General features: G+C 42.5%; 1 protein-coding gene across 1 annotated transcript; it reads right to left on the bottom strand.

Moving 5' to 3' along the window:
* Nucleotides 1-34,738: 34,738 nt before the first annotated feature.
* DRAM1 (DNA damage regulated autophagy modulator 1) lies at nucleotides 34,739-71,831 on the bottom strand. The gene is made up of 7 exons (XM_084880088.1): nucleotides 71,341-71,831; nucleotides 52,326-52,393; nucleotides 50,318-50,460; nucleotides 44,286-44,463; nucleotides 40,150-40,208; nucleotides 36,359-36,451; nucleotides 34,739-35,442 (listed from the first exon to the last, which is right to left on the bottom strand). The coding sequence occupies exons 1-7, from the start codon at nucleotides 71,469-71,471 to the stop codon at nucleotides 35,398-35,400; spliced, it is 717 nt and encodes a 238-aa protein (XP_084736214.1). The 5' UTR covers nucleotides 71,472-71,831; the 3' UTR covers nucleotides 34,739-35,397.
* Nucleotides 71,832-72,089: the final 258 nt, after the last annotated feature.

Below are 72,089 nucleotides of genomic sequence, written 5' to 3'. Positions count from 1 at the left end.
CTTCTAGGACACTAATGCCAGCATACAGCCCTACCCTCATGACTTCTAAACCTAATGATTTCCCAAGACCCCTTCTCCAAATAACATCACATTAAGGGTTAGGCCTTACAACTATGAATTGGGTGAGGGTAAGGGGGATTAAGTGTGGGGACATAAACATTCAGCCCATAACAGGTATGTGAATTTATTTTATATATATATATATATATATATATATATATATATATATATATATATTTGATTTTTTACAGAGAGGAAGAGAGAAGGACAGAGAGTTAGAAACATCGATGAGAGAGAATCATCAATCAGCTGCCTCCTGCACGCCCTCTACTGGGGATGTGCCCGCAACCAAGGTACATGCCCTTGACCAGAATTGAACCTGGGACCTTTCAGTCTATAGGCCAATGCTCTATCCACTGAGCCAAACTGGTTTCAGCGGGTCTTGTGAATTTAAATTCCTGTACCTTTGGAAAAGCCAAATAAATCAAGTTTGATGTACAGATTGGTAGTGTACCTTCAATCATGTTTTTTTTTGTTTTTGTTTTTTTTTACTAGAGAGTTTGTGTAATACCTAGTTGCAAGAAAGCAAAAGTGGATTTGCTTTCTCTAAGTTCATTTTACAAATAACATCATGGGAAATGTAAAGTATTCCTTTGGTTAGAAGCCCTGGACAATCCTAATTCTAGAAGATACTGCCCAGTGCTATAGATGTGTTTGAAGCATTCCGTGATTGTTGACAGATTGCTGAATAATTGGGTATGAACACAAATAATAAGCTTACTTTCTACAGCTTTTTAACTGGTAAAGACTGGAGAGTGTTCAGACTACTGTGAAAATGAGGTTTTAATAACTATGCTTTTACCTTTCTCACCCGACTATAAAGTCTGGGAAGTTGGGGTAAATGTTTTCCCCAGAGTCTAGAGTCTAGACCATCACCTACCATGGAAATGGGACTTCGTGCTACATGGACAACTGAACAAATAATTGGGTGCATAACAAAATAATTTATTGACATTTGACTAAAGTGAAATCAGATATGTCTCAAAATTAACTTAGCTGAATCGGCCTAGATTCCTGTAACTGGTGGATCATGCCTTTTTAACAAATTAAAAGCAAACCAAAAAATCAGGGATTTTAAAGTAATTCTTTCACAGGCGTGTTCATTGTGAATCCAATACAGGGATCCTGCTGAATTGGCTGCCTGATGTACTTGAGAGCCAAACTCAACCTTCACATGACAATGAAAATCTGAAGCTTAAATTTATTAATATGTTGCTTTGGCAGAACACCAGACCTTTTAATGGTAAAATATGGAAGGGAAGGTTATTAGTCTCCAAAGACTTGAGTTTGAGGTTGAAACTAAACTGATGTTATTCTTAAAAAGATCTTTCATAAGGAGACATAACTGTTGAGTTGTGAACCTACAGCAATTGAAATGAAAAAAAATAACCCAAAGGGCAGAGACTCAGAGTTTTTAATATGGTGTTTAGTTGGAAGGCTCAAGGGTCAAATATTTAAGTGTTTTAGGGCCCACCTGAGCTATTCATGTCCTGAGTAGCTGCTAGTCAGAGAACTCCTTATCTAGGCATACTTAACAAATAACTTGTCAAAGACACCAGGATCTGATGTGGAAGCATGGCATATTCAAGCAGATGGACTCTGGAAAAGGAGTTTCTAGTAACCATAGCTATCATGATTGAGCATGTACCAGGTATCTATCCAGCCCTGTGTCAAGTGCCCTACAGACTAGCTAATCCTTACAAAACCCCCATTGAGCAGATGAGGAAACTAAGGCTTAAAGATGGGCTAAGTGGCCCAGTCAGCATGGCTCAGTGGTTGAGCATCGACCTATGGACTAGGAGGTCACGGTTCAATTCCCCATCAGGGCACATGCCAGGGTTGCAGGCTCAGTCCCCAAGCTGGGGCATGCAGGAGGCAGCTGATCAATAATTCTCATCATTGATGTTTCTATCTCTCTCTCCCTTCCCCTTCCTCTCTGAAATCAATTAAAAAAAATAAGCTAAGTAAATTACTCCAAATCCCCAAGCCTATAAATAGCAAGGTTTTAGCCTTTGCTAGTGACCACTCCATTTTATTCCACTGCTGCTCAAAAGATGGTCCTTGAGCTGACAACCCAGCTTACCTGTAAACTTGTTGGATATCAAAGTCCTGGTCCCTGCACAGACCTGCTGGATCAGAACCTCTGGTTGTGGGACTGCAGACTCTGTTTTAACCAGCTCTCCGAGAGACTCGAATGCACACAAAGTTTGAGAAAAACATCTCTATTCTACTCTATATCTCCAAATTTTAGTCAATATGTGTATTTTGATTGGCCAGTACAGATTCTTACAAACCCAGAAAATTTATATCAATTCATTTCTTTAGTTGAACAATGTGAACAAAAGTTAGTATGCCAAAAAGCATAATTTCAACAAACAAAATATGTAAAATTAGCCTTAGGGAAAACAATCCAATAGCATTATTATCCATCTAAAATATGGACAAGGGCTACAGTGACTGGAATTCTTTCAAGACTTGACCTACACATATTGATTTGGGATTAACATAGTAATCACTTAGCTCATTCTATGCTTTAACAGATAAAGTAGATTTTTAGTATAAGCCCAGAAATGAGTACCTTGCCAAGAGGGCAAGAGTAGCCATCAGTGTGCTTTGACAAAAGCAAAATATACTCTCATATATGAGAGTGGCAATCAGAATTCCAATATATTGCTATAACTAGTTTTCTAGCCAAATAACTAAATGTATTGACATACTGCTGAGCTGTCATTGGCAAGTTTTACAGACATCGAGATTTTCTAAGCAAGGTTACTGGAAGTCATTCAAATATTTATAACAGTGGTAGGATGGGTAAACTGGAGATGTTCTCTTGCAAAAAAAGTTTTTGTTCCAAACTCTCTGATGAGAAAATATTTGGAATAAAGCACAATAGATTTATGTGCGGACTTATATGGCTGAAATTGATTTTTGTTTCCCTGGGAATTTAGGAATCTTTTTAATAGCTGAGAGCTGGTGTACAGCTGTAAGAGGTTGGCTGAATACAGAGGCAGTATTTATGCCTTCTTGATAGAACGAATGAGAGTTCTCGCTCTGTTTTCCATCTTGCTTTTATGTTGAAAGCTGTGCAGCACTAGGATATAATACTTATTTCTTCAAAATGTTTCTAAGTTGTTGTTCACTGTTTTGTATTTCATCTCGATACTTATTTATTTATAATATTATTAAACCTCAAAAAAAAAAACAAACCCAACCCCATATGTGGGAAGAGAAAAATTTTGCGATTGCAGTTTTGTTCTTCTTTAATAGAATTTATGTGAAACTGAAAATTGTTCAAATCTGTTTCTTATTCTCAAGGAGTGTGTCCATGTCTTGTGATATGATGGCTTAAACAGACGGGTAAATTATATTACACCTCCAAGAAGCTCAATCCAGGGCCAATAAATTGTGTGGCTGAAATATAATTCTGCACAAATTGCTCTTTCTAGCAGATATGTAAAGGTTACTAGTATGTAGATTCTTGCTATTTCTATATTTAAATAAAGCAAATCCAGGTTCACAAGATAATAACATGCTTTTGTCCAAATAAAAATGCAGTAATATTGCTACTAGCAGTCCCTACTTCTCAATAATTTCTATGTTTTTCCTTGACTTATAAATGTATTCATACTGCTTACTTTTGCCTACTATAATTGAGGACATGCTAAAGGCCAGCATTATGCTGGGTGTTTTCTTGTATGTCAGGTTCCAGGAGCAGTACTCATAGGATAATCACTCGAGTAATTAATATTATCTACATACATCTGCTGAAAACCCAGAATGTGTCTGTAAGCAACACAATTTTTGCTTCCTGGGGTCTTATCTTTCTCTAGCAATGTTTTGACATAATATGCATCATCATCTAGTGGAGAGATTAAGAGCAGGAATCCAACTGGTCAGTATAATGTAGTGGTTAAAATCATGAACACTGGTGCCAGACAGCCCTGGTTCCAATCCTCGCTATACTACTTATTATCTATGTGACTGTGGACCAGTCACTTCAGCTCCCTGTGCCTGCATTTCCTATCTCATACGCTATTATGCAAATTAACTTAGAGAGTGCTTGGGGAAGAGCCTGGTGTGGGGAAGTGGTCAATATATAGCAGGCAGCTATCATTGTTATCCTTTGAGCACTCTCTATCACCTGTAAAATGGATGTAATAAACAAACAAATTTTGTGAAATACCTATTACAGGGAAGGCTAGAGGTCTCATGACGTCAAGAACCATGTACTGTATGTCTTTTCACTATTTTATCCTAGCACATACATGCCTGGCATGCAGTAGGTATGAATAAAAACTTAAGTGAATGAGTAAATGAATTAGATACGTAAAGCATTTGGCATTAAATATTTTTAACTATTTTGGGGAGTCCCTTAATAGAGACTGACCTCTGTCCCTAATCTTGGGAAGTCTTCATTCCTGGAACTAAGACTTCCAAGAAGCTCTATCCAGTGGCAATTTGGGTATTCCTGGTCAGCCAATGAGGGAATAACTGCTTAGGCTTTGACTAGAGAAAAGTGGTAAGAGCAATTGGGCCAGAAATCCAGGAGATTAAGGTTCAAGATTAAGGTTCAATTTCCTAGTTGTGTAGTCTTAGACAAGTCATTTCACCTTTTTGGGTCTTTGGAGGTTATTTTACCTTTATGGAGTTAGCAATTGTAAGATGAATGGGTTGGATTGAAAGATCCTCTTCTAAGTTTTAGGAATTATATTGCAACTCTTTATTCCTGGCTAAATAAACAATTTTATGGCTTATTCCTCATGCATGTAACATGCCTATTATACACACATACACATGCACAGATACACACACAAAGTGAGTCAACAGTGCCTGCTGTGAATTTTTAGTAAAACCATATCAGTGTGGTGATCAGCAACCTTCATTACTGAACAACAAAGTAATTTCACCTTTCATGCACTACCTCCCTGTCTCAGCATCACTCTCAGCTAGCTGGTCTGCTAGCTGCTTTTTCCAGGACTCTGGGCTTCTCCATGGGCTCTTTTCTCTGGAATGCCTCTACTCTCCTTAGAAATCTCTGGAGAACTTTTAAAACCAAATTCAGTAGCCTCTGCTTAGTTCTCCTCATTCTTACTGTCTCCACAGCATCTGGTGCTTCTGACCACACCCTCCTTAAAATTCTCTCTTCCTTTATGAGGAAATAGTCTACCTCTAGATGAGAGGAAATACTAAGTTATATGTCAAAGGACATAGATACAGGAGGAATGAAGAAATGTGGCTATCTTGCCCTGGCAGGTTTGGCTCAGTGGATGGAGCATTAGCCTGAGGATTGAAGGGTCCCAGGTTGAATTCCGGTCAAGGGCACATGCCTGGGTTGCAGCCCCATGCACAGTAAGAGGCATGCCAGAGGCAGCCAATCAGTGATTCTCTCTCATCATTGATGTTTCTGTCTCTCTTTTCCTCTCCCTTCCTCTCTCAAATCAATAAAATATATATTTTTTTAAATAAAAAGAAATGTGGTGGGTTCTTGACTTCATTTAGGAAATATTTTACAACATAAGCCCAGGTGGCTTTTGAGAGAATGTTTATTAAAGCTGGGGACAGTGCAACCAAGAGAGGGCTTGAGATAGAAGAAGCAACAGGAGAGGAAAAGTCAGAGAAAAGTGAACCTTAGAGACAAGTTCAGGAGGTTAGCCTGGATTGAGCTGCTGCTGCCCACTGCTCCCCTGGTTTCAAATCTCCTGGGGTCCCTTCGAGTTTAGGAAAAAAGCAGCAAAGATACAAGGCTTGTGCATGGTCTTTCAAGAGCATACCATAGCCAAAACCAGTTTGGCTCAGTGGATAGAGTGTCGGCCTGCGGACTGAAGGGTCACAGGTTCGATTCCGGTCAAGGGCATGTACCTTGGTTGTGGGGACATCCCCAGTAGGGGGTGTGCAAGAGGCAGCTGATCGATGATTCTCTCTCATCGATGTTTCCAATTCTCTATCCCTCTCTCTTTCTCTGTAAAAAATCAATAAAATATATTTTTTTAAAAAAAGAGCATACCATAGCTCCTTTTAATCTCACTTTGGTCTGCCAGAATCCTAGGGGAGGTCAGAAAAGGGATTTAACAGAATATTCATTAACTTTTTAGGTATGTCCTTCATTATATTGATTCATCAAAATGTGCATATAGAGGGGTCAGGGGTTATTTTCTGGTTTTTATTTTTATTTATTTTAGAGAGAAACAATGAAAGAGAGAGAGAGAGAGAGAGAGAGAGAGAGAGAGAGAGAGAGAGAGAGAAACACAGATGTGAGAATGAAACATCTATTCATTGCCTCTTGCATGCCCCCTACTGGGGATCAAGTCCACAATCAGGCATGTGCCCTTGACGGAGATTTGAACCTGTGAACTCTGGGTGCGTGGGAAGACACCCAATCAACTGAGCCACTGCAGCCAGGACTGGTTAGTTTCATTTTTAAATGACGTCATCAAGAATGTCATTGAAGAAGGACCAGGAATTGAGGCCATTCTGTCCCAGGATTTCCTGGAATCTGTTAACCATTTGCTCCTAAGTGTCCTTGGTTAGGGAAGATAAAACCTTGTGATCCATTAGCTGGCTGGGAGTTGTTCAGATTATTTGGCCTTGTTTAATTATTTTGTCTCAGTTTCCCTTACTCCACTTGTCAAGGAACCTCCCTAGCTTCTTACTATCCTGCCTCAAATCTACCCGAGTCTCTAGAAAGCACACAGGCTGGATGGGACCTGAGAGAACCAAGCTCAGACTCTGACTTGGCTGCAGATGCCTTCTGTGACCTTAGACAAGTCATTCAATCTCTCTGGACCTCAGACACTTAGCTCTGAATTCTATATTACTACTAAAAAAAATGTCCTATTCTGTTCTTGTTTGTATCCAACAAAAGTTTATTTCCTTGAAATATTTTTAACGAAACTTTAAAATACTCTGTTTTCTAATGTGGTATTACTTGGGGTCAGCAAAAGGGAAAACATCTGCTTCTATTTCATTCCCTTGACAGGGACTCTAAATATTTGTAATTTACATGAAAAAAAAATTACAACAGTTATGCTGGGTTTCTTTCCAATGAAGAAAGAGAAAAGGTTTTGCAAATGAAAATGATGGAAGCCACCTTACTTGGAAATAATCTGGAGATGGTGTTTGCTCAGAATGGCTCCCAAGAGTCCCCATGTCCTTGCCTTCACCAGGAAGTCCCGATAAATGGATAAATAGACAAGATAAGAGAGGTGTAGGTTGTACGAATCTCTGGAATGTGCTATAAGAAGGGTTATAATGACTGGCTTTGCTGTATGCCTGTCAGTTCCTTTACAAATGAATTGAGTAAGACAGTGGAGTTAACCTGGATGTCCTTGGACTGGCCACCAGGAGCTCTGGAAACAGTATCTTTCCACCCAGCCCCCAGCAGGGCTCTCCAGGCATCTGACTTCAGCAAGGCCAGAGTTTACACAGCTGGGCCTGGGTTTCATGAGGATCCTCATTCTGTGTAATCTGGTTCTCAGTGCTACTCTGGAAACCTCTGATGATGGGAAGCCAATTTAACAGTAAACATCAAGTAAATTCCTATCCAGCCCTCCCATTCCAAATCCAGACCCTTTTATTTCATCCTGGTCCCTTCCTCCTAGCTACTGCCCTCTGCTCCTTCCCAACTCCATGTCTTGTTCACACTTCCTCTTCCTCCTCTTTTTCCTTCTCTTTCTCTTATTCAGAACCAAAGGCTAAATTCTGCCTCTCCCTCGAGCTGGATCCAGGCCTCTGTGACCTCCCCAACACAGGCATGAATTAGCCAACAGGTAGGCTGAGTGTGTGCTTAGAGAACCTGTAAATTGAGGGGTCTTACCCCACCCTACCCCATCCTCACCCTGCCTCACCACTCACCACACACACACACACACACACACACAAAAAAAAAAAAAACCCTCAACTTTAATGGACATACTCAGAATTTTTTCAAATACATTTTTATTAATTTCAGAGAAGAAAGGAAAAGGAGAGAGAGATAGAAACATCAATGATGAGAGAGCACCATTGATCAGCTGCCTTCTGGACACCCAACACATTTCATACAGAGGGGCTTCCTGAGATCTTTAAAAGTGTAAATATTGCTTTCCATGAGAAATTACACATTAAGACAGATTTTATTTAACCCAACCGATATTCTGCCTCTGATAGGAATACTGAAGAAAATCTAACGTCCCTTCCACCAAATCCTCCACTTCTGGTAATAATTTTTTTCAAATATAGCACCAGGAATCTAAATAACATTTTCATGAAACTGATAATTGTTCACTTATATCACTTCTCTGAGAAATCATTTCCAAGTGTGTACAACTATACTTCCTTGTTTTTTTTGTCTGAAATATCACCTTTAGCCTTCCAGGGAGGACTGCCTCTTATGCCTGTATACATGGCTGCTTCATTGGTTTCCATTCTAAGAATCCAGATGCAACTTCTATTCTCTCACTGGCTTTGGTAAGGTTAGCACAGAGCTGATAATAAAACCTGGGCCCCTCAGGCCAGGCCTCTGAGATCCTGGCCGGAAGCTCACCGCAGATGTGTGTCCAATTATAAAATCCTCCTCGAATCTGGGAGCACTCAGCTCATTCATGCCTTCTCAATCTCCTAGTGCTTCCTTCCCATGCTCCTGCTTTTTCTTTCTCCCATCTCTTGCAAACTCCTGTTCCAAAATGTCAGTCAACCATCAGTTAATGGAATCAGAAGTTGCCTCACATTCACAAAACCTCCTGGTCCCGGTCCAAGGGCTCCAATCTCTCCCCTACCCCACCCCCAATTACACCCAGTGTCCCAAGATGACCTCCCAGCTTCCATGACGTAAGAAGACATTCAGAGCAGATTTATAACTGAAGAAACTCATTTGTTATTTTTTCAAGGGACCAAGGAAAGAAAATGTTATGAACAAGGAAATTGTTGGTAGGTTGTTGGCCAGGACCCTGAAATTTGAACATTGAACAATTAATTTAGGGATAATATAAACAAGTTTCACGATACAGATTTTAGGAATATGATAGGAATAGTCTGTTGTTTTGAGTGCTAGAATGTCCCCTCCCCCCCCCCACACACACACCCTAATCCTTCATCCCCACGCTCAGCCCTATTACTATGAGCTAGCCTTGTCCCTCTGACTGCTCTCTGCTTGTTGTTTTCTCCATCTTTGTCCGCTGTTGGAGTTTGGGTGAACTCACTCTGTGATTGGCCTCATGAGGTGCCTTGCTTACATTTATTTTTGTTTCCCATTGTGTCGCCAAAACACAGAATTAAGTTTGTTGTGTGTGTTTTTTTCTACTCTCTCCTGAAAAATTGACTTTTGAAAGGAATATTTATTTTATTTTATTTTTTTTGTTTAAAGAAATAAGGTTCTTCCCATTTCTTTGTCCTCTTTCATAATTACAGACATGGAATCCATAAGGAATCCATTAACGTGTGAGAGGCTTTGAAGCTGCTAGATGGTGTGTGTGTGTGTGTGTGTGTGTGTGTGTGTGCACTGTTTTTTCTTTTTTCTCTCAGAATCTTGCCAACCACTGATTTAGGAATGTGTAAGGGTATATGCCAACTCAATAATCAAAATCATTTTGGTACTGGGAACCTAACTGCAGTCTCTGTAGACCGGTGGAATTTATGGCTTGCTCCAGGTTATTAAGTAATAGTACCAACAGCATTTCAAATACAGAGGAGTCTGATAAGATGTGATCGAATGTCAGGATAATCCATTTTGATCATAAAACAATGCTTGTTTTGAATTCGAAATACTAAAAGCACAAACCGCCTCACAGTCCATGGCCTCCTTCCCTTGACCTGGTATCCGAAGATGACTCAGCTCACGTCAGGAAGAGGCTCAGAACAAACGGCTGGTTCTCTGCTACATCCACATCCCTGTTGTTGTTGTTGTTGTTGTTTTTCTGCACAAATGGGTATCTAGGACCGGCTGTGGGTCAAGCACTGGCCTAGGCCTTTGGATCACACTGGTGAACAGGAGACACACCGCTCCTGCCATGTGGCACTTCCTGAAGGAAGACTTCTCAGCATCAGTAGATGACTTGCTGTGGAGACATTTGAGGCAGATCTGAATAATGTTGAGGTTTGTGGCGCGTAGAGTCCAACCGAACTGTGTTCTGATCTAGGCTATACCATTCCAAGCCATTTCATATTGAACAATTTGCATAGCCTCCTTAAGCTTCAGATTCCTAAGTTGCTGTAGGACTTAGCTCAAGGGGCTATTTTGAGGGTTAAGTGAAAAAGATCCTTCTACATCTTTCAGCAGAGTGCCTGGTGAATAGCCAGTAGTAGTAGTAGTAGTAGTAGTAGTAGTAGTAGTAGTAGCAGCAGCAGTGGTAGTGGTGGATGAGCTACACTGACCCTACGCAGAGAAGGCTACGTTTCCTCATCCTTGGCATGGCAAGTTCATGTGTCCAATCATCACCCAGAGGTCACAGATCAGATCACCATGGGAGTCTCTTCAATTTGGGGGGAATGGTGGAGAGGGGGTGGAAGCTTGTCCAATGCTCATCCTCTGCCTTCTAATGCTGCAGTGCCTCCTACTACCCATGGAAGGAAATGCAGCAGCTCCAGCTCCACTATGCTGAGAATCCCTCACACTGCCTGAGCCCTGACATCACCGACTCCAAAAGATGATGCTCTCTCAGCCCCCCTGAGACTTGCCACCAGTGGCTGTGACTGTGGAAGCTGGCCATCCCGTGGTACAGACTCTTACCCCAAACTCTGCCCTTCGTTTGCAGTGGGAGCCTCATCTTCTCCATGTGAAGCCCAGAATAGTATGTCTAGAACTTCAAGGTTGCTGGAGCCCAAAAGAGTACTCAACAGTCAACACATGGCTGCCATGGGCCCTGATGTTTTGGTAGTGATGTCATGGTTGCCAGACCTCTTCCAGAATGCTTCTGGGCACAAGGGAGGCTGCTCTGCCCAAGCTGTGGTGTGGGGCAGAAAGCTGTGCCCTCCTGGTTCCTCTACACCTGATCCTCTCCAGAGGTTACCACTTCAACCTAGTTGGAGAGAAAAGTGCCCTTGCTTTCCATTCTAGGAATCTAGATGCAAAAACAACCTGTCCACTCCCTTCCCTATAAAGTGAAATTTTCCTCCCAACTCATCTACCCCTACAGCTAGTAGTGTGTGGGAGGAGACCACATTTAAACGGAATAAACTTGAGTTTCCTCCTAATAATAATAGTTCCATGCATACAATACTCATTGAATGTCCAATTACCTACTTGGTGCCAAAGAAGAGACCAATCCAGTCATTCTCTTGGTAGTTTAGCAAGAGGCTGGCTGAGCAAGTCTGTGTTAGCTCAAAGAAGGTACAGACTGATTCCGGAAGCTGATCTCAGAATGTTGGTTCCATCTTTGAACAAGACCTCTCACTAAATCAGGAAATTCCAATATTATAGTATGCCAGATGTTCTCTGCCATCCTTTCCCTATAAATCCGTAGAGTAGTACAGGACAAGATCCTTCTTCTGCAGCTGTTTTTGACATGCATCCAGCTCTGGTTAGTCCAATACACATCTCTGTCGGGTGGTGGCACCCAGGGCACCCATGCACTCTGCTGCCTCTGTGTGCAGAAGCTTGTCCTATAAACCATACTTCACATTCTGCTGCATGTCACTGCTGCCCTGGTGCATGTCTGTGCTGCCCTGGTGTGACAGCATCAGACCCCAGAAATTAGCCAGCAGGCAAGTGTGATCTCAAGATCTCTGTCCACAGGAGCTCACAGGAAAGAAATCCAAGGCAGTAATAGATATAAATACAGTAAAAGGCACCTAAGGCAAGAAAAGACTGACAGGATGTTTCTGTGCCCCAGTCCAAGCAGCAGCTTAGCACCTTCACTATCATGGGTTCATCTGTCCAATCAGCAAAGTTCTAGGGCCACTCACAAAGAGGCCAAACTTGTTTCTGGATTCTTTCTTTCCTTCCCCAAGGAACAAGAAGTCTCCACCCCCCCTTCCCAGCCCCCCACCTCCCCCCCCGCCCCCCCCCCCCCCAGATAACTATATCTCACAAGAATTCCCACTAGGAGCAAAGCCAAAAGGAGGAGAAATTCACTAAAGGAAAGCTAATTTTTGAGAAGAATAAGCCATACCTACATTGATTTCTTTAAGAAAATTAACAGAGAAGGCTAAGTTTTTGCTACACCCATGAGTGACGTTTCCACATGAGCAGACACTCTGAGTGGGTGGAAACATGGCCATTGGCTCTTTGAAGTGAGAGGGCAACCCTGGGGAATTACTCAGGCCTGGGCTGCTGTGTCCAGGTTAGGCTTTCACATGGGTGCAGGGCTGAAGGGAGAGAGGATGCTGAACTCTGGCCTGCACTACTCTCTTAGCTGAGGAAGGGATGTCATGCTTTCATTCCACACACAGATACTTGCTACCTACAAAGCCTACAGGAGGCCACTTTCCCAATTCATCTGCTTAAAGGGGTGCTTTTTTTTTTTTACAATTGATATAATTTGTTTGAGCTAGCAAGCACTTCAATGTCTCTCAGAGCTTTTCAGAACTTGGTATTTCTTTATTTTTTAAATATATTTTATTGATTTTTTACAGAGAGGAAGAGAGAGAGATAGAGAGTTAGAAACATCGATGAGAGAGAGTCATCAATCAGCTGCCTCTTGCACACCCCTTACTGAGGATGTGCCCGCAACCAAGGTACATGCCCTTGACCAGAATCAAACCCGGAACCTTTCAGTCAGCAGGATGACGCTCTATCCACTGAGTCAAACTGGTATTGGCCAGAATAATTGGCCTTATTCATTAAGGAGGGTTTTTTTTTTTAATGAAATATTTTTTATTTTTAGTTCATTGGAAATTCGCAAGCAGTTGTAAGAAATAAAACAAACAGATATCATGTCCCCTTTACCCAAGGTGTAATTTTTCAAACCAACATTCTTTGAATGCTTTTTCTGGGCCAGGCATCAGGAAAGCAAAGATGCCTCAGATGGGATCCCTGGCTCCGGTTCCTTCTATACTCATGGTGAAGACAGACACAACAACCTTTTTGATGAAGTGCATCATGCAACGTGCCAAGAGGGAGTGAGCATCTTGTAGGAAGAGTCCAGGGTTGCGCCTTAGGGGATGCATAAAAGCTTTTTCAGAAGAAATGGATGTTGGAATGGCAACGCAGGCAAAGGTTCAGAAGTATGAAATAGCACGGTGTGTGCTGGGAGTCATTCAAGTAAGTCAGCACGGATGAGAACAAAAAAAAATTCAAGGATGGGAGTTCAGCGGCATCTTGGGAATAAGAAGGAAATGTTGTGTGATCCTGACCTCCCACATTCTATGCTGGGGAAATGAAAACCAGATGGTAAATATGCTCCCAAACATGGCCCAAGATCTGAGAGAAGCAGGAGATAATCTCATTCCAGTTTGAGGAGCCCACAGGACCCTTTGATCATGGCCCACTTCCTTCTATGACCTTCACCCAAAGCCAAGGGCACGATGTCTAGATCACATACTTCCTCTTATGCACAAGAACAGCAATGGCAAGGAAACAGAGTGTCCCCTCTACCTATTTGGTCTGCCTCATTGGGTATGGGTAAACCCAGCTCTCCTTGGCTCCCATGGGCCACAAGTCAGCCAAGAGCCCAGTGAAGGACATAGAAGGCAGTTGATGGTGCTGCTGGCAAGTTCAACAGAGTGTTGCCAAAGTGTGAGCTACAGGGAAGACTACCTGAGCTGGAAACCAAATGGGAAACCTCCATACTTCAAATAAATATACAGCCCCAGAGAGCTGAGATGAGGTAGGTTTACTAAGAAGCTCCCAGGCCATGACTGAACTGAGAAACAGAAGACCTAGAGCAGTGGTCGGCAAACTCATTAGCCAACAGAGCCAAATATCAACAGTACAAGGATTGAAATTTCTTTTGGGAACCAAATTTTTAAAACTTAAACTTCTTCTAACACCACTTCTTCAAAATAGACTCACCCAGGCCATGGTATTTTGTGGAAGAGCCACACTCAAGAGGCCAAAGAGTCGTATGTGGGCTTGAGAGGTGCATTTTGCCCACCATGGACCTAGAGTATTCTGGTCACAGATGTCGCAAAGGGCCAGTGGAGCAAGAAGTGACCAGGTACCCAGGGAAATCATCTCTTCAAAGATAGTGAATTTCAAAGGAGCAGCATGGAACTAGAACACCTGCCTACCTCCACAACAACACAATAAGCAAACCCAGGTACTAACAGGCCATCTGCAGGCCAAGACAGGAAGGGAATACTGGGATACTTAAATGTAAGTGTGCTTGTTATCAGCAGGATGGGGCTCATAAGGGAGATTAGGTAATATACTATATAATAAAAGGGTAATATGCAAATTGACCCTAATACCAATACTGTGAAAGACTGGTCCCTATGATGCAGACTGACCACCAGGGGGCAGATGCTCAATGCAGGAGCTACCTCCTGGTGGTCAGTGTGTTCTCACAAGTGCCAGACAGTGGTGGTGGCAGGAGCCTCTCTTGCCTCCTCGGCAGCACTAAGGATGTCCGACTGCAGTTTAGGCCAGCTCCCTGCTGGCAGGTGGACATTGCCTGAGGGGTCCCAGACTGAGAGGATGCAGGCTGGGCTGAGGTCCTCCCCACAAATGTTTGTGCACTGGGTCTCTAGCATAAAAAATAAGAAAGAAAGCTACATTTTCTTTGAAGAAATTGGTATCCTATCTAATAAAAGTAATATGCAGATTGACCATCACTCCAACATGCAATATGCCTGCCCCCATGTGGTCAAAGATCCTGCCCCTATGTGGACACAAGATGGCTACCACAAGATGGCCTGCAAGGGATGGCAGTTGAAGGCAATCAGCCCTGCAGGGGAGGGCAGTTAGGGGTGACCAGGCTGGCAGAGGAGGGAAGTTGGGGGCAAACGGGCTGGCAGGGGAGCAGTTAGACATCAATCAGGCTGGCATGGTTAGGGGGTGATCAGGATGGCAGGCAGAAGCGGGTAGGGGCAATCAGGAAGGCAGGCAGGTGAGCAGTTAGGAGCCAGCAGTCCTGGATTGTGAGAGGGATGTCTGACTGCTAGTTTACACCGGGGTCCCAGTTTGGAAAGAGTGCAGGCTGGGCTGAGGGACAACCCCCACCCCCACCCCTATGAACTAATTTCACGCACCGGATCTCTAGTATTGTATATAAATTATCAACCCCCTCTACACATGGTCTATGAACACATCTGGCCAGGTTTTAGGTGAAACTATTTTAGTTAAAATATGGAAGTTTTAATAGTATGTATTCCCTATCATGTTGGTACTAAGTGTATAATAATGTGAGCCCATTCTAGGATTATTCCATGGCACCAAAGAAAATGGGATCTGAGGAGGCTAAATACCTAAGTCTTCATTCATTTTTTCACCGAATATTTATTGAGTATCTACAATGTGCCAGGTAGTAATACAATGATAATGATGAAAGATGTAACTAAGTCACTGTGGCATTTGCAATCTCCTAATTTATCTGCCACTCTAGATGTGACATCCCCCCTCCCCACCCCCCCCCCGCCCTGCTTATCACTCAGCACACTGAGCTGAGTGTTTCTCAAGGTTATTTGAACATAAGAATCACCTAGTACTCTTGTGAAGACAAAACAAAAACAAAAACAAAAAACAAACAACCTCATTCTCCTGAATATCATGGAGGAATAATGACTTCATTTTCCTCATTGTCAAAATAGGAAGCAGAGCAACCCCTGCTGCAATCTTATTGTGTGTTTCAAGCAAAATAGCATATGGGAAAGTGCTCTGGAAACCATGGAGATACTTTCCAGTGAGTGGCATCTGGCTGGGCTCTTTCTGGAGGGCCAGAGAAGCCAGTCAGGGCCACTCAGAGCCTGTGGTCTGTCCTGGTGTCCTCCCACCCCACACCCTCTCTCTGGACTCTCCAGAGACAAGACTCAGAAGCCACTCCCAAGCCTCTGTTTTAACTTCATGAGCTAATAGGTCTCAGACTGGAACCAGCCTCAAGTCCACTACCAAGGTGGACACCTGTGTTGTACTCTGGGAGTGCCTAGTACAAGGTTTCAGAGGGCCAATCAATGGCCATACTGTTTTTTTGTGGGGAACAGCTGTGCTTCCCCTGGTCTCTGCTGAAGTTGGAGGTGAACCCAAAATTAGAATGGTGAGCTGTAATGTCTTGGTAAGTTCTCATCACTCAATCCTGCCCACCTCTCCAACTTCCCCTCCTCCTCCTCCTCCTCCTCCTCCTCCTCCTCCTCCTCCTCCTCCTCCTCCTCCTCTTCCTCCTTCTCCTCCTCCTCCTCCTCCTCCTCCTCCTTATGTCCCATAGCCCTGACTATCTCTCCCCTTCCTTTTAGTAACAAAACCCTCCCAATTTTTAACGGGTCAAAAAGTCATCCATAATAACAACTACATTTCCCATTCCCCTTGCTATTATGAGCAATAGCATGTAGGTACAAATGTCATATGGTCACAACCAGGAGCAGTCCACAATAAAAAGCTGACGTGTTGTAGCCCCTTTCTGTCCTGTCCCTTCTTCCACTCTGCTGCGTGGTATTACGGATGCAATGCCTAAAGCTCTAGAACCTACTATTTTGGATATTGGGGGTGAAGCTACATATTGGTAGCACTAAAATAGTGGAGGAGCCTGGAGCCCTGAGCACTAGGTGGAGCCAAGCCTCATGTCTAGTCTTGAACTATCAAACTTCTGGGCTTTTACATAAGAGAGAAATAAACTTCTATCTAGTTTAAGCCACTGTTATTTTGAATTTCTGTTACTCTCTTCCAAAATGAGTCCTAACTGATCTAGTGCCTAGAAGCATGCATTGTGGAATTAGATTGCATAGGTTCAACCACTGATTAGCTCATAGTTATTGGCAATTTATTCGCTAAGTTATTCGCTTCACTACTCTGACTCAACTGAAGAAATGAAAGTAATAAAGCATCATTAACCTTCTAGGATTAGGAAGGAGCTAATACACACAAAGCTTAAAACAGGTAAAGTCTGGCTCTTAGTAAACATCCAGAATAAAAGTGTGCCCAAAAGGAGTAACATTAGGGGTTATTCTCTCAACTCAGAGGTAGACATTTTTTAGTGCAGCAGCAAAAGCAATAGTGCTAATAGTAATATCTTCAAAAATTTTATGGAACACTTTGCATGAATCTTTTCAACAACTCTATGAGTTATGGATTATTATTTGCATTCCATAGAGAAGAAAATGGAATTTAAGGAAAAGAGGTTAAGTAATGTGCTGAAGATCACACAGTTAGTCAGAAGCTGTGATAAGAGTCACACCCAGATCTTTTAGCTCCAAATTCCTTACATTTTTCTGAAAACCTTTACTTGCTCTTCAGTGCAAGTTGTTGTATTGCCATGTTCTATTTTTCTATTATTTCCTACAGCCATACACTTTTGCAAAGGGATTCCCAGGCTGCATTGTTTCTTGTTTTCTGTGTTTTTTTGTTTTGTTTTGTTTTGTTTTGTTTTGTTTTGTTTTGTTTTGTTTGTAAAGGATCAAAAAGGGTGCCCAAATTCCCCATATAATACATTGTGTTATCTGGTTCCTGATGGCTCACGTGTAGATAGGCCCTGTATTTGATCACATAAAATATTAGCCCTATCCCTGGCTGATTTTGCTCAATGATTAGAGTGTTGGCCCTCGGACCAAAGGGTCATGGATTTGATTCTAATCAAGGGCACATATCTCTGTTGCAGGTTTGATCCCCATGTAGCAGGCAACTAATAGATGTCTCTCACATTGATGTTTCTCTCTCTCTTTCTCTCTCTCTCCCTCCCCCGCTCTTTAGTCCTTTCTATTCTCTCTAAAAATCAATGGAAGGAATATCCTCAGGTGAGGAGTGTGTGTGTGTGTGTGTGTGTGTGTGTGTGTGTCCTAGAATATACGTTGGAAAAGGGATTGGATCAGAGCTCAGCTCAGGAATGGAGTGAAAGGAAAGCCTTGATCCATCATGATCTTAATCTGGATAATGAGGCTTGATTTTGAGTGATGTTCCAGGCTCCCCAAAGAAGACCCAGAGTTGAGCATCCGGATGGGTGTGAGGCCTCATGACAGCACACATGTTCTGAATAGACCCTTCTTTTAACAGAAGCAGTTGGAACTGGGGCTGGGAAACTGCTGTGGTATGACCATTTCCCACTCTCCCCGAGGGCAGGTCTGTGCCTCTTATTCTTCTGGGTGGGATGTATGTTAAATACCAGCAAGAATTTGCTTACTCTAATGACTGCTAAAGGAAAACACAATTGTGACTGTAGAATATTGTTATCTGTGCAGATTTGAAGAAAGTATAAAAAATACCTTTCACACATAAAAGATATGAATTGAGCATCGCTATGGCAGAAAACAGCAAGTAAGAAAAAAACATCATGCTATATGGTTATGAGCAGTGAAAACAGCCCTGAGTGCAAATCTAGATTTACTGGTTCAGTGATTTGGGTCCATTTCTGTAACTTTCTGGTCCTCCTCCCCCACTTCTATAAAAAAGAGATCACAGCCCAGCTGGTATGGCTCAGTGTTGGAGCATCAACCCATAAACCAACAACAGGTCACTGATTTGATTCTGGGTTATGGGCTCAATTCCCAGTAAGAGGTATGCAAGGGGCAGCCAATTGATGTTTTTCCCATGGATGTTCTTATCTCTCTATCCCTCATCCTTCCTCTCTCTCTCTCTAAAAAAATTAAAATTAAAATTAAAAAAAGGCCTACCTGTGTTTGTGACTTGAGGCTGAAAGAAAGGTCCAATAATATGGGAGGTGTTCAATATACCAGGGTAGGAAAGAGTAGGTTTACATAATACAAATAAATAATACAATAACTAATAAATAATAATACAAGAATAAAGTGTTTCATGTACTCACAAATGTAAATATACTTTTGCCCACCCCTGTATATTCATTTTATTCTTTTCTCAGGAGTATTTCCCTCTTCTCTTCTGTGACTTCGTGGTTCAGCACTTCCTGCAATTCAAAGGCACTAGAAACTTTCCAAAGGGCTTACATGATTTAATTTCTAGCTTCCAAGCTCTTCCCAGCAGTACTTTCTTAGAGAAGTGAGTGGTCAAGATGGATCAGAAATCAAGCAAATGCTCTGGCTGGTTTGGCTCAGTGGATAGATTATCCTCCTGCGGACTGAAGGATCCTGCGTTTGATTTTGGTCAAGGGCACATGCCCTGGTTTCAGACTTGATCCTCAGTAGGGGGTGTGCAGGAGGCAGTCGATAGATGATTCTCTCATCATTGACGTTTCTATCTCTCTCACCCTCTCCCTTCCTCTCTGAAATCAATAAAAATATATTTTTTTTAAAAATCAGGCAGATGAATTGGGCTTTGCTTGCTGGCCCAGCACCCCCTCTCACATTCCATCTTCTCCACTGTTCTCAATGGGACATGAATAGGATTGTCAAAAGACAGATGCTGCACACAGAGTGCACTCAGTGTGAGATGCGACTATTGCTTGTGAGTCTTACTGTCTGTGGAGATGAGCATCTGACATCTCTATTGAGTGGGCTCCAATGCTAGTCGATGGAATGTTCAGGCAGCTAGAAGCTCAGGCATGGGCTAGGCTAGTACCACCCTGCATGGCCTGGGACCCTCTGTGCCCTCATTTACACCGTGGAAAGATAAGATTAGGTGAAAACTGAAGACCCTCTAAGCTCAAAATTCCTCTGTGCCTGCAATGTAGAGAATTTCTATAAGAGGAACCTTGTTTCTCTGTCCTCTGTTAGTTTCTATGGATTATACACCTCAGTCTTTTTTCTTGTACACCTGAGTGACCAGACATCCCGTAACTTCATTTGTGACCATCCCAATAAATCTAGCACCCATCCAGAACCACACCTAGTTATTAGGATATTATTGACAGTATTCCCTATGCTGTACTTTACATCCTCGTGACTGCTCTGTAAGACCCAATTTGTACTTCTTAATCCCTTCACTTTTTCTCCTGACCCCCAACCCCCTACCCATCTGGCAAACAACAAAAAGTTCTCTGTCTCTGAGTTTGTTTCTGTTCTGCTTGTTCATTTTGTTTGTAGATTCCATTGTTGACAGATATGTATTTATTATGCACCTGAATCTTATTTATACTTTCTCTTGAAGAACAATATTTTAAAGTTTATATAACATTTCTTTTTTTTAATTTTTTATTTTATTTTTTTAATATATTTTATTGATTTTTTTTTGCCCCCCTCCCTTCCTCCCACACATCCCCTCCCTCCCCAGAGTTATGTGTCCATTGGTTGTACTTATATGCATGTATAAAAGTCCTTCAGTTGATCTATTATCTCCCCCAGATCTTCCTCTCCTCCCCGCTGTAATTTGACAGTCTACTTGTTGATATACTGTCTCTATATCTATCTTTTGGTTCATCAGTTTATAATGTTCTTTATTATCCACAAATGAGTGAGGTCATGTGGTGTTTCTCTTTCATTGATTGGCTTATTTCACTCAGCATGATGTTCTCCAATTCCATCCAGGTTGCTGCAAATGATGAGAATTCCTTCTTTTTTATGGCAGCATAGTATTCCATTGTGTAGATGTACCATAGTTTTTGGATCCAATCATCTGCTGATGGGCACCTAGGCTGTTTCCAAATTCTGGCTATTGTAGATTGTGCTGCTATGAACATAGGGGTGCATATATCCTTTCTGATTGGTGTTTCTAGTTTCTTGGGATATATTCCTAGAAGTGGGATTACTGGGTCAAATGGGAGTTCCATTTTCAGTTTTTTGAGGAAACTCCACACTGTTCTCCACAGTGGTTGCACCAGTCTGCATTCCCACCAGCAGTGCATGAGGGTTCCTTTAACATTTCTTTCCTTTGTGGGAGGTTCTGTGTAGGGACCTAGAGTTTTTTTGGGGGCATGGGCAGGGGACAGTTAATGAGGGAGGATGTAGGGGAAAATGACAATATCACCTTAGAAGCAGTCACCCAAATATGTTGAGTTGACTTGAATAGGTCTGCCTGCTTCTTCCCATGAAAATGTCAGAGGTGAGCCAAAACCAGTTTGGCTCAGTGGATAGAGCATCGGCCTGAGGACTGAAAGATCCCAGGTTTGATTCCGGTATGTACATTGGCTACGGGCACATCCCCAATGGGGCGTGTGCAGGAGGCAGCTGGTTGATGTTTCTCTCTCATCGATGTTTCTAGTTCTCTATCTCTCTCCCTTCCTCTCTGTAAAAAAAAATCAATAAAAAATATATTTTTTAAATGTCAGAGGTAATAAGTGAGTAAAGTTTATGTATAGTCCTTTTGCCCCCAAGCCTTTTATAGCCTGCCACATCTTTAGAAAGTCTTATTGTGTCCTCTAAACCCAAAGTTTAGAGAAAAAATATAAATTGGAAAGAACTTATATCCTAAATGCAGTTTGTTCTTTTCTTTACCTGCATTTTTTTCTTCTTCAAAATAAGAGAATGGATGAAGGAAAAAAGAATTCCCTTTTCAACTCATAGGCTCTGGAATGAGTCCCATAAGAATTTCCACCATGGTCACAACCAATGAGAAGCAGTTTAAAAGAGTTGCTTTCGATGATTTTCTGCCTATAAAGGTAAAGGGCAAAAGGGCTATGTTACCTATCCTGGTTCTCTCCCATTTTTTCTCCAAAGAGGGAGAGACAGATCCAAAGGAGAGAGGAGTTGGCTCTCAGTAGCTTTCCATTCAGCTGGAAAAGGAATTGCTTTGGTGCTACGACTTGGGTTTGCCTTTTTTGCCCAGTTTGGGGAGGAATGGCCCTACTGCAATCCACGGGGGGCCCCTATTGTCCATTTTAGGAAATTCATGGGGCTGCGTACAAGGCTAAATCTAAGTCATCTTACACCCTCTCAATTTTTTCTGACAAGGAAATCTCAGAAATCCAAAATAGTGATTCCACCTTTTGAGCAATAGGAGCAGTTTATAGTCAAGTTACATTATTATATCATCAAATTACTATTATTATTTCATACAGAATGTTAGAAGAATCTTTAGAATATTTAGCCAATTGCCTTTTTTTTTTTTAAACCTAAGTGTAGATATTGGTTCTGAGAGATATTAGCATTTATGTGAAACCAACATGAGGTACTAAATCCTGGGTTCAACAAGCATTAAGTAAATGTTAAATAATTAGGCTCTTTCTTGCTGGCCTTCTCAGAGCCTTTAATATAGGTTGGGTGTCTCCCAAGAGGAAATGCAATTTCTCAATAGTACTTGACAACAGAACCACTTTTTATACAAACTTCTTGCAGAGCCAGTATTCCAGAGAACACGCTGGGGAAGAGCTAGCAGAATCAGTGAGTCCCAGGGAGGTGCCAGTGACTAGGAGAGCCACTGTGAAGACCCATCTGGAGGCGCCCATGCTCCCAAAGCTACTCCTTCACCAGAATGCCTCCCCTTATAGTTGAGTCTTAGCATTTCTGTCTCCATAAAGTGTGTTTCCTTGGGGGTGGGGAATGGCATTGCCTTCAGCCAAGGATATTGGGAAAGTGAGGTAAAACCCTGTCAAGCATGTTCCAACTCTTCAGAAAAAAGAATTTGCTTCTGGTATTTTCAATTCAATTTCTCTCTGAATCTTCTGAAGAACTTTATTGTTTTCTAAAAAGACTTAATTTGACACATTATTGTTATGCACACAGCTTTGTGCTAGTTGAATGACACATAGAAGGGCAAGATTGGGTAAGAGCAAAGATTTAGAGGTCAAGTTCTGGGTCTGCCTCATCTGGCTGGCTATATTTGTGTTTTGTTTTTGTTTTAATCTTTATTGTTGAGAGTATTGCAGAGGTCTCCCTTTTCCCCTCATTGCCCCCATCCACTCAGTTCCTGCCCCACCCCAGGCCTTCACCACCCTACTGTCTATGTCCATAGGTAAGATCTTTGGTTAATCCCTTTCCTCTGAGGTTTGTTAGTCTGTTCCGTGCTTCCATGCTTCTGGTTCAATTTTATTAACCAGTTTATTTTGTTCATTAGATTTCTTGTTCATTTATTTTGATTTTTTTGATTCAATTTCTTGATAGATATGTATTTGTTGACACTTTGTTGTTGTTTTTTATTTCTTCCTCCTCCTCTTCTTCCTCCTTCTCCTCTTCCTCTTTCTCCTTCTCCCCCTCAACATTTCATGTAATACTGGTTTGGTGGCAATGAACTCCTTTAGTTTTTTTCTTATTTGTGAAGCTCTTTATCTGACCCTCAATTCTAAATGAGAGGTTCCACCCTCTCTTTAAAAAAAATAAGTAAATGAAGTAAGGGAGGGAGATGTGTCTGGCACCAGGAATTTTGTGAGCAGATGTATCAAGGATAAAACCCACATGGTCTATTTGGGTGGCAGTAAGTAGACCAGCCTGTCTAGAGAAAGGTCTGATGCTAAAGCTTAGCTCTACAAACATGGTAAACAGAAATGCTGAGCTGGCCATGCAACATCAAATAAGCTGTTCCCATAAATTTCCTCATATGCACTCGGCCATGTGCCTAGATTTGAACTTCAGAAAATGTGGACACCAGTAAGTCTCTACTACCATCTTCTCTGCCGTGGAGCTACTCGAAGGCGTTTTCCCAGCGCCCCTGCCCATGGAGACATCCTCTGTGTTCCATCTGTGGCTGCTGTTCAGAGACCATCACTCACTTTGTGTGCCCTTTAAAAAGTCCTTACAGATGGTTTCTGTCCTGCACAGATGGCATTGCAGGGCCAAGCATCTGAGGTTCTCACACACATGGATAAAAAGTCATTGAAAATGAAAAATGAAGAATCAACCTACAAGAAACAGCATGTATACCTTGTACCTTCTCTATAAGCAGCACTGTGCTAGCTTTGGGAGGAAAAAGAGGCATTTATTGAAACCACAAATAAAGATGGGATGTTTTTGCAAAATTAGTTTGCCAAACTTCATAACTTGACATAAGGAGATTTTACTCATCCATTCTTTTTTTATTGGGTGTTTATCACAAAGCAGGCATTTCTATATTCTTTAGAACTTGTGAGGTTACGAGTGACAGAGACCTAACTCAAACTTATGTATGCAAAAGAGGGGGTTATTATGAGAGATAATGTGCCCAGCCAGTGTGGCTCAGTGGTTGAGTATCAAACTCTAAACAAGGAGATCATGGTTCCAGTCCTGGTCAGGGCACATACCCAGGTTGCGGAATCAATCCCCAATAGGAGGTGTACAGAGAGCAGCCAATCAGTGATTCTCTCTCATCATTGATGTTTCCATTTCTCTCCCTCTCTCTTTATCTCTGAAATAAATAAAAATATATATATTTAAAAAGAGAGATAATGTGATATCCTTGAAACCCAAAGGCAGGAATGTGCCTGTGGCATGGGAATACCTGAAGCCAGGAAATCGAGGACCATCCAGGATTCTCTGATTCTTCTTGTCTCAGTGCCTTCAGTCACTCTCTTCATTAGTTTCATCCTTCATTCTAGCTAGTGATCAGATTTCTCCAAGGGATGAAAAACATGGGTTCAATAGCTCCCATATTTACCAGTATATTTATCTAGTTTTGGCCTCTAGAAAAAGACTATCTTAACACTCTCTCTGGTTCGAAGTCAAAAATCCCAGTGAAAGACTCATTGAAAGTCAACTCCAGCTATCATGAAACAACATGATGATACCAGCTGTGGGAACCATGAAGGCGGGGCCACAGGAGAGGAAGCTTCAGAAAGTAGGAGGATGAGGTAGTTGTTACATCTTCCCTTATATACAATATATTTTCCCATGCCAGTCCAATTCAGCCATCAGCCAATAATTTCATTCATTTAATAAGCACCTATTCACTTACTGACTGCCTATGTATCAGGTACTGTGCAAGATGGTAGGGATGAAAAGATGACTCTCCTGATGCTTCTTGTAGGGTTAAGAACTCAGAGATACAAAAACCACAAAATACGCTTGGTTTACAACTCTAGGAACTTACCCTATCACTAAAGAAATACACAAATGCAACAAGTAGCAGGCGTTGTGCTGTGGATGATGAAAGTTAAAGAAGGTAGAAGGTAGTGGGGTCAGTGAGAACTGGAACATTCAGGGAAGCCATCTTGGAGAGGGTGATGTTTCTGCAGGGTCTTGGAAGGGTGAGGATGTTCTTGTTTGTGACTGTGTGTGTTTAAAGTGCAGGGTTTTCACAACATCGCACTGAGGGAGGCCCCCTGCTCAAGGCTCTGCATCTGGAGGCCTTCTGGAATGCAGCCTTTGGCCAGTGGCCCTGTCCTTTCTCGGAGACAGGACTACCACCCACAGCTCTTCTGATAGCCTTGTTTTTTACTGCCACGGGCTGTTGGATCAAAGCCTCTGAGTTTGATGCAAGTTCGGAATAATTTCCTTCAAGGATTAACTCATCTTTCTGGGCTCCAGGAGCTACACAAGCAACATCTGGTACAGCCTGCAGAGGGATCCTTCACCCGAGGAGTTTCAAGTTTCAGCATGTGAGCCATCCTGCTGAATAACATCATCGATGGGAAACCGCACGCAGAGACCTTATCTTGTAACAAGAGCTCTGTGTAAACCTCATGGTCATGTTTTGCACATGACTATAATAAATGGTGCAAATTATAGTAGGTTCTTTAGCACTTTGTGTCTTGCCAGAGGGACTGAATTTCACACTTGTGGGATTGAATCCCCTTGTGGGTTTCCTCTGGGGCCATTCCATAAGCCCATCTGTTAAAATACCTTTCCTGTGCGCAGACCAGCCCGTAGGCTCACATTTTAATGCAGTCACAGGGGATCTCTTGGTCAGTTCCCTTGGTCAGACCACATCTCTCACCTCCCTGTCTGCCCATGCCTCCTAGAAAATACTTGGTTGAGGCCATTTTTCTTGCCTCTCAGTAAATCTTGGCTTTATTTCTTTCTGCTGTGTTTTTGATATCTCTGGTTCTGCCTTCTACATCCCATGGGTTACTCCTATTCCTGGAGTTTTCTTCAAGGTCAAGATTTTACCTTGTTCTTGTTAAAGGTGAAACACTACAGTAGTTAATAGTTGAGTGTTGTGTGTCAGGGATATACTACTTATAGGGGCCTCATTATCATCTCCCAAGATTCACCAGGGAGGACAATGAGATTCAGAGCTTGGTCAAATTGCCCAACTACCAATATGAACCAATGCCTGTCTAACTCCTATGACCGTGTTCTTTTTAAGGGGTAAATTCAGGGACCCAAAGAAATGGTCATGGGAGTCCCACATGAGAATCCCCCTACTTCCACGTGGAGGAGGGAGAAGAAGAAAAGGCTCTGAATTCAAAGAAAAACTTTGAGACATGGTGAACTGTCTGAAGCTGGAATAGGTTGGAGAATTTTTAGACCATTGGCCTGAAGAAGGCTGTTGGCAAATGTTTTCAATAAATCCTGCAGTAGAGTAATGAGCCTAAAAGAGCTCATGTAGTAGGTAGACCAATGCAGATTGCAAAGGAAATGAAAGAGTCACTAGATAGAAGATGGAGTAAAGTAATAAAGAAGGGGGCTGTTCTGTATCTACTGAACTTGCCCCGGGAATAGTTTGAACAAGCCCTCCAGGTGATTCTGATGCACACTGAGATTTGTGAACCAGTGCCATAGCACGGAGCTCTTCAGCTTTGGCTGAACTTTGGAATCATCTAGAACTATATCTCTGCCCCATTTCCTGAAATTGATTTAATTGCTCGAGAGAGTAGCGTTTTACAAACTTTCTGTGTGATTGGAATGTGCAGCCACGGCTGAAACCACTGCTGCAGTCAAACAGGAGGTGTAAAGGGTAATAATAAACACAATGCTGAACTCTGGTTGTGCCAGGCATTGCGTTAAGGTTAAGCTTTTCAAGCTTTCATGGGCATAAGAATAACCCATCATCCCAAGTACTTTATGGGCATTGCTCAGTAACTCCTCAGGACAATCCTATGAGGCAGGCACCATGCACTGAGAGGTTGCAGGTTTGATTCCCTGTCAGGACAAGTGCTCAGATTGTGGGCTCAATCCCCAGTAGGGGGCATGCAGGAGGCAGACAATCAATGTTTCTCTCTCATTAATGCTTTTTTTCTCTCTCTTTCCCTTCCTCTTTCTCTAAAATCAATAAAAACATGTTTAAATAAATGAATAAAAAAGAAGCAATGGATGTTTAAAAAAAAAAATTTAAGGACCAAGATCTCCTACGCTACACTAAGGAATCTAAAATTTATCCCAAAGTCTTAAGAGAGAGATGTATCAACTATGTGTATGAAGGGGTATACAATGTATTGGAAAAGAACCGGACTAAAATCAAGGAAACAGTTGTGAGCTACTGCACTAGTCCAAGCAAATTATGAATGCCTATGGTAGTGAGGGTGGGAATGGAGAGGAGGTAGAGGAATCAAGACCCCATCTAGGGCTGACCACACAATCCCATTTGCTTCAGACGAACTCAGTTTACTCTGGGTACACTTATGAAGAGTGCCCCTTTCATTCCCCCATATGCCCTGGTTTAGATGATCATTACTATTTACCCTGTACATAGGAAATAAAGTTTATGAAATATGCGATGGGAGTGCAGAGTCTAGGTTATGACTCCCAAGTTTCTGCCCTAGTTGACACAGTGGATGGTATTCCCCAAGCTAAGCAGTCCAGGAGGAGGAGCAGTGAGAGAAAAGGTTTTTCTTTAAAAACATTTAAGTTTAAAACTGAGTCATGGAGATGTATCAAGTAAACTGCAACACACAGCATGACAAAAACTCCAAGGAAGAAAAAAAGGGAGATACAAATGGCTGACATCTGGGAATCCTGATGAATGTTATTGCCAAATTGAGAACATTCTCCCTCCCCAAAGCTCAGAATTGTATTAATCTCTGAGCAATTTATTATAGGAGGAAACCTGCCCTTCAAATAGGAGGTCAACATGGCCAGTTACTTCTGGGTTTTTCTGTCTTCATTTTCTCACCCCCAAGTCACTGGTATGTGGGCTTCCAACAGCTAGCGGACCTTTGAGTATCTTAGAAGTAATAGGATTTCAGTTGACTGCGGCCATCTAGACAGGTAAAATAATAATGTGCCACACCACTAGCTGGTTAACTGAGGCAAAAGACCATCTCCCAGTCGACCTAAGCTGAAGGTCAGGGAACAGCAAAATGTTCTACCTGGTTTATAAACCACATGACCCCAAATTCTCACTAATCTCTCTTCATACTTGCCAGCACCTCGGCTTTTCCCTCCTCCACCATATGTCAACAACTAAGTAATTATTTAATAAACCTCAGAACATACCTTTGCTGCTTCTCTTGGCCAGAGAGAGCCGGGATTTTCCCGGTCTCATTTACAAGGTGGCTCTTACTTACGGGTTCCAAGTGCAGTCAAACGGAAGAATAAATTCACCCACTAGAGCCTTTTGAGGGAACTTTCAAACACAACTGTGGCTTTTCAAGTATTAAGAGGAAATGATAGACTGAACTGAGCTCAGGATTCATTTTAATACCTGTGTTAAAGCTTATATTAGTGGCTGTCAAAGCACTGGCCAATTCTAAATACATCCTTCTTCGCCTTAAATCAGATGTCTTGGGTGGTACCCGGAACTTGCTACTCTGGGCTGACCCAAAGCAAAAAGATTGTTCCAGAAGGTAGGAGTAATAGTGATTGATCTTCCAGGCATTCCTATCACTCGTGTTAATAGGAGCCTGCTGAGCAGGAGAGCTAGAACCCGGGACTCCTCTGAGTCCTGAGGTTTTCTCTGCTCCCTGCTGTTAGAGACTCCGATAACTCAGTGTCTCACACCAGACCCACAGGTCTACAAGTTTGAACCTTATCATCCTGGGAGCAGCCCAAATGTCTTCCCTCTGACTCCCCCCTTGAGAGCAAAGAGCAGATCCTTCTTCTCAGACAGAAGATGGCTGGCGTTTATCTCACTGCACCAACCAGAAGCAAAAGACACTAAGACCCGAGAACCTTAATCTTACTCAAAGCCCTCACCCCACAATCTCACTGCCCAATGGAAGTCTTGGACATTCCGTCTCCTTCCCAGGGGTCGTGTGTGGGTGCTAGAGAGCTAATCTCAAACTCCCACCAAAGACTGGGTGTGGCATACAAGCCCCCTCTCTCTATAATATTTCTCTCTCTCTTTTTATCTTTATTGTTGAAACTATTACATATATCTCCTTTTTCCCCCATTGACCCCATCAAGTCCACTCCCACCCTCCGCTCTATTATATTTCTACTCCTGACACCCACTACCTACCTCCTGCCCCTAAGTCTTAGATGCACAGCATTCAACCAGGATCTGCCCTTTTGAAGCAACAACTCAAACATTTCACTCATTTTTCTGACCTTACCAGTGTAGGAATTTCACTCCTCAGTGATTTGTATTATATGACCCCAGAAAATTATTTCATAATCACATAGTGATGGTTGATAATCCTATTGTCCTATTGGAAAAGGTTGACTGTAGGAGACACAGCTCTGGATTTTGTCCTGTCCCATCATTTGAAACTTGGTGACAACCTCACTGTACCTTAATTTTTACTAAAATAGACTAATTATAAAAATGTGCCTTCAATATGGTAGGTTCTCAGTGTTAATGGAACATGATGTGAGCAGGTAGACAGATGTTCTTAGTGGTTAAGCCAAAGTCCCTGAATACCTGATGCTGGGAAGAAAAGAAAAAAAAAAAAAAGGATGTCTCCCCATAGGTAATTCCAAATAACATTTTCTTTTTCAAAAAAACAAAAGGATTTTTTAGGGCAGTGAAAATACTCTGTATTATACTACAATAATGGATGCAGGCCAGTATATATTTATCCAACTCCATAGAATGTGTAATACCAAGAGTGAACCCTAATGTAAACTATGGACTATAAGGAATGATAATGTGTAGGTTCATCAAGTATAGCAAATGTACCATTCTGGTAGGGAAGTCTTGAATGTGAGAGGGTGAGGAATGTGAAAGAATTCTGTACTTTTCACTTAGTTTTGCTATGAACCAAAACTTCTGTAAAGAGTCATTAATTTTTTAAAAAAATTACATAGAAGGTACTTTTAAGCAAAATTAAAACCTATGATTTCTCAAAGCTGGAGTTTCCTCTCTTTCTCTTTTTGTATACCCTGCACTGCTGATGTCCTCCACTCTGTGGATCATCCCACATGGACCACCAACCTACAAGGTCAGGGAGGGCCAAGTGGTCTGTAGACTCCCCAGTGCCCTATAATGAATGAGTCCCTTTTGGAGAATATCGTGGTTGATGACTAATGTCTATAAAAGCACAATGTTCTCAAAAAGATAAGGAGGTGTAAGTGACGTGGCAGCCCTTCAAAGAGATAACCCAAAGGAAAAGTGGGTAGAAAGGGGACAAGATGAGAAAAGGTAGAGACAAAAGCCTGAGCTCACAATGAAAAAAGCCAAAAGAGCTCGAGACACTCTTAATCATGAAAAGGAGTAGCAGAAGATGGAGATAGAAGACAGTAGGGTTCTGTTGTCTGCAGAAGGGGAAGCAGACAGCCTTGCCTTCCCTGCCCTGGGTGTTGAAATCAAGGGAGATGAGAGGGAGAGTGTGTGTAGACCAGGGACAAAGTCAGCTGGCTTCTATCCTACACTGTCTACCACAGAACCCGCAGCTGTGCCTGTGGATGAATCAATGAGTCACCAAGGAAAAGTGAACTTATCGTTGGCATCCCCAGTTTAGAAGAAAGTGTGGAAAGAGTTGGAAAGATTTTCAAACAAAAATACTCAAGTGAGAAGATTCTAAAGGCAAGATGATAGTCAGTGTTGGTCAGATTAGAGATACAGTTCCCGTTTGTCCCAGCATTCCCCTTTATGGGAATTTCTCCCACAGATTTCCTTCGGCATGTGTGCAATGATGTACCTATGATGTACAATGATGTCGCTTGTAACTGCAAAAGTGTGAAAACCACAAGGTTGTTCATCAAATAGAGGACTTGTTCAATAAATGAGGGCACAGCCCTGCAGTGGAATACGGTACATGTGTAAAATAGAAACAAGAAATGAGAAAGCTTTCTGTGTATTGACAAGGAGACATCTCTAAGATCCATTGCTTAGTCAAAAAAAAAAAAAAAAAAGGAAGGCTCAAAACTATAGTATGCTACTTTGGGGATAGAAGTTCAAATGGAAACATTTCAAAATGTGTTTCTGCTTGTGTTTTGTGTTTTTATAAAAGGTGAGTATCTGCAAGGAGAGGAGTGAGTTGAATAAATGTGGGTAGAGAACAATACAAAGGCTTTTGCACAGAACCCCTTTTTACAATATATTGTTTTGTTTTGAATCATGTGAATATTACTGATTTGAACATTTTAAATAGTAACCAAGATAGATAGTGAGAACCCACTATCTAGGTATTTTGTTGTCACCCCAGTACAGCAAGTTGGGAAGATAGGAGTGCATTGTGTTTGCATATCGTTGGTATCTCCCCTCAGCATTTTCCAAGCGTTGAATTTTGGAGGTCACTCCCATTCCAGCCCCAGTATCACTTGAGCATCCTGCTGCTCTTCCTTTTAGAAGATGAGTCTGCTAGGGTGACCCAGACGAACAGAGACATGATTCTCTGGCCTTGAAAATGCGGGGCACTCAGAGTCAGACCAAGAGTATGTGTGTGGGGAGACGGCTGGACTCACCGATTGCCAGAATCAAGGGTGGGAGAGAACGGGATACCACTTATCTGCCTCACCACTTATCTTCCTCATTCCAGACCCAAACACCAGACCAGTATGTCTCCAACTGAATAAAAACTGGGAACATGGGATAATGCCACATGTGAAGAATGTGTGGAATCCCACACACAACACAACAGTGATATACTTCATTTAGTTTATGAAATACAATATCTGTGGAATCCTCTTGTGTGATTTAAAAAAAACAAAAAAACAAACAAACAAACAAACACTTGATTAGAAATTAGGGGAAAATGGATTCCCAACTGGAATCTGATGCCATCTGGCAGTAGAATCCCTTGCACGTCATTGAACTTCTCTTTGCCTTCCTCATCTAAACATGTGAAAATTTTTAAAAATATTTTTATTTTGATTTCAAAGAGGAAGGCAGAGGGGGAGAAAGTTAGAAACATCAATGATGATAGAGAATCATTGATTGGCTGCCTCCTACACACCCTCTGCTGGGAATCTGAGACCACAACCTGGGCATGTGCCTTGACTGGAATCGAACCCGGAATCCTTCAGTCCCCAGGCTGACGCTCTATCCTCTGAGTCAAACCAGCTGGGGCAAAACATGTGATAATTGCCTAACCAAGTACACAAAGGTTAAGTAAGAACACAAGAGGCTTGAAAAAGTACAAACATAACTTTGAAGTTAACTGAAGGCATGCTTATTACCTACATGGCTTACATTTTTTTTTCTTTCAACCTGAAAAGGTTGTCAGCAAGTACACTGTGGTTTACTTTGAAAGAAGTTAGGTTGTCTTTTCTGGCATATGGGGGTGGGGCAAGGGGGCTTTAATTTCACAATAGGATCTTGTTTTGTGTTTGTCCAAGATCCATTTCTCAACCCTTCTGAGAAACAACTTTCACCCACCATCATTTTAGTATTGTAGTTTGGGTGGGTATTGGCCCCTTCCTGCTCCAGAGGTGGACATGTGACCCAGATCTGACTAATCAGAGCATCCTGCCTTCCACAGCTATGGGATGGGCATGTGACCCAAGCTAGCCAATCGCAGAAAACGAGTTTCAACTCACCAGCTATTGTTGGAACTACTGAGAAGTCCTCCCTTCCCACTGGACAGGTTGTGGGCCTGGGGTTTCCAGAAACCATCTCACTCCGGCCAGAGGAAAGCCTGGCTGAGAATGACGGCAACAGAGAGGAAAACAGAGCTGACAGGAAAGAATAAAGAGAGTCCTGGTGGCACTTTTGAATCCAGCCATCCCTAGAGCCAGTTCCATCTCTGTACTTCTGTTACTTGAGTGAATAGATACCCCCGTTTCCTTTAATGAATTTGAGTTGTATTTCAACTGAAAGTCTTAAATGATGCAGATTTCTGATACTAATGTTCAAGAATCTCTACAAAGATGCCTGGTGGGTTCTAGAAAGATTGAGGGGATCTCTTTGGGAATTATACCATCATCTAACTGTACATCTGAAACTAATATAAAGTAATATTGAATGTGAACCATAACTTTAAAAAATAAAATAATAAGATAAATCTCTACAAAGATAAACCATTCATGCAATGTTACATAAGTTAAGAAAAGGTAAGGTTTAAATTAAACCTTCATAAATTCCAAAAGCACTAGAATTGTTTCCCTGATAAATACATATCGTTGTACCCAGGCGACATATTATAATTTAACAGAGACACAAACTGCTAAAATAAAGAAATACTTCATTTTATTTGATTCTTTCAGCCATGAAGTGCAAGGAAATGCAAGCTCTTGGAAATGAGAAATAATACCGAAATGTGGAACAGACCAAGGTTAAAGGTTGTATGGGATCAGCAGAAAGTGGCTGTCTGAAGTGAATTTTGGCCTTATTGTTGGCCAGGCCAGGTATACCATTTTGTCTAGCCCCAGTAACAATTTCTGTGATAACTATCCAGAGTGAAGTTGTCAAGAGACTAGAGAAGCTCAAACAATTGAAATGTTTACAGTACATGAAACAAAAAGAGTCAACAGCTATCGATTCATCACTTAACTGGCAAACAGAGTAAATCTCAGTAGGCAGCACTACAACTATCCCTAGTCATTCCTTTATGTGTTCACTGATTCATTCTTGCAGTCAATGACTGACTATTAAGCACCGACACTGTACCAGGAGGCGCCTGGATTAAATGCTGGAGTTATAAGGATCACGAGTAAGGCATAGACTCTGCCCTCAAGGAGCTCCCAATCTACTCTCGCAGAGAGATGTGGGGAAAGTGGCAGACCATGCACAATGAGGTGCTGATAACAAGTCTGTCCAAAGTGAGACCAACCATGAACTACAGTTCCCATGGTAAAGGCACGTGGCATTCCTCCTCCTTTCAGAAAAAAACAATTGCTGGACATAGCTTTGATTAGTCTTCCAGTTGCAGGGTGAGCATGGGAACCCACAGCATGGAACAAACCGTGTATCCCCTCGGTGCTCCGCAGCGGGACCTGATAACCATTCCTGGGTCTGTCGTAACTTGGCAGAGGTTTGGTAGTAAGTGCAAGTCTCCTTCCCATAATCCCGCCTTCTATGAATGTCCCTCTTTGCTCAACCCAAATCCGGAGAGGTTTTCCCTTTAGCTGCTCACATCCATGTTACTCTGCTGTTGAAAAGTTTCTGATTTCTAACCAGCGCTGCTGAGTCATCCCACCTGGCCATGGCAGAGCATGGACCCATGAACCAGGAGGTCACAGTTGGAGTCCCTGTCAAGGCACATGCCAGGGTTGTAGGCTCAATCCCCCAATAGGGAGTGTGCAGGAGGCAGCCAGTCAATGGTTCTCACTCATCTTTGATGTTTCTTTCTTTTTTTTTTTTTTAAATATATATTTTATTGATTTTTTACAGAGAGGAAGAGAGAGGGACAGAGAGTCAGAAACATCGATGGGAGAGAAACATCGACCAGCTGCCTCTTGCACACCCCCCACTGGGGATGTGCCCGCAACCAAGGCACATGCCCTTGACCGGAATCGAACCCGGGACCTTTCAGTCCGCAGACCGATGCTCTACCACTGAGCCAAACTGGTTTCGGCTCATCTTTGATGTTTCTATCCCTCTCTTTCTCTCCCTTCCTCTCTCTGAAATCAATTAAAACACACACACACACACACACACACACACACACACACACACACATATATAGTATATATATATATATATATATATATATATATATATATATTAAAGTATGCCCATTGCAAACTGCCAATCAGCAACAAAGGAAAAGCCTCTGGCTCTTGGGAGCAAGGCAGAAGTTCAAAACTGAGGTTTGCTGTGGAGTGTTAATGTGTACAGTGGTATTAAGGCTTTTAGATAGAAGCATTTTACTTATTTAGATCATGTAAAAAATCAGTTAGTGTTATTTTATTAGCTAAATCTTGATGATCACTAACAATTGAATTGTACAAACACCCTCATGTGAAATTACACAGTTTATTCTCAAAATATCCCAAGGTTACTTGTTAATAAATTCCTCATTTAGTGTATTTCCAGAAATCACTCACACACAAAGAAACAACAAAACAGAACCTGTACAAAAATAAGAGCTCTCCATTTTCCATAACACCTATCTTTCGTGTAATGAACTTGTGAATATAAAAAAAAAAGTACCAGTTTAGAAAATTATAAAAACATTGCTACGTCATAAGTACTCTACATTCTTTAGGAAAATATTCCTTTAGAAATAGGACAACTATTAAGAATCCTTTGTGAAATTCAAGTCCTGGATGTGCCACAGATGCCTGCCTGCCGCAGGGCAGCATTCATACCCTATCTGTCCCCCATGCCACGTCTAGAAACTGCTTGCGACTTGCCACGAGTAAAATATCATTCCTCTTTCTTCAGATATCATTATTAAGTTCTGTGGATATCTTCAGGGTGACACTCTATTAAAAAAAAAAAAAAGGCAGAGAAAGGTTTAAAAGAAGGTCAGCAAGTCCAGTACCAGCTATTCAAGTGCCCAAAGCTTTGCAGTCCCAAAGACATGACCTGTGACTGGTGCTAAGCTTGAGTTGAGTCCTCGAGAAGTTTCTTGGCTTTCTATATATTTTTAGCTAGTCCCAACTCATTTGATTCAAAATATAAGATTTTTATCTGTGGCCAAATCTACCAAGGTTCCACCTTCTCTCTGCCTTGGGGACATTTTGCAACAACATACTTTTATTTTTTCAAAAGACATATGGCCTTGGCTGGGTAGCTCAGTCAGTTAGAGCGGTGTCTCAACGCACCAAGGTTGTGGGTTTGATCCCCGGTTAAGTCACATACTAGAATCAACTAATGAATGTATAAACAAGTGGAACAACAAATCAATGTCTCTCTCTCTCTCTCTCTCTCTCTCTCTCTCTCTCTCTCTCTCTCATCAATAAATAAAAAGTTTAAATAAATAAAAAGACATACGTATCTCCATGGGGGGGGGTGAGTGGCTGTGGGCAAAGAGGGGGGAAATGTGGGACATCTGTAATAGTGTCAACAATAAAAAATAAAATAAATAAAACAACATAAAAAGACATATCATTTGGAACCAGTAAATGAGACCTCCTAAAAATAAAAAATAAAAATCAGGATGTATAAGTATAAACATCAAATGGCAGAGGACACTGGGAACTTCATTGTTTGGGAGAGCTGTTAAAGCCGCATGCCTCTGGGAATAAACTAAGTTGCACAATACATATTTTTTTCCGAAAGCATAATAGTAAAAAGAAAGACAAATCATGCTCTTTTTTTTTTTTAATGCAAGAAATTCTCTATGGATATTTCCCATCCTGTCAGCAATTTATAACATTGAAATTAATAAATACCTACCTGGAAATCATGGATGAACGTTAGGAAGTAAAAAATAAAACCGAAGGCCACTGTCCATTCACAGATCGCACTCACCACGTGATATGCATAATCCTAACAGCAATGGGAAGGAAACACAAGTTAGTCTAAAGGGATTCATTTCTGAGCAGAGGAGGCTGTCCGGGAGCATCAGTCAACCCCTGGAGCAAACACAGCAGCAAGGTTGTGCAGGTGAATGGCAGGGCGCTTGTCCAGTTAGAATGTGGGTGCAATTATTCCCAAAGTACTTTCTCCCTCCTCTATGCTCAGGCTTTAAGACTTGTCTATAGCCCGTCTGGCATGGCTCAGTGGTTGAATGTCAATCTATGAAATGGGAGGTCAAGATTCAATTCCCGGCCAGGGCACATGCCAGCGTTTCAAGCTCCATTCCTTCCATAAGGCATGCAGGAGGCAGCCGATCAATGATTCTCTCTCATCGTTGATGTTTCTATCTCTCTCTCCCTCTCCCTTTCTTTCTGAAATTAATAAAAATGTTTGTTTTTAAAGGCTTGTTTATAGAGTTTCAAAAAGCAAAAGAAGGGCCAAAAATGGCTAGGACTGGGAAGCCAATGCGGACTCCACAGAAGGCAAAACTTCCCATGCAGAGCAGGACTTGCTCTCTAATGGCTGGGAACCCCCAAGTTTTCCAAAGACGAAGTGTATGTATCGAGAGGAAATTGGCTAACTGTCACCACTGGGTTTTGTGGTCTCTGCTGCTACAGAAAATGTCAGTTCAGACAATAGCCCGGCATACCATTATATGTAAGCATAGCAACAAAGCAAACGCTAACAGGACATCTGTACAGTCACTACCTTCCTGGGGGCAGGAAGGAGAGAATGGGCAGCAAGAATGAGAATGGCTTTCATGGAGAGTCCAAGGTCAGCTGCCTAAGGAAGCCGGGAGATTAATAAAAATCAATGGAACTGAGAGTTGCAAAGAGAGAGGGAAGTGTGGAGGAAGTCCATGCTTACCAGCTCAATCGCATTTTCACCAAATGGGAAAATATGACACCAGGGTTGCTAGTAAAAAGTGAAAACAGAAGTGTGTGTGTGTGTGTGTGTGTGTGTGTGTGTGTGTGTGTGTGTGATCTCCTGATTTTGAAATGCTGGAAACTTTTTAAAAAGCATTTTTAAACCCCGTCTAAGTAAAAACTAACACCTGCGTTTTGACATTACCCATTAGCCAAATCAGGCCTGTGGACTGCCAAGTCTGATTTCAAACTATGACATGTGGCTTTTTGTTACTTTACCTCCCTCCCCCTGCTTTGCTTTCTGCTATAGATTACAAGTGTGAATAAACAAATGGTACTGGATTGCAAGTCAGGTCTATGAGGACAGTTGTTTTCTTTGATCCAGTTTCCATCCGCAAAGACTAACTGAGGAACATCAGACTCTCAGACACCTCTTCTTACTCCCCCCCTTTCCAGGACATCACCATCTACCCGCTCTCCTTATCCAGGTCGCATTGGGGAGAACCTGACCACCTCACACTAGGGGGTAGAGAACAGAAGTTGCCCCCTCTTGGTGACAGAACCAGGGGATCTGCCTCATGCCCTTATCATCCCGGGACAATAAAGATGGCTTATACAATGTTGGCAGAAAGTTCTTTAGCATGATGCTAATGAAAGCAAGCTGACCCAGAAGTCCAGACTCCATTACCCATGTGTGAGTACGGGCAAAGCTCTAGTCTCCTTGCTCCATAAAATGAGACCATGCCATTCTAATTCCCACTCTCCCCACCAAGTTAGTCAATGCACAAGCCTGCATTATGAAAGCCCTAAAGCAGTGCACATTCATTCGAGGCAGCACCTAAATGCTCATTCCATTCAGTGAATTAATGCAAAGGACTTTCTTTTCATTTATTGATATTGGGAACAGAATGCAATCTAAGAGCAGCATGGTAATTTATGGAGTGAATATAAAAAACAGGTACTTTTAACATTTTTAAGATGAAATGAGAATTGAAAAGCAAAAAGGCTTTTTAACCAGCCTGGGGATATGTTTTGATGAACCCTTCCGAGCAGCTGATTTTTGTTTGATTTGTGGGGGAAGGTCTCCCCCGAGTGGTTGAAAAGTAAAGTACACCTGAGGTTGCTCTGCTGTGAGGTCTCACTCTCAGGAAGCAATAAGCAACCATTTGACAGGTAACTATCATGCCCATTCACCACCAGTGGCCAGACACTCAACACACAAGCATGGAATCATGGAACAGACTGATGAATCTCTGAGCGGGGAGGAGAGGGGGAAGAAATTACCCAAAGATGTTATATGCATACTAGAGGCCTGATGCACGGATTCATGCACTGGTGAGGTCCCTCAGCCTGACCTGCAAGAATAGGGCTGAAACCGGCAGTCTGACATCCCATGAGGGGTGCATGATTGCGAGAGGGCACAGGCCAGGCCAAGGAACCCCACCAGTGCATGAATCCATGTGTTTTATAAAACTTTTCTGTGTTTTATAAAACTTTTCTGAATCATTCTCTTCCTCAGCATCTTCAGCCTCTCCCTATCTCCTGCAGGCTCCCATTGTATGCCAGAATCCTCCTCTGACCACGCTCTCCCCTATAGCCTTCATCATCTCATTACTCCTCTCCCTCTCACCTCCAAATGTTCACAGACAGCTGGATAAAGGAAAGACTCCTCTCACCATTTTTTTTAACCTCCTGCAATTGGCTTTTAACTCCACCATTCCTAACTGAAATTGCATTTTGGATAACATCAGTAACTCCACCTCTCCCTTGAAAAAAATGTTCCTAAAAGAAACCAATAAAACAAACACCCATTCCTGCTATTCTTTCACCAACTCTTCTCTCCAGGGTGTCATTCATTCTCCACATGGCATCGAGATGAACCACCGCTGCAAGTATCGAATGGCACAAGACCATCTCAAATCTGAACATTCAGTCCTGGGTGTTGTGATCTTTGGTCTGGAAATGACCACTCACTCCACCCTAAGCTCTGACGGCTCTCAATCCCACCAGAGGTCCAGTCCCATGTGTCCAACTGGAAATTTCTCCTTGATGTTTTATTATAGCCCCAGATTCAACAATTCTGAAACCAAGTCTATCCACATCCTCTGGGAAATAATCTATCCTCTCAGGGATCTTATTTCTCTCTGTTCATGGGAACAAATTCTTTGGTTCACCCAAGAAGTCCTATTTGATTCATCATGTTCTTTGATTCTCATGTTAGTCACGTGCTAGTGTTCATCAAATATTTTCCCCCTATTACTCCCAATCAATCTAGACTGATCATGATTTGAAATCTGAACTGCCTTTTCTATCGCCCTAACTCTGTGCTCCTTCTCTTCAATCCATCCCAGGCATTTCCTCTAACTAATATTCATCCAATAATATTCTTTCCATTTACTTCCCTCAGAGGCAAGAGGGGGGGAGGACGGGGGAGGGGGAGGGAAGAGATTACCCAAAGATCTTTTGCATTACCTATGCACACAGATAGTAGGGTGATGAAGGCCTGAAGGAGGGTGGGAACCAGGTGAAGGGGCACAGTGGGAGAAAATGGGGATCTGTAATACTCTCAACAATAAATTTTTTTTTTATTTCAAAAATAATCCCAGGAATCATTTGGGATTACTCCAATAGCTTATTATGACCCATGAATTGCCAAATGGTTGGACAGTAAGTTACTTACTTCATATTTTGCAACTTGTTCTAAGAAATGGCAGTGATCCTTTCTTTCTAAGAAGGCTTCACACAGCCACAGTCTCATACCACCAGTCTTGACACTCATATTGGAAATGACTTGAATTTTACCTTTTCTTGTGGATTCCACTCCAGCTTGGTTATGGAAATCAGTGAAGCACAGGTAATCACTAAAAGAAGGAGAGTGTTAAGGAAAGTACTGAAGAAAATAGGTCCTTTAATGTTAAGACTAGATTATTCTTCTAATAGTATCATTACAAAGTATTAAACATGTTTCACCTCACACCCATTAGGTTGTGAAAACAACAAGTTTTGATGCAGATGTGGAGAAGTTGGAAACCTTGTGCACTGCTGGTGGGAATGTAAAATGGGGCAGTCACTGTGGGAAACAGTACAGAGATTCTCTCTCATCATTGATGTTTCTATCTCTCTCTCTCCCTCTCCCCTCCTCTCTGAAATTAATTAAAATGTATTTTAAAAATCGAAGAGATATGTCCTACACCTGACTATGGGGCCAGCCTAATAATCCCAGGCACTGAGTCCATTGCCCTCGATGGACAGCAAGGACTGCACAAAAGTAGTGACATCCATTTGATTGAACCTTGAAGGCAAAAGAGAGAGAATTGAGATGCTCTTAAAAAGTTAAAAATTCAAAGTGTTGCCTCAATGCCAAGCTTAGAGCCTCCTCTAAACTCGGGGTCAGCACCTCCTCTGCCTATCCCCACCCCCATAGTTTGCAATGCTGAACCCTTCTCCGTTTTTTTAAAATAAAGCATAGCAGATTCTCTAACCCTTTTATGACCATACTTCTGTTTCTAATAGTTTTAAAGCCTCTTAATTCTTTCATTTATTTGTTTTTTTAGTTCCCTGTTCTGGGCATCAGGCACCATGTTGCAGGGAGAAAAGGAAGAGGTGGGGAAACCCTGGCTAAACGGACTTGGTCTGAACTCCCAGAAACCTCACAATCTTGTTGAAGGAAGCCCAGGGTTGTGCCATGTGAGAGACAAGAACAGGGCACTGTGATGAGGCCGAGGAAAAAGTATTAATTTAGGGTGGAAGGGGGTTTGAGGTGTCAGGGAGGCCTTCCCTGAGTTGAAATTACTCTAAGTTATGATGTTTGAGGAGCCCTCTTAGAGCAGAGCTGCCCCACAGAAACACAACGCCAGCCACATGTGTAACATTGAATGTTCTACTGTAGTCACTGTGTAGTAGGCAGTTAGACAGGCATGAGCAGACTAGGAGCCATAGGCCAGGTATGGAATGTCACCAGGGCAGAAAGCCCGGGGTACCTAGCAACCAGAAAAACTAGGAAAACAGGGACCTTACACCAGGGTGACCTTTTCTTCCCTATTGAGCCTTTCATTTCTTACTAGTCATGAGGCAGACCACCTCCCCGCCCCCTGTACCACCACCACCACACACACACACACACACACACACACACACACACACACACTTAGAGGAGGAACAAGGTGGGGGGAGAATAGTCTCATAAGACTCCTTCCTTGCATGACCACTCCCTTAAGCAGTAAGTCCTCAAGACAATGAGGTTCTGACACGTTTCTAATGATTTTAGAAGCACAGCCTCAGGTGTGTTGACAACAGAGACATAGTTTTGGTCAAACTGGAGATAACATCTAGGACTCAGCTCCAGGCCCAGAAAAGCAGGAAGGCCAGGAGGGGCAATGCATGGCTGACATTAGGACCAGCTTTGATGACTACTGACTTCCTGCTCTGGCACCTATCAACCATCACCCTGAAATGACACACCTGGGAAAGCTGATGGATATTCTATTGAGATTCTCCCTAGGACCTCCCCTAAGATCCCCGCCTTTAAAGAGGAGATAAAAACCCTTGGATGGAGGACCCAACTCTCTCTCCTTCCATCGTACCCATCCTCCCTCCCTCTCTATCTCTTTCTTGAGCATATCAGGCCTTTCCCCATCCCTTTTTCCCCCCAGTGCATGATCTCTGGGAAACACCCCCAAGCCTTTCCCCCTCTCCTTCCCCAACGTGCTTTCTCTGCCTTTGTTTTTCCTATGCTCCAAGGGCCCTTCTTTTGCCTCTGTAACTTGTTTCTGAGCCCACGAAGCCCAGCCGGCTCACTTCTTCCACTTCTACCTCTGTGACTTTATAAATAAACTTCTGCTTGTATTTAAGTCTTGGCTCTGAAATCTTTATTAGCCAGAACTCAAGTAATGAGGTTGCTGAACCGAGGTCCATTTGCCAGTAACATTCTGGCGTTGTTTCTCAGCTAGCAGCAACATTGTAAGAAGATTAAAAAACAAATGAAATTTAATTTTAATGACATAGCTCCTTGAACACAATAGATAAAAAAAAATATTACCAGTTCAACATATAATAATACAAATAATTATTAATGAGATATTTTACTCTTTTTTTTTTAAGTCTTTGAAATCTGGGGTGTGGTTTACACCATAAGCCGTCTCAACACAGACTAGCCACATTTCAAGTGCACAATAGCTACACGTGGCCTGTGACTACTGTATTGGCCAGGAAAACAAGGTGGAGGGGGTGGTATTCAGCCAGGAGAAGGGCAAGGGGCAAAAGCAGGGAACAGGAAACAGTGAAATCTTGGGGAATCTCAGAGCACATGTCTCAAGCAAGGGAACCTGGATCTTGTGCTATTATTTTGTGAAGGTAACACTGTAGAAGCCGGCACAAGACAGAGTTCACCAGGAAAGGCCTAGAAGCCTAACTCTAATGAGCCTCAGTTTCTTCAGTAGTTAAATGAGGCTGTTTCATAGAAATACTACAGTAAAGAGACACAAAGGCATTTTAAAGATGCTTTGAAATTTTGGTGAAAGAATATAAATACCATGTCTAATGCCAAAGACTTTTCTATATGAAGAATTTGTTCAAGGTAATGTGTGATAGAGACATGTTCTGCTTCTGTGTGGGGCTGAAACCCCTTGGCATGGCTAAGAACTTCTAGAAACAGGAACTCCTAGTATTCGAAACTCTGAGGCCTGAAATGATTATTGTGCTAGAACTCTCTCTGATTTTCATATTTAGAGATCTGTCTCCAGAGATAAAAGCAAGGGAAGGAGGTTCAGGCTAAAGCTCTGAAGGGAATATATTTGAAGAGAAAGCAGGAATGGCTCCAATCCATAAACAGGACAAGAAAACTAAGAAGGAACCATCTTAGGAACAGGGTATATATTTTGTCGTTAAATTTCTCAATACTACTGGTAAGATTTGTTTCCTCTGTGCTTACACATTTTGTAATTAAAATTGTCCTTCCCCAAAATGAAAACAAAACGAACCCCAAGACCATGCACAGGTTTTGCATTTTATATAGCTTCTAATCTCAAAACAGCAATGCAGAGCTTAATGGCAGAAGCACATGGTATGCTGTCACTCAAGCTTGCCCACTTTATACCACAGGCCAACCCAAACGAACAACATGGCTAACAGAATAGTTCCCGTTTTCCTGTAACATAATCATCCCTTTTCATGACTCTGCACCTTTCTCTGATAGGAGTGCAGATGGTATTTCAAAAGATGGGAAATATTCCACCCCTTGGAGGCCACAGCTTTTTTTGTTCTTTGTTTATTGCCGAGAGAGAGAGAGAGAGAAAGAGAGAGAGAGAGAGATTCATTTCCTCTAAATCAGAACATACAAATGTGATAGATACATTTTTTTTTCTTTCCACGTTGAATTACAAAACGAGATAAATTTTTGAAAATAAAATCAGTAGCAAAAAGAAAAGGCTACCTGTACTTTAATAGACTTGGAAATGGATAATATAGAGCTTTTAAAAACCTCTTCATGTGGGCGAGTAAATGAAAACATCGAATCACCTACAGCCATTGAGAAGGAAGAGTCTGAGCTCCAAGGACTTCACAGAGCTACTCCTTTAAGCACAATGTCAATATTTGATGTCTTTGGCCAAGCACTCCAAAGAAAACCAAATATTTTACACGGCTGTTAAAACTGACCCCCGGGGGAAGGAAAGCAAACAGAAACTGACGTTTTCCCCACATCTTCCCAGCCTCCTTTCATACCAGTCTTCTCCCCCAACATTGTTTTTATCTAAGCTGACCAAGTTGAGACATATTCTCAACCATTTACACGTTTCTCCCAATGGTTCTGCTGAAGTATATGAAAACTTGGCGGTTAACCTTTGCTTTTTTTTTTAATACTTTTTTACTAGGGAGAGAGGGGGGGCAGGTAGGGGAAGGTCTCAAGTTTGTAAGGACACTGACAGATGTGCAAAGGATACTGGGGATGACGGCTGCGCAGGAAATGAAAGAGATGGCCATCCGCACGCGGCAGGTGGAAAGGGTGTTCCACTGGGGACATGACTTGTAGGAGATGATGGACTGCAGGAGTGTGTACACCACCCCGCAGACAAAGGCCAGAAGGGCACCGCCATCATGGACCACGGGGACCGCTAACTCCTAGGGAGAAAGACACACGTATGTTATTCCAAGGGGGTCTGTCCACACCATGATCTGAGCACTCCCTCTCTTTGGCTATTGGAAGCCATCCAGTATCACAGATGGCCCCAAAAGGAAAAGACGGTCCTCACTGGTTTGGCTCAGTGGAGAGAGCATCTGCTTGTGGACTGAAGGGTCCCGGGTTTGATTCCCGGTCAGGGCACATGCCTGGGTTGTGGGCTCGATCCCTAGTGTGGGGCCTGCAAAAGGCAGTCAATCAATGATTCTCTCTCATCATTGATGTTTCTCTCTCTCCCCCTCTCTTTTCCTCTCTGAAATAAATAAAGATATTTTTTTTTAAATGAGAAAGAAAGAAAATGTGGCTGCTTGAACAAGATTACCAAGAGAAAAGCCTTCCCTCGCAATGAAATAAATGTTCCACACAAACTTGGGCATGTGGGATGAAAACAGAGTGACATCTACCTTAGAGGGGCAAAGTGGGGTATGGTGGGCTGTGGGGTCCGGCTGACCTGAGTAAAAAGATCTTGATTCCACCACTGAGACCTTAGTTTAAAACCTCAATTTCTGATCTGTAAAATGGGTGTGTTAATTTCTGCTTTGCAGGTCTGCAATGCAGCTTATTTGATAAACTGCATACAAAAGTGTGCAAAAGTGTCAAGGGTGCTTGGGATTTTTAGGCTCCCTGCTCCCCATGAATCTCTATTTGTTCTTCCCAAGCTACCCCAAATCTAAAAAAACAAACAAACAAAAAAAAAAACTGCTCTTGCAATGCTAAGACAATTTTAAATCAAGTCCCTGGCCCCCAGTCATTTCAACATGAAGGCAGCCCCTATATCCAGCCTAGGCAGAAAGCCTGGCGTTACCCCAAATGTGGTCATAGGGAGCCATCAAAGAGCTCACTTTAAGCTCCTTTCAAATGTTCAATGGGCACCTACCTTCCCTCCCTCATAACAATGACATTTAGATTGAATGACTGAGTCTCTACTTGAACTTACAATTTTGAGTTTTGCAAAGGGGCAAGTTAAAGTACTGTCCACAGCCAAAATAGGTTTGGCTCAGTGTATAGAGTGTCATCCTGTGGACTGAAAGATCCCAGGTTCGATTCCGGTCAAGGGCATGCAGCTTGGTTGCGGGCACATCCCCAGTGGGGGGTGTACAGGAGGCAGCTGCTCGATGTTTCTAACTCTCTCTTCTCCCCCTCTCTCTTCCTCTCTGTAAAAAGTCAATAAAATATATTTTTTAAAAATTAAGTACTGTCCACGAAAGCCTGATTTTGGCCACAACTCATTGTCCACACCTGTTTTCCAGACTTTTCTTTGACCACCCAGGTTTCCATAGCCCTACTGTGTTCTTCATTCAGACTGTTCACAGAAAACATACTCCTTTGAACCAGGTGGTCATGGTTCAATTCCCAGTCAGGGCACATGCCCCGGTTGTGGGCTCAATCCCTAGTGGGAGGCCTGTGGGGGCAGCCAATCAGTAATTCTTTCTCACTGAATCTCTGAATGAATCTCACTGAATCTCTCCCTCCCTTCCTCTCTGAAATCAATACAAATATTTAAATTTACAAAACAAAAAGATAAAAACTTTTCAGGTATATGTAATATTCAGCAAGGTGACTATATTGAATAAAGGTGTATTTCCAAAAATTGCTAATGGAGTAATTTTTTTTTTTTTTTTTTTTGGAGAGAGTAAATCTTAAAAGTGCTTCTCACATGGGAAAAAAGTAACTATGGGATTTGATAAATGTTAACTAAACTTACTGTTTAATCATTTCGCAATATATTGTATGCACATATCGAATCATTATGTTATATACCTTGCACTAATACAATGTAATATGTCAATGATATCTCAACACTGGGGAGAAAACAATATTAAACCAAAAAACAAACAAACAAACAAAACAATTAAGTAAAACAAGTTCTTTTCACCCCTTGAATGTTAGGCATATTTGGCCAAGGGAAAATAAACAAAAAGCAAGGCATCTAGAGCTGAGTCGTTTCCAGGAATAATCTTCTGAGAATCCTGGTTCTTTCCACTCCACTTTTTTTTTTTTTCCACGCTAAGTCAACATTCTGAATTTACGTACTTTTTCCCTCCCACCAGCACTGTCAGGGGATTTGCTTCCTCAGCCTAGACCCAAGTCAACACTCCTTTAGGATCTTAATCTGCAATCTGCACAGGCCCCACGTTAACCCTGACAGTTCCAGATCACGGAGCTGTATTTGGCCTGTGGAGCACAAACTCTCTTATCAAAAATGCCTTTTGAAGGGAAATGATTCTTAGATCTGACATGAATCTTGGACTGAGGATAAGATGAACCTGGAAGCCTTTTGGGATCTCTTTTGCAAAACTCTCTGGATAACTGAAAAGTGAGTAAAAAGAGAGAAAACTAGGATATTGTGGGTGTTCAACCTTAGAAAACATGACTTTTCAAAAAGGATACTTCTCAAGGAAAAGTAGAGCAGAGACAGAAACTGACTCTAACCATACCTAAACGTAGCCATCCCACCCACCAGTCTGGGAAAAGGAGCTGTGAACTTCCGATGAACACAGTTTACTTCCTACTCAGGGAAATCCCACCAGAACTAAGGCTCTCTCCTGCCCTCACACCTCTCCTTCTCCTCAAGGTAACAGCTCAAGTTGGTTTGCTCATGGCCTGCTGAAAATGAATTGCAGGATGTCAAACAAGGAAGTTGTCAAGATGGGAACAATGACAAGGCAAACACTTTGCTCTCAGGAAAGTTACCGATCCTATTTCTGGGTTTTGTGAAAATGCACTCTCGTCATGGAAGCCTTTAAGAGAACCAAGAATCCAATGATCTAGCCATCTACGTTTTCTTCCGAAAGTCTGCCCTTGGTGGCTTAAAAATGGACAGGTGTATCACTAACGATGTTGAATGATTTGGAGGATAAATTAATTAGGATATCAGACAGTGCCTACTATTCCCTGCTGAATAATTTCTATCCATGCCTATGAGACAAAGGATATCATTCCAGGTGTCCACCTGCCCTTTTCTTTCTTTTTCATCATGCTTTCTGATGCTGCAACTCTGTGAATCGTGACATGCTTTTTCCTCCCAGAGATTTCCTCGTGGTAGCATTGAGGTTACCTCTTAACCACAGGTTCAGGACAGACTGCTTCGATGCAAGGGCCACTTCTGCCTTTCCTACTCCTATGATCTTGGGTAAGTATTCACCTCTCTGGGCCTCCACTTCTCCACTGAGAATGAGGAAAATTACACTACCTATCTATCTTAGAAGGTTGTCATTAGAATTGTATGAGTTGGAGCACTGTGAATGCTGTCATGTCACGTAGAAAATTTCCAGCATGTGTTATGAGAAACAAAATGAATACGGTCATAAAACATAAGGAAATGTCACAGAGTCTCTACCATGTGGGAAATGTCTTGGGCAACCATGCTTTGCAGCACAGAGTGTCTGATTTCACCACAGAGGGACAATAGGATAGGAAAGTGAGCTCCCTCTCTTCCCCCTCACCTCTCTCTCTATCTCTTTACACCAGCTATTTTCAACTGGCGTGCCATGACAGAATTTTTAAAACATGGAATGCCTGACTATTTAGTCAGGGACACTGACTTCTTTTCCCTTAAATTGTTAAAAAAAAAAAAAAAAGTTAACCAACACAATGATAGCCATCCTATGTGAATGAATCAAAAGTATTTTTTAAATCAGATTGGCAAAAAGAATTTTAGTAATTAGTTTGTGTGCCCTGAGATTAAAAGGGTTGAAAATCACTGCTCTACACCATAGAGACCTAGTCTTTCCTCTAATAATCAAGGAACCCTCCTACACTGCTGGTGGCAATGCAGACTGATACAGCCACTATGGAAAACAGTGTGGAGTTTCCTCAAAAAATTAAAAATGGAACTGCCATTTAACCCAATGATAACACTTCTAGGAATATATCCTGAGAAGCCTGAAGCATCAATATCAGAAAAAAATATATGCATGCCCATGTTCATAGCAGCATTACCTACAATAGCTAAGATCTGGAAACAGCCCAAGTGCCCATCAGTAGATGAGCGGATAAAAAAGCTGTAGCACATTTACTCAATGGGATACTATGCAGCTGTAAAAGAGAAGAATCTCTTAACTGTTGAGACAGCATGGAGAGACGTGGACAGTTTTATGCTGAATGAAATAAGCCAGTCAGAGAAAAACAAGTATCACATGATCTCACTCATCTGTGGAATCTAATGAGCAAAATAATATGACACGGAAGCATGCAATAGCATGAGGATTCTCAGAAGGAAGAGATCAGCCAAAGAACTTATATGCATATATGCATAACCCAGTTGGTCGGGCAACTCATTAGTCAACGGAGCCAAATATCAACAGCACAACAATTGAAATTTATTTTGAGAGTCAACTTTTTTAAACTTAAACTTCTTCTAATGCCACTTCTTCAAAATAAGACTCTCCCAGGCCGTGGTATTTTGTGGAAGAGCCACACTCAAGGGACCAAAGAGCCACATGTGGCTTGCGAGCCGCAGTTTGCCGACCACTTGCATAACTCAAGGACATGGACAATAGTCGAGAGAAAGCCTGGGGAGGGGAAGGAAGTGGAGAGGAGGGGGGTCAATGGGAGAAAAAAGAGACATCTGTGATACTTTCAACAATAAAGATGCATTTAAAAATAACACATTAGAAATAGTCATCATAATAAAGTAAATTAAGTTAAACAAAGGAGTACCCCTGGGCTGAACAAAAGTTGTCCTGGAGTAACTGCCTTTCTGCTGTCACAGGAGACAACAGTGATGGAGAGAGCAGGACCACCCTAGTGTTAGCCTGTAATGGTGAACCAATGATGACCCCCAAGTGCAGATCACTGGTTACCATACATTATCTCACCCAATCCTTGCAATAATTCTAGGGGCTGGCTACTATTATAATTAGTATCAATTTAAACACAACAAATGTTTTTAAAATATTAAGCATTGCCTCCGTAGCTAAGTCGATCTCATGTTTTCTTGAAAGAGATCTCAGAATGAACAGGAATGCACAATTTAGAAAACAAGTAGGGTGTTTTCCGAACACCTGACACCATAAGATTGTATCAAGCAGACTCCTCAGTAGCCGTCATGTAAGTTAATTGGCTCTAGCTGGGCTACATTTTGGCTTGGCAACTCATTAGCTAAGGAACCCTGAGCAAATTATTTCACTTCCAGGCACCTAGGTCCTATTCTGGGAAAGGAAGAAATCAGGTGCCGTTGTTTGACTTTAACACCAGAGGCTCAAACCGTAAAATCAGTACACACATAGAGACACACACATACTCATACACAAATGTTTTCACACACAGTGAAGTCATTCTCCCAACACATCAACCACATCGTGGAGAACATGGAGCAATGCAAAGCCTTCAGCTTCGCTAAAAGTGCGCGCGCTTTCTCTCTCTCTCTCTCTCTCTCTCTCTCTCTCTCTCTCTCTCTCTCTCTCTCTCTCTCTCTCTCTCTGTCTTTCTTTCTCTTACTCATGCACAATGCCCCCAAATCACTCCCAAACACCAGATAGGACTGTATTTTAAATGGTATTTGTTTTTAAAAAGCAGATGAATCCATTTTAATAAACACATCAACTACTGTGTTTCCCCGAAAATAAGACATCCTCCGAAAATAAGACCTAGCGCATGGAAAGATAAGACATCCTCTGAAAATAAGACCTAGCGCAACTTTGGGAGAAAATAATATAAGACACTGTCTTATTTTCGGGGAAACAGGGTAGTTGATAGCTATACTGGCACAAGCTTGGCTCTTGTATTCTTGTTTCTCTCTTCCGGACACACAAACTCCATCACCCCCATAACCAAAAAAACTTCAGGCCATACCTGAAAATTGGCAACAATGCCCATTCCGATACATCCCACCAGTCCCAGAACTAAGGACACCAAGTTCAAAACAGGAGTGCTGAAGTAGCTGGTCTGATTCTGCTTTTCCACTATTTTGTATCTTGTGTACATTGTGGCTGCACCTAAGGAAGAAAGACGCAGTAGTGAATTTTTTTTATTTGACTGTTTTTGAAGGAAAAACACAGAAACATTTCATTTTTCTTTTTTTTAGTTTGTATTTTCACTTTCTTAATTGCAATACTCTCCCGATATGCCCACCCCTGTCCTTCCTCATCCCATTTTGCTCTCCCCACAATGTGGTGGGAAGACACACACACACACACACACACACACACACACACACACCCTCTTGGTTGTTATTCTTTTTACATAAACGCTATTGTGCACATATTGTTCTGTGACTTGCCTTTTTTCACTTAAAAATGTGCCATGGAGATCTTGCCATGTCAGTACAAATAGGTCTATCTCATCATGTTTAGGGGTCCCATCTTCGTATATAGTGAGATGCCACATTTAATCCATTCTCCTCCCAATGACAGATTTCTATATCATTTCTGTGTATTTCCTATTCCAAGCAATGTTCAATGAACATCCTTGTCTTTGGCACACTTTCAGTGCTTCTGAAAGACAAATTCCTAGAAGTGGTATTACTGGGTCAAAAAACTGTGCCTAAAATGCCAAGTTGAAACTTTCTCTCTGCCAAGGATGAACACGTTCCAAAGGTGCCAACTCACTAAGTTGAGTTTCCAGCATCTCTGTCCCCTCCCACCTGTGCCGGTAGAGAGGGACAGGAGTGTCCCTGGCAAACACCTGCTTGTTCCATAGAATGGAGGCTTCTAAAAGGACTAAGAGAGAGAGCTCTCTGTGTTGCATCTGCAGACCAGGATCACTCCCAAGTAGTGAGCTTTTCCGTTATTACATTAATTACTCATGAGGGGGTTGTAGCCTTTCAACTGTCCCCCAGGGGCACTTGTGGGACTGAAGAGGAAAATCAGGCCTGCTTCCCCTACCCCTCTCTCTAACAGGTGAAACAACACCTTCCTCAGTGGCTCCCAGCTTCAGGAAGTATCCAAATCCCCTAAACTGCTGGTTCTCCCAGAGGTGCTGATTGAGCCCATCTGTGGTATGGCCCTGGAACCTGCATTGGAAGCAGCACCCCAGCTGCTTTTCACGAAAGCTGCCTTCGGAACATGCTCTGAGAAACATCAGTTTATCTATTCGGTGTCTTTGGCTTACACAAATGTATTGTACATAAATCACAATTTGAAAATCAAATTAAATTTAAAATTCATTTCATAATCTCATGGTAAGCTGCCAGGAAAGCTGAAGAACAGTTGTATGAGGTCACAAGTAACTTTGGAGTTCAAGTCCTATTGGATTTTCAAAGCAGAGCAAAACTCCAGTTGCTTGGACCAACAGAGAGAGACAGGCAAAACAGTTGAACTTTTATTTATTTTTAATGCTTTTCTTTTTAAAAACATATCTTTATTGATTTCAGAGAGGAAGCAAGAGAGAGAGAAACATCAATGATGAGAAAGAATCATTGATCTGCTGCCTCTTGCCCGCCCCACACCAGAGACAAAGCCTGCAATCTGGGCATGTGCGCCCCAACCAAGAATCAAACCGTGACTCCTGTTTCATAGGTTGATGCTCAACCACCAAGCCACCTCGGCCAGGCAAAAAGGTTGTACAGTACTTTTAAAAAAATGATACATACGAAGAATGAACCTGATATAAACTATGGACTTGGTGTCAATGTAGGTTCATCAAAAAAAATTGGTAATGGGGGAGACTGGGAGCAGGCACTATATGGGATATCTCCACCTTTATATTAATTTTGCTGTGAGCCTAAAACTATTCTGAAAATAAAAAGTCTGTTTTAAAATTACAATAAAAAATTATACACACACACATTGTAAGTAACATATTCTCCTGCACATGAGATTGTGAATTTTTCATTTATTTATAATAATTTTTGTGTACTTACCGAGAAACGCAGAGAAGTTTATCATGAATCCAAAAATACCACTCTCTGGAGGTGTTGTTCCTGTGTCACTGAGAAAGAGAAGAAATATCCAAATTATTAAAAAGGGATTCAGTTCAGACCTCTGGATAGGCATGATCAGGCAGGTTTCATGATGTGTTTCTTTTGGGTCTTTAGTCACTTTGAATTGTAAAGATTGGTCCTGATTTTGTTCTAAAGTGTTTTAATTTTGGCTCTGGGGGGAAAAAAATCTAAACTGCTTTTTTTTCCTACCATTTTTTATTTTTTTTTATTTTTTTTTATTTTTTTTTTTAAATATATTTTATTGATTTTGTACAGAGAGGAAGGGAGAGAGATAGAGAGCTAGAAACATCGATGAGAGAGTCATCGATCAGCTGCCTCTTGCACACCCCCTACTGGGGATATGCCGGCAACCAAGGTACATGCCCTTGACCGGAATCGAACTCGGGACTCTTCAGTCCCCAAGCCGACGCTCTATCCATTGAGCCAAACCAGTCCTGGCATTTCCTACCATTTTTTAATTATTATTGTAAAAGGTAGGAAATACTTAAAGAGAATGGTGGTAGCATTTCCAAAATAACCCAGCTCAATAGACTTGATGGGTGTGTGTCCATTCTTAGTGAAGAACTGAATGTAACTATTTTGGAGGGGTGGGTATGATGGTCTAAAATCAGAGGTAAAATATCTACCATTGGGATATTAAATACATATAAACATGTTACATTTTTTAACAATTTGATTTATGCACAAGTTTCCAGTGCTGAAAATATAAGGATAAAAAGCTGAGCAATATTATTGATACCTATCGCTACTTTATGGAAACAATAGTGTACTGAGAGTGTATAGTAATTGTGATAAACTATTTTAATAAGAACATTATAAAACACTTTTCAGGTGCAGTCTACCAAGTGAGTCATTAAATGAGCTGAAAAGTAGTGTTTGGCAGTTGTTTTCTTTTTTTCCGGGTGATTTTGAGAGGACATTTATTGAAGCTAGGGACAGTGAACGAGAAAGGGCTTAGGATAAAAGAAGCGGGGACTGCTTTGGCCCTCTAGAAACCAATGGGAAAGAAGTGAGCTGAGGTGGGACTGCTGTCAGCTCACTGGAGAGTCAGGGAAAAAGGGGCCTTGGAGGCAGGCTCAGGGGCTTAGATCGGAACAAGCTGCTGCTGCCCATTGCTCTTCTGGTTGCAAGTCCTTTGGGAATCGTTAGAGTTTAGGAGATGTACACCTGACAGGGAAGACAAACATGGGCAACAGGTTTCCTTTTTCTTATTTGTTTTTATTTATTTCAGAGAGAGGAACATCAATGATGAGAGAGAATCGTTGACCCGCTGCCTCCTGCACAGCTCCTGACCAGGAATCAAACTGTGACCTCCTGGTTCAAGGTCAACATTCAATCACTGAGCCACACCAGGTGGGTGAAAAGTTCTGTTTTCTACTGCTCAATGCCAAGGTTTGAATTTTTACATTGCCAAGCTGCCTGCGTAGAGCAACAGTTGAAAACTGATGGGAAAAGAACTCCCAACATGAAACAACTCGTACCCGTCTCGAGTGTCCCCGTGTTTTAAAACAACTCTGAAATTAAGGATTGAAAGACCACATAGAAAAGACACACTTTAAAGTGTTTGAAGAACACCGCAAGCAACCTGTGTGTGCGGAAAGCAGAAGCCTTTGTAAACACTCAATATTTGAAGAGTAGAGCTTTCCCTGCAGCTGGCACTCTGGTATCTCAGCCTTGCCCAAGGCCCAGCCTCACCAGGTCCCAGTCCCTCTGGAGTCCCAGCTCTGCCACCTTCCCATGGTCCCACAGGCATAGAGGCCTGGCTGCTACCGCTGGGCCTGAGGCTATGGCTCTCCTGGGCATCCTCCCATTGAAAAGGAAGAGCCAGTCTTCTGGAACCGCCATGCAACTCAGACCCTGGACATCACCGAGAAGCTGCAGCCCACCAGATGGCTGCCAAAAACCTCATTATATTCTTGGGGGATGGGATGGGAGTGTCCACAGTGACAGCAGCTTGGGTCTAAAAGGAACAGATGAACATCAAGCTAGGACCTTGGATGACCCCTGGTCATGGATCAGTTCCCACACATGATTCTGTCCAAGACATGCAACAAGTACAAACACGTGCCAGATAGTGCAGACACTGCCACAGCCTACCTGTGTGGGGTCAAGACCAACTACAAGACCATTGGTGTGAGTGGGGCAGCCCCATAACCAGTACAACCAACACATGGTGTTGAGGTCACCTCGGTGATGAACTGGGCCAACAAAGCTAGGAAGTCATTGTGGGTGGGAGTTGGGTTGGGAGGCTTGACTTCTCTGTGAGAATGAATTTTCTAGCAAATGTTATGCCCAAAGATAGAGCTGTCACTGCCTTCTTCTCATTACTGGTTCCTGTCCCCTCCTCACATCCACTAAGTACCCTGTCAGGCTCAGAAGGGCATCTACCTCGGGCCACCAATAGTGAAGATGTGGGAGAGGTCACCGGTAACAAGGATCAGTGTGTCCTCACTTGTGAGCTGACTGGCACCGCCCATGGCATCATTGAAACGGATGGTCTCATGCCTGGCCAGTGTGGCTGCCAACCTATGAACCAGAAAGTTTTGCTTGATTCCCAGCCTGCACATACCTGGGTTGCGGGCTTGATGCCCAGTGAGGGGCTTGCAAGAGGCAGCTGATCAATGATTCTCTCTCATCATTGATGTTTTCTATCTGTCTCTGCCCCTCCCTCTCTGAAATTAGAAAGAAAAAAAAAAAGGAAAAAAAAGAAAGAAAGGAAGAAGGAAGGAAGGAAGGAAGGAAGGAAGGAAGGAAGGAAGGAAGGAAGATGCTGAAACGGGTTTGGCTCAGCGGTAGAGCGTCGGTCTGTGGACTGAAAGTTCCCAGGTTTGATTCCGGTCAAGGGCATGTATGTTGGTTGCGGGCACATCCCCGGTGGGGGGTGTGCAAGAGGCAGCTGGTCGATGTTTCTCTTTCATCGATGTTTCTAGCTCTCTATCTCTCTCCCTTCCTCTCTGTAAAAAATCAATAAAATATATTTTTTAAAAATCAATAAAATATATTTTAAAAAATTAAAAGAAAGAAAGAAAGAAAGAAAGAAAGAAAGAAAGAAAGAAAGAAAGAAAGAAAGAAAGAAAGAAAGAAAGAAAGTGATGTTCTCAATCAGAGCCAGGTGAGCTCTACTCTCATGATGGCCATAGTCTATGTGGGATCCCCCTCCAGGAACAGGTAGAAGCCACAGGGGTTCATGCCCAGAAGACTCAGGCTGCCTCTGTCATCTCCATCAGGGTTGGGTCCAGCTTGGTGGACCTCATATTTCATGTCCTCCGACTCAAAAATATGCAAAAAGTGTGTTACAGAGGGGTCCTGTGACTCTGAATGAGCACCCTTCGGTTCCACACACACACAGCACCCTGGTGCTTGGCCTGACACTCCTGACCCAGATTCTGTCTGACCACCCTGACTCTGTGCTGTCTGGCATCACCAGGGCATTAAAGGTCTGGGGTCCCCTTGGGAATTTTATACTTGCAACCTCCACCAAGGATCACATCAATGTCCAGGTTGGAGATGAACTGTGTGGCAATGTCCTGGCAGCCCTTTGTTAATGCCTGGGCAGGCATGATGGCATCTGAGTACCAGTTTTGGTTCACCATAGGTGCCGGCTGGCAAAGCATAGCTGCACCCTCAATGTGGCTTAGGCAATATGGTTTCCAGCCCTGTCCCAGCTCCACCCACCTCCTCACTTGTCATCTTACAAATGAGGCACTTCCTAAATATTAAAACGGGGCTAGGAACTTATTCTTCATTTGCATGTGGCTTAGCAACTGTTGAGGGTGTCATGTGTACACAGTAGTTTCTAAGATAAGTTGTGCCTAGGAAATTAGTTTTCTTCTATGTTTCCTTTGTTTACATTTCTACAAGTTAAGTTCATCATGGAAAATTCCAAGTTATTTGTTTAACATCCTTCTCCAAACTAATTTATGGTGGTAAGCCAGTGCATAATCACTTGATGGGGGAAATGGAATGAAAACAACACAAAGAAAACATGTCTGACACTATCAGCCTGGTTAAATGCTGTTCTTTTAATCACTGGACACATGGGATCAATTACTCCAAAGCTTGAGTCATGGTTTATTAGGGAGACTGAAATGACGAGATGCAAAATTATCTGCATGCCCAGACTGAGGTGTTTTGCTTGGAAGATTAATCAGGCCCATTGCTTGGTAGATTAATCAGGACTTAGAACCTAAAAACACTTAATACACCACTAGAAAAGGAGACTGTTGCTTCCTTTATCTTCACAATAAGTAAATTATTTAAAAGGAGTAAGTATGATAATAAAAGGCATTACATTTTATTAAATACTTCCTATTATTAGGGCTATCTTTTTGGCAGCTTCACTTGGAGATGATTAATGAGAGGCAACCTAAAGCCATACCAACTATTTTTTTTCTTTTTTTTTTTTAAATCAATCTTTATTGTTCATATTATTACAAAGGTTCCTCATTTCTTCCCCCCTCCACCAGGTTCCCACCCCACCCTCTGCCCCCTTCCCCTCCCCCATTGTCCTCATCCATAGGTGCACAGTTTATGTTCAGTCTCTTCCTCCCTCCCTTTCCCCGATAGTAAATCCCTTTTCAGATAGTAAATCAGTTATTAGCATTTTCTCATATCAATAATACCTCCACATGCCCAAAGATACACTTCACACAAAAGAAATTTCCAGATAGGTCAACCAACCTCATCCAGGCCCCACACAAGACACTCACAGATCAACACCCCAGTGCTATACTAACTCAACATATTCAGATCTAAGCCTTCATCACTTGATTCAGCAGACCCTCAAGTTCCCGCAAAAGTTTCCAGCCATGTCTGAGAGGCAGCCTTGGGGCGGGGGCAGGTGAGGAGCGAGCTGTTACGGGCCTGGCTGCTCCGGGCCTGGCCTCTGTTGCTCTGGTCCGTTCCACAACCAGCTGCTCCGGGTCTGGCTACTGCTGCTCCCGACCTGGTTGCTCCGGGCTTGGCTGTTGCTGCTCCGGGCCTGGCCACACCCAACCCGGCTGCTCTGGGCCCGGCTGCTCCGGGCCCGGCCGCTCCGGGCCTGGCCGCTCCCAGCCTGGCAGCCGCTACTCCAGGCCTGGCCACAACCAACCCGGCTGCTCTGGGCCTGGCTGCTCCGGGCCTGGCCGCTCCCAGCCTGGCAGCTGCTGCTCAGGGCCTGGCCGCACCCGACCCGGCTGCTCCAGGCCCGGCTGCTCCGGGTCTGGCCACTCCCAGCCTGGCAGCTGCTGCTCCGGGCCTGGCCGCACCCGGCCCGGCTGCTCTGGGCCCGGCTGCTCCGGGCCCGGCCGCTTCGGGTCTGGCCGCTCCCAGCCTGGCAGCTGCTGCTCTGGGCCTGGCTGCACCTGACCCGGCTGCTCTGGGCCCGGCCGCTCTGGGCCTGGCAGCTGCTGCTCCGGGCCTGGCCGCTCCCAGCCTGGCAGCCGCTGCTCCGGGCCTGGCCACACCTGACCTCATACCAACTATTTTTAAATGTAAAAAGAATTTCCTACTCATCAATGCAAACCATTTGCCCTTTCCTTACACCACACACATGTGATTTTCCTTCTATCAATCTGAGTTTCCTCTGGGACCTCAGTGGTTGGCAAACTCATTAGTCAACAGAGCCGAATATCAACAGCACAACGATTGAAATGTCTTTTGAGAGCCAAACTTTTTAAACTTGCCGGGACCGGTTTGGATCAATGGATAGAGTGTCAGCTTGGGGACTGAAGGGCCCCGGGTTCGATTCCGGTCAAGGGCATGTACCTTGGTTGTGGGCATATCCCCAGTAGGGGGTGTGCAAGAGGCAGCTGATCGATGACTCTCTCTCATTGATGTTTCAAACTCTCTCTCTCTCTCCCTTTCACTCTGTACAAAAATCAATAAAATATATTAAAAAAAAAAAAGAACAAACTTTTTAAACTTAAACTTCTTCTAATTCCTCTTCTTCAAAATAGACTCGCCCAGACTGTGGTATTTTGTGGAAGATCCACACTCAAGGGTGCCAAAGAGCTGCATGTGGCTCGCGAGCCACAGTTTGCCGACCGCGGCTCTGGGTTCACTCATACAACATTTTGTAAAAAAAAATGTTGGGAACTATGCCAGTTGATGGAGCTACAAAGATGAAAAGATAATTTACTATCTTCAAGAACCTTACTATCTAACAAAAAATTCAAGGCTCGTGGATCCAACATAGTTACTGATTGCTTTCTACATTAGCAGGCTATTTTGTAGGCATGAAGAATAAAATTGTAAATGAAACAGAAAAAAAAAAAAAAAAAAGCTGCTTTTCCATGGAACTTAAACTCTTGTGGGGGGGCAATAAAAGTAGTCTCAGGCCTAAACCGGTTTGGCTCAGTGGATAGAGCGTCGGCCTGGGGACTGAAAGGTCCCGGGTTCGATTCCGGGTAAGGGCATGTACCTTGGTTGTGGGCACATCCCCAGTAGGGGGCGTGCAAGAGGCAGCTGATTGATGACTCTCTCTCATCAATGTTTCTAACTCTCTACTCTGTATCTCTCTCCCTTCCTCCCTGTAAAAAAAATCAATAAAATATATTTTAAAAAAATAGTCTCAGAGTGAGGAATAGTGTGAAGAAAAGAAAAAGCTAGACAAGAAGACAGAGTGTGATGGGTGAGTCATCTAGTAAGACTGGGTATTCTGGGAAGGGTACTTGAATAGTGGTCTGAATGAAGAGGACTATTGGGCCAGGAAAATCAAAAGCAGAGAGAGCAGCAAAGTTTAAGGCCTTCAGGTGGCAACATGTTAGAGGAACTGCAAGGAAGTGGTTGTGGCTGGAGGGAAGTGAGCAAGGGTGCAGATGGGGGTCACAGACAGCCGCCGTGGGTCGTGGTCGTGGTTAGGAGTCTAAATGTTATTCTCAACATGCTGGGTGTCTGTTGAGGGCTGAGAGCAGGGAAGTGATTGCAAGGTTGATGTTTTTAAAGGATGTAATGAAGAGACTATTGAGAGACAAATGTTCTAGTAGACCAAGAGACCATTAGGGAGTGCCATCATGTTACCTGATGGGGATTGGGTAACCTGACTGAATGATAGATGAGCAAGCTTGAGGAGCCACCCTTTATTCTACTATTTTGCCTCTCAACAGCCATTATGAACTGTTTATTATGCCTTATTAAAGTTTACTAGAGGCCCAATGCACGAAATTCATGCAAGAGTAGGCCTTCCTTCTCCTGGCTGCTGGTACTGGCTTCCCTTGAAGCCCCAGCTTCATCTAGAAGAATGATTAGCATATTACGCTTTTATTATTATAGCTACTACAAATCCCAGCAGAGTCTATATATATATATATATATATATATATATATATATATATATATATATATACTAGAACCCAGCACAGGAATTTGAGAGGCCCCGCCCACTCACCTTGCTCGCAGCCTCACCCACCTGCACTTGCCCCGCTCACCAGCCAGCCCCCTGCCATACTCGCAGCCCCACCCACCCGCGCCATCTTCAAGTCCCTTCCTGAGCCTGTGCACTCAGCCTCCTGGTGACCAGTCTGTGGTCTTTCTGCCATGGCGGCATCATGACCACAGGGTTTTTATGATAGAGATATGGAAGGTGCTGCATAAATACATTTCACTGGATGTGAGTAAGAATTTGTAAAGAGATGATAGTGGCTGGGATCAGGGTGGTCATGAAGAGGAAGGTGCTAATTCGTGAAGTTTTTTGAGGGAAGTCTCTAGAAACCCATCCTACTTGGACTACAGCTGCTAAGAGTAAAAAAAAGAAGGAAAACAATTAACACTTCCTCAGTGCTTACACCCAGCCAGGCATATCTCATCTAGCCTTTACAACATTATAAGGAAAGTACTTATTATTATTATTATAAGAGTAACTCACTCTTAGAAGTTAATTAGAAGGTCACACAGGTACTAGTAGTTAATGGGGAAGCCCGGTCATGCATTGAGAGCTGTCTACTTCCTTTTATTCTTTTTCTTTTTTTCCCCTTTTTTATATTTTATTAATTTTTTACTGAGAGGAAGAGAGAGGGATAGAGAGTTAGAAACATCGATGAGAAAGAATCATCGACCAGCTGCCTCCTGCACACCCCCTACTGGGGATGTGCCCGCAACCAAGGTACGTACCCTTGACTGGAATCGAACCCGGGACCTTTCAGTCAGCAGGCTGACGCTCTATCCACTGAGCCAAGCCGGTTTCAGCGAGAGCTGTCTACTTCCAATGGATACAGCTTAGGAACTCTTCTCTGCCATTCCCTTTTCCATTTCTTTTTATAATGTTCATATTTCCATGCATTGTAGAGTTATTGCACGCGAGGACAGCCTTATATATTTGAATTTACAGCCTTATATATTTACAACCAGCTTGGTATCAGCTCTTCCTTCTAGAGCCATTAGTAAGTTGTCCTCGCGTGCAATAACTCTACAATGCATGTTCTGGATGGAGCGAAATGCAAGTACTGTCAGGTTAGAAGGACTATTAAGTAAACACTTTTTTTAAAGTTAAATTTGAGGCATTATGTTTAAATTTGTCAGCTCGAATCAGTCAAGACTTTTGAAGCAATACCCTAATGCCTTTTTAAAAGTTGGAATCACAGAAGAAAAATGTTCACAATTCTACTTAATGTAGTGAGGGGAAGCTGAAATGTAATCAAATGACGATGGAAAATTTAAAAAGTGAACAGAGGGTAAATTTACTGTTGGCTTGTTTAGAAGCCAAATGCTGTATCCATCACCTCCATTAATTTTCAAGCTGTAGAAATTTGGGATCTTCTATTTTGTTATTGTACTTTTCATATATATATGTGTGTGTGTGTGTGTGTGTGTGCGCGCGCGCGCGCGCATTTTTATTGATTTCAGAGAGGGAAAGAGAGAGAAACTCAATGATGACAAAAAATCATTGATCTGCTGCCTCCTGCATGCCCCCTACTGGGGATCAAGCCCAAAACCTGGGTATGTGACCTGACTGGAAATAGAACTGTGACCTCCTGGTTCATAGTCAATGCTCAACCACTGAGCCATGCTGGCCAGGCTATACTTTTCTTAGAATTAAAAAATTTGGGTCATGTTTTCTTTAAGAAAATAATAAACTATAAATTATCATTTAAGAATGATACTTTCCTTAGCTAAATGTTTTAAATGGCATGCCTGCCTTTTGTCCTCAAGACATTGTCTTAGAAACACTAGGCGATAATCATCACTGCACTCGATGGCATTCACACCACATCAGAATACATGGCTCTCTGTACACAAACCTCATTCTCTGAGTGTTTATTATCTGGACCCCATTGCTAAGGTTGAACAGGAAAGCAAAGGTCACTGTTGTCTGAAATGCATTGTAGTTAGTAATCAAAAAGTCCGTTTAAGCAGGAAGTCATCAAAAAGTATATAGATACATACCCAACACAAACAGAATTACACATTCACTTGCCTATTTACTGACGAAGGCCAAGACTATTACATGAGTATAAATCCAATGTATGTGTTGCTGATATATACACCACACCTACTCCCAATCATCTCATTTTGTTTAGGTTTCTTTAAAGTGAAGAAAAATCTTATGACATTTTTGAAGCAATTTGAGTGCAAAATCCTTTTGTGCTTTTGTTTGTTTGTTTTTTAATTGATTTCAGAGAGAAAGGAAGAGGGAGAAAGAGAGAAACATCAATGATAAGAGAGAATCACTGATTGGCTGCCTCCTGTAGACTCACTAACTAGGGATCTTGAGCCTGCAATCCACGCATGAGCTCTGACCAGGAAATAACCGTAACCTCCTGGCCCACTGGTTCATAGGTCAACACTCAACCACTGAGCAACACTGGCCGAGTTTAGTGTTGTTGTTTTCACATTTTTATAAATCCTTACATTTGTTGTAAACACTACTGAGCATGCAACAGTCTCTTTTGGATCTTTCCAAAACACTCAATTCTCTTTTTGCATTTACAGACCAACAGTTTATTTATATTGAGTTAAAGCACACCATTACAAACACACACACACACACACACACACACACACACACACACACAACTGGTATAAATATTTTTGGGAACAAGCACAGCTGGCGTTTGATAAGGGTACAAAGAAACAGGTGAAAGAAGCAAGCAAGCAGCTCAGAGTGGCCATCGCTGGGCACAGTTTTCAGGGTCCACTGGCTTCAGTCAGTGTATTTCTCAGAGAATGGGGTTATCAGTTAAACCAGCAAATTCTTTACTTTGAGTTTGGTTAAGAAAGTTTCTGTAATGTCTACAATACACCGATCACTTATAAAACTTAGCCCTCAACCAAATATCCCTTCCTACTTAACACTAGCACCTACCCAGACCAATGTGGACTTGTCTCTTGATAATACTAATAGCAATTGTTTACAGAGAATTTATTATGTCCTTGGCCAGGGTGTTAATGAGTTCTAAGTGGGTTCATGTGTTAACTCGTGAGGGAGGTGATACTCTTAAACCATAGGGAAGCAGAGAGAAGTAACTTGTCCAAAGTCCCAGAGCTGGGGCACATGATAGGCTTGTATTCTAACTAAAGCTGTCTGCTCTAAAGCTGTTCCTTTATCCCACACACTGTATCACCCCCTCTCAGTGATTACCAAATGTTTTTACTAGGCGCGCTGGTTTTCCACTACCAATCACTGAGCAGGGACTTGTGGTTGAGGAGGAACAATGAAAATGACCAAAGACCACACTCAGTCCAGCAAACAGCACTTGGCAAAAAGTGAGACTAGGCTACTCAAAAGCATTCAGCATGCAGAACTGGCAAATCTTTAAAAGTCAAGGGACTCAGAATATTCTGGAAGCATGAGACCTAGCCAAAGTAGAGGACATAAAAGAAAGTTGCTTATCATCTGGAGGAGATGATAAATAGTTAGAATAATTACAAAGTTGCTAACCATGTAAAATATGGAGAATTTCATGAAGTCAGTAGAAATGGGGTGGAAGAGGAGCTAGAAACACAACCAAAGTTAATCAACAGCGAACGCTGGCAGAATCAGTTAACAATTGAAGAGAAGCTGACCAGGTTAATAAAATGGGCATAAATAAAACTGGCCCTTCTGTTGGAAGTGATCTTAGGGTTCAGTCAATATTTACTAAGCATCCCCTATGTTTCTAGCACTGTTGTAAATGCTGGGGAGGCAGCAGTGACGAGACCCTATATCTCTACCCTCATGGAACTTTTGTGTGAGAGATAGACAACAAACAAGATCAATATCGTTATACAAAGAGTAAGAATTATCATTGGGAAGCTGAAGTCAAAACACTTCTGCAGAAATGACCCTCTTCCTATGTCCCTTCAAAACACAAATGAGCAAGGTAGCGGAGGGTGGAGGTAAGGGGGAGAGATCAACCAAAGGACTTGTATGCATGCATATAAGCCTAACCAGTGGTCATGGACAAACGGGGAGTGGGGGCATCGTGGGGAGGGGTTTGGGATGGGAATGGGAGGATGAGGACAAATATGTGAAACCTTAATCAATAAAGAAGTTTGTTTTTGTTTTTTGTTTTGTTTTTTTAATGGAACTTACCAAATACAAAAAAAAAAAAAAAAAAAAAAAAAGTGAAATCAAGGACTTTGTATGGTGCAATCATAAAACAGTATTGGAAAATTATGTACTCCTCCCTTAAAAATCAGCACCTAAATTACTTTCATATTTTTGTTCATTTTAAGAATTTTGCATTTTCATTTTTTTGTTCATTATAAAAAGCGTTCGTTTTAATGAATTTTGTACATTATAAGAATTAGCACACTGTGATAACCTACATTTTGTTAACTAAGTGAAAGGCTCAACCTCTTTTACTTTGTTTACTGTATCATTTTGTTCCTCCTTTTAAGTGGCTTAATTTTAGATGGCCCAGTTTTCTGCCATCAGTCACTGAGCAGTGTTTGTGGTCGTGAGGCAGAACAATGGGAGTGACCAAAGACCACATCTGGTACAGCAAACAGCACTTGACGGAAAGTGAGAGCAGGCTAAAAAAAAGGAGGCAACCAGGATGCAGAATTGGCAAAACCAAGGGCCACAGAACATTCTGGAAGCATGAGACACAAGCCAAAGAAGTTGTAAAAGAGAGTAGCTTCTAAGCTAAGAGGAGTTGATAAGTAACTAGGGATCCAAGATAACCTGAGGGGATTTGGTCATAGAGGAAATAGAAGAAACTGTAACAAATTAACCTTGATGGTGCTTAAGAATGTGGGAGTAACCTTGTAAAAATCTAAACTAATCCTTCCATGTTGATCTTTGTTTGCCCTTGGTTTTGAATGCAAGGCCGTCCTTGCATGAATGGCCTCAGAATCCAGAAATATCACACTGTACTATTACAACTTGTTACATTTAGTAGATATTTGAATCCTATATTTCTATTTTAATTTTCTAACCAGAAACCCATCCATTTGGCTAAAAAATAACTACATACAAAAAATGTGCTCCACGTTTGCAAGATGTTACCTTTGAGATAAACTGGGTAAAAGATATATAAGATCTTTCTGTTACTTTATATAGCTGCATGTAAATCAACAATGATTGCAAAGTAAAAAAAGATTAATTTTTTAAAAAAGAAAACAGGTCTTATTTCCACCTTATTTCTTATATGCTAAGGTTTTCTTGACCATGACTTACTCTGCCCATCATACACAGATAAACCATTTCATTAGTTTTTATATGTAAGCAAACATAAATGTGTATGACCCCGCCCTTTACCCCTCCAGCCCCACCATCTCCACTAATTGGTAGCATATTTTGTTTTGCATCTTGCTTTTTCTATGTAACAATGTATCAGAGATTTTTCAATATCAATGTATTAATTTAAAGAGTATTCCATATAGAATTTTTCTTGAAATCTTCTTTGGATAAAGTATATTTATTTAGCCAGTCCTCTACTCATGGTTATTTGTATGGTTTCCAACCTTTTGCTATTAAAAACAATGCTATGAGTAATGCTATTTTTTAAAATATTTTATTGATTTTTTATAGAGAGGAAGAGAGAGGGACAGAGAGTCAGAAACATCGATGAGAGAGAAACATCAATCAACTGCCTCCTGCACACCTATACTGGGGATGTGCCCACAACCAATGTACATGCCCTTGACTGGAATTGAACCCGGGGCCTTTCAGTCCGCAGGCTGACCCTCTATCCACTGAGCCGAGCCGGTTTCACTGAGCCAAGCTGGTTTCGGCTAGTAATGCTATTTTTGAAATTTTGATAAATAATGCCAACGAACCTCTATAGAGATTTAATCAATTTACATTCCCACCTGCAAAGTGTGAGAGCCTGTTTCCCCAAAGTCTCACCAATAGAGTGTATCACACATTTGGGTTTCTGCCAGTCTAGTAGATGAAAAATTGTATCAGTGCGTTTTAATTTGAATTTTTATTTGATTCATGAGATGGAGCATCTTTCTACATGTCTAAGGCCTATTTGTCCATTTATCCAACATCCTGAAGAGTAACAATGTGATAAGACAATATATGGTAAGGAAACTCAGTTTGAATGTCCTACTGGATAGAGGTCCTCCCAGGGTTCTGGCTCTTAATTAAAATGCAATTGCTTGCCCAGATGGCATGGTTGAGTATCGACCTATGAACCAAGAGGTCACTGATCAACTCCCAGTCAGAACACGTGACCCAGTTGATAGTTCAATCCCCAGGGTGGGACATGCAGGAGGCAGCCAATCAATTATTCTTGCTCATCATTAATGTTGCTATCTCTCCCTCTTTGAAATCAATAAAAATATATTTGTTTAAAAATGCAATGGGTGTTACTCAAAGTGTTCAACATTGTGTGTTTTTTTAAAAAAAAAAAAATCAGACATCCAATTGGCTGAACAAAATATTTAACATTGTTAAGAAGAAAATCAGAACATCCATTGGTCATCACCTGAAAGGACTATTTTAAATACAGCTAGTGACTGACTTATGATGGTTCTATTTATGATTTTTTAAATTTATTTATTTATTTATTTTTACTTTACCATGATGTGAAAGCAACAGACATTCAACAGGAAACGTACTTCAAATTTTAAATTTTTATCTTTTCCCAGGCTAGCAACATTCAGTAGGATACCCTGGAGATGCTGGACAGCAGTGGTGGGCCCAACTCCCCATCAGGCACAGGATCTTGAGTGTAAACAACTAACACTCTGCAGTGTACCCTGTGGCCAGCATTCCTTGTTTTAGTTCAATACTTCAAACATTCTCCAAGCCCAAGTGTGCTTTCAGCTGTGTGAACAGTCAACAGAGAGTTCCCATACAACCATTGTTTGTCACTTTCAGTACAGTATTCAATAAATTACATGAGCTATTCAACACTTTATATTGTTTTGCCCAGCTACAGGTTAATGCATGTGTTCTGAGCAAATTTATGGTAGGCTGAACTAAGCTGTTGTGTTCAGCAGGTTAGGTGTATTAAATGCATTTCCAACTTAAGATATTTTGGACCAAAAAAAGGGGGAATTCTATGGGAAGTAATCTCACAAGCTGATCTGATCATAAATTCCTAAATGAGCAGGTCATGGTGGGCGGTTATGCCCCAGGCATAGAACTCCTTTAATAAAAGGTTTTAAACCAGCCCTGTCCATTGCACATCTAGGTTAACACACCATTGAAATACCAGAAGCAATGCATTTTGAAGGGGGCATCAACCCTCAAAGGAGAACATAATCTTATTAACTGTCCAATTTCTGAATTATTTCCTTCCACCTCCATGTAATCTTCCTAAATTCTCTCCTTAATTTCAAATGCATAAAAGAAACTGCAAAACTGTTATTCTCAGGAGCAGTAAGATCTTGCTCCCCGCACATGTCATCAGTTTGGCTCAAATAAACTCATTAAAATTCTCTACAACACAAGAAAAACAATTAAAAATTTTTAAAATAAAAATTTAAAAAAAGTCTCTACAGGTTTGAACTTTTTTTTGTCAATATTTTCAACTTAAGATAGGTTATCAGGACATAACCCCACAATTAAGGACTATCTGCATCCCAACCACCAATGACCTACCTGATCAAGCCTCCCCTAAAGCTATCTGCCCTGCCCTAAAGGAATAATAACAATATCCATAGTGGGTGTCTGAGAAATATTAATTCAACTAAAATTGAGAGCCTTCATGAATCTTACTAGTGGCCCGGTGCACAAATTCGTGCACATTGAAAGGAAATTAATTAGAAGAAATATTTTAATATCGCTATTCACCCTTTCTCTATAATAGAAGTGTCAACCAAATTCACCATAGACAATGACAGATCAAAACACATGTATGCAATTGGCACCAGCAAGAGCTTTATATCTATCATGCACACGTGAGTCAATTTAGCCTTTTATGGATATAGAATTAACTTGCTTAATTAGACCTGCTTTATGATTTAGCTAAACTTTTCCCAGCCCAGTGAAACACCCCAACTTCTCTTTCAGATAATTGTCAGCAACACAGCACTAAATATCAACACAAGCAGATTATTATTATAGATCATGCAGGGAGAACAAAGGGTAAAATATGCAGCAGTGTTTGACTACGTTCTGCACAGTGAGAAAACCTGAAGTTATTTTCAAGGTCTACAATTTCTTACTTCTTTTCAGTTGGGTCAAGTTTCTAGGCTTTCTAAATCTCCATTTTTCAGTTAATGAAAATAGGATTCTATCAAGTCTCTGATCTACCTACTCCAGGACTTCTGTGAGGATCAAATGAGATGAGGCATGGGAAAACACTTCACAGACATTTGGTTAAAGTGTAAAATGTTTCCACCTGGCTATAAAGCAAGTTGTGTTCCTGAGCTGAAGAAACTGCAAGGGGGCTAGTTGCTAGGAAGAGGAAGCCAAGCATTGCTATGTGACATCATTACCTAGAGCCCACAGCCACCGTTTCTGGGCAGGGCTGTACTGTGGACCACATTTTGCACCATGGGGTCTTGGCAGGTCGGCTGGGATTTGGTGAGCTGAGGCTCCAGGGTGGTGGCAGGGCCTGTGTCCCACTTTCGGGAAGCCAAGTGTTGCTTCGTGAGCACCAGGCCTGCAATGCTGTTTCTCTGTAAATGGCCAATGCGCATCACAGCAGCTCTTGCATGAGCATCTGACTCCTGGTGGTCAGTGCCTGTCATAGCTACCAGTCAGACAGACACTTAGCATATCAGTCTGATATAGATATAGATGATATAGATATAGATGATAGATAGATATAGATATAGATATAGATATAGATATAGATATAGATATAGATATAGATATAGATACTCCAGAGGGAAGACAGGTGACCAACATAATAAATAAATCACCTAGTTTGTTAGAAGGTGATAGTTGCTAAGGTGGATAATATGACTAGATACAGGGAGGCCTGGCACATTTAAGACACAGAAAGGAAGCCAGTGTGGTTGGAGGAAATGGAGGGAGGGGGATGAGGAAGAGTAAGAGGTATTGACAGCAGAGATGAATCATAGAAGACAAAGCTGAACATTTCTAGACAAAGCTGATCACTCAGGCATGCCTAATCAGGCCCTGCTGTCTAGTTCTTACCTACATCTTGCCCTTTCCTCAATGACTTGGTTTTCGAGGAGGCAGAGAGCTCTGGCAACCAAAAGCCTCAGGCACATGTGGGCACACAATCCACATGTTTGCTCTGTGTGTGTGTAGGCTGATGAATCCTGGCAACAACGGAACAATCTCATGCCTTTTTCTCCAGTCATTCTGCTTTTCCTAAAGGCTTCTTTTCCTTGTTAAATGTACAACCTCTTTCCCGGCAAGTCTGTGATTTAAGCATCTCACAAGTGGTTCGCCTTGTCAGCTCATTTCCCCATTTTTTTTTATTTATTTATTATTATTGATTTTTTTTTACAGAGAGGAAGAGAGAGGGATAGAGAGTTAGAAACATCGATGAGAGAGAATCATCGATCAGCTGCCTCTTGCACTACTGGGGATGTGCCCGCAACCAAGGTACGTGCCCTTGACCGGAATAGAACCCAGGACCTTTCAGTCCGCAGGCCAACGCTCTATCCATTGAGCCAAACCGGTTTTGGCAGGCATCATTTCCCCATTTCTGAACGTCTTCCGTTTCAAATCCACCTTGTGATGGTATTAATCACAACTATTTCAGACATGTCTACAAAGACTCAAACCCTGCCTCTGGCTGCCTGGCCAATGTGCATCTGTTCCTGACCTTCAGGTCCAGGACACACACAGCACTGCAGGGAGGGGAGCATTTGAGATCTTGCTCCCGAGCATGTCTTCAGTTTGGCTCAAATCATTCCTATTTAAAAAAATTTTAAAACGCACACACACTTAAACCATTGCAGTGAGAAAAGCTTTTCACACAGGTCTAAGAAGATCTATCCTGCTTCAGAATCAAGAGGAATTAGACAGTCCTGCAGAAGGTCACAATTTGATTCCCGGGTTGCGGCTGGATCCTCAGTGTGGGGCGTGCAGGAGGCAACTGATCAATGATTCTCTCTCATCACTGATGTTCTCTCTCTCACCCTACCTCTCTCTGAGATCAATAAGCTTTTTTCTTTTTTAAGGAGCAAGACAATGGCACTTGGGACTGAGATGAGCCATGAGACACCAAGCCCAGGTTTCTTTGGGGGCACAAAGCCAGATGGGAAAGTTTGCTTGATGCATGGAGCCTCTTTCTGTATAAGAAACACCCCTCTCCCCTCCAATGACTGCAGATTTGCCCTATCTCCTTAATGCTCTCTTCCTTACATCTCTAAACCCTAGTCTCCTCTTGCCTCACCTTCATTTCCCCTTCCTCACCCACAAAGAAAATATTACAGAATATTGCGCAGGAGGCAGAGGGCTGCAGGAGAGAAAGCCCCTATAATCTCTACAAACTTTGGTGTCACCAGCTTTATGATCTCCTCACCAGCCAATACAGACCCAGAGAAGCCACACCTCTAGGATAGAGATGAATTGTTCTAAAACAGACTGCTGTGGACAAGACACGGAGTTGGGAGTCACAGAAAGAGAATTGGGACCTGTGTCCTGGGCAATGAAGATGTGACCTTAACAAGGTGGAGCCCAAAACTTAGGAAAATTGTAACAGCATCATGACAACACAGGAGATGTCACAAGTTGTTGACAGCTTGAGGGCTCTGACTCTGGGGGCACAGAACCCAGGGGAGCAGTGGTGGGGGTCTCAGTCAGCTCCATCCAGGGGAGCTTAAGCCAACTCCCAAAAGTGTTACTTTGGGCACGGGATGCCATTTGGGTGTGAATTCTGCTTCCACCATTTCCTAGCTGTGACATCAGTGTCACACTGACGGTATTTCAACATCTGCTTAAACTTTAAGTTTCCTTTCTTGAAACCATGAACCAGACATCCAGTTCACGAGGATGCTGGGAAGCAGAAGTGAAATGTTTCGAGCGGTTTTAGCTCACACCTGGATCTCCAACTTGCCCTCTCAATAAATGGCATCCATCAATGCCCCCCCCCCACTTAAAATAAATAAACAAACAAACAAATAAATAAATAAAGCGTCTTGTTCTTGCCAAAACCGGTTTGGCTCAGTGGATAGAGCCTGAAAGGTCCCAGTTTTGATTCTGGTCAAGGGCATGTACCTTGGTTGCGGGCACATCCCTGGTAGGGGGTGTGCAGGAGGCAGCTGATCGATGTATCTCTCTCATCGATGTTTCTAGCTCTCTATCCCTCTCCCTTCCTCTCTGTAAAATAAAAAAATAATAAAGAAATCAATAAAATATATATATATATATATATATATATATATATATATATATTTTTTTTTTTTTTAATTTCTTTTAAAAAATAAAGCGTCTTCCTGAGATTTCTGTCCCATCCCCAGTCCGAAAGTTCTGTCTATCCCGAATCCCTCTGGCTGCTCAGCTGCCCACACCCCCTGCCTCTACCCATCTGCCAGGGGGCAGCCTCTCCGGTCCTGGCAGTCAGATCCCATTCATTCGGTCTGGGTCCCAGCCTCTGCCTCAGTGGCACCCCGGGGCGCCTCTGCCGGGTCCAACCTGCGCCCAGCCTACCTGATGTAGGGGAGGAAGGGGTTGACGTGCCCGGAGAGCACAGCGACCACGTAGGAGATGATGAAGGCGGCGGAGGACCAGGTCACCAGCAGGAAGGGCACGAAGGCCATTCCCTTGAGGAAGCGGGGCATCGCGCTGCCCGGAGTGCGGGGCGCTCAGCCGGCCGGGCGTCGGGCTGCTCCGGGGGCGGGGGCGCCACGTGCGGGCCGTCCGGGCGGCCACGGCGCGGCGGGGAGCGATGGAGCCTCCGGGCCGGAGGGCAGGGAAGGGAAGGGAGACGCGGGAGCGCAGGCGGCTGCGGGCGGCGGGGCAGCGGGCCGGGGTGGGTGAGTGGGTGGGGCGCCGGCGGCCCGGGCTTGTTGCGAAGCGAGTGAAGTCACAAAGCGGCCAGCCGAATTGGGAGCGCGCGGACCTCCCCCGACGCCACCCCGGGACGCGGCTCCTTTCGCTTTTGGTTCGGAGGCGGCGGGGTGGGCGCGGGCGGGCGGGCTGCGCGCGGGGGATGCGGGCGGAAATGTCCGGATCTTGGCTCCGCCGTTGCACAACTCCCAACTCCCAAGAGCCCGATCTCCTCCCGCCCCTCCTTCCCTCGGGGTTTCCCGGTACCGGGCCTGGAGCACCTGGGCTTTCCCTCCCGGGTGCCTCGCCCGTGCCGCGGGGGGAGCCCCAGGGCGGACACCCGCCCCGTCCTGCAGCGCTGCTGCTCCAGCTCCTGCTGCTGCTCCAGCTTCTGACGCTGCTCCAGCTCC

This window comes from Pipistrellus hanaki (genome assembly GCF_964339955.1).
Source record: "Pipistrellus hanaki genome assembly, chromosome: 3".
Lineage (NCBI taxonomy): Eukaryota > Metazoa > Chordata > Mammalia > Chiroptera > Vespertilionidae > Pipistrellus > Pipistrellus hanaki.
This window is presented reverse-complemented; position numbering and strand designations above follow the sequence as displayed.

Bases quoted from the DNA above. Each gene is read 5' to 3' on its own strand.
- DRAM1 (XM_084880088.1), bottom strand. From the start codon at position 71,471: ATGCCCCGCTTCCTCAAGGGAATGGCCTTCGTGCCCTTCCTGCTGGTG. The intron at 52,394-71,340 runs GTAGGCTGGGCG...TCTCTTTCTCAG, and splicing joins CCCTTCCTCCCCTACATCAG to TGACACAGGAACAACACCTC. The intron at 35,443-36,358 runs GTAGGTATTTAT...TTTTTTTAATAG, and splicing joins CGTTCATCCATGATTTCCAG to AGTGTCACCCTGAAGATATC.